Source organism: Thunnus thynnus, chromosome 19 (assembly GCF_963924715.1).
Source record: "Thunnus thynnus chromosome 19, fThuThy2.1, whole genome shotgun sequence".
NCBI lineage: Eukaryota > Metazoa > Chordata > Actinopteri > Scombriformes > Scombridae > Thunnus > Thunnus thynnus.
In genome coordinates, this window is record NC_089535.1 from 9,729,686 (window position 1) to 9,797,730 (window position 68,045).

At 39.4% G+C, this 68,045-nt stretch overlaps 1 protein-coding gene across 1 annotated transcript; it reads left to right on the forward strand.

Moving 5' to 3' along the window:
* The first annotated feature begins 2,206 nt into the window (after positions 1–2,206).
* si:dkey-34e4.1 (carboxyl-terminal PDZ ligand of neuronal nitric oxide synthase protein) lies at positions 2,207–60,465 on the forward strand. Its single transcript, XM_067574433.1, has 11 exons — positions 2,207–2,831; positions 5,652–5,723; positions 31,918–32,010; positions 32,195–32,253; positions 34,122–34,230; positions 35,265–35,406; positions 37,714–37,880; positions 43,159–43,320; positions 45,071–45,275; positions 47,135–47,465; positions 57,941–60,465. Exons 1-11 carry the CDS (start codon positions 2,727–2,729, stop codon positions 58,503–58,505), a joined length of 2,010 nt encoding a protein of 669 aa, XP_067430534.1. The 5' UTR covers positions 2,207–2,726; the 3' UTR covers positions 58,506–60,465.
* The last annotated feature ends 7,580 nt before the right edge of the window (positions 60,466–68,045 follow it).

The window sequence follows — 68,045 nt, forward strand, 5'->3', positions numbered from 1 at the left end:
TGGGTGCAGATTAGTGGGATTTAGTTGTGGCCAGTTGATTTTCAAGGACTCATATATCTGCTTCCTCTGAACTGTAAGGTAACCGACTACATGCTATATACTTTACAAAGACTTATTTTGTATGCTCTATTAATTTTAAACCACATTTGGAAACATGGTAAAATGGCAGTTTAGCTTCTCAGTTACTTATAGCGAGTAACCAACAGAGGGCGCAATTGCAGTACTTCAGCAACATGACTTTTAATTGAGTAGTCAGCCAAGTATTTAATCAATGATGTGATAGTACTAGCATTAGCATATGTGTAATGAAGGACACTCTTTTTATGCAAATTAAACATCTGATGCTGCAATTACAGGCTTAATATTCGCCTGAACATGCATGATAGGCTTAATATTGTTGGCAGCTGTAGTTTGACAACAGCATGGTTAAGAGGTGAAAGGCTGATAAAAAGCTGTGTTTGCTGAGTGGAAGCTGTGTGTTAATGAGCATCATGGCAACTAACACTCCATCATTTGCACTTTATGAGCAAACAGCCATTTGTTCTAAACTGAGATGTCATTTTAGAGTCATCAGAACAATTTGTCATGCAGGTACTAATGGCTGTAAGTCACTGAAGTCTTGTTATCTACTAATAGACTCATTGGGCTCCTGTGGGAAAACTCCAAGGACGATGAAAACAACCGAGGCAGGTTTGACTGTGTGATGAATCTTTTCCATTTGATCAGCTAACTGACTCAGTAATGATGTTACGGGGAGCAAAATAAAACCTGAAAGATGTCTTTTATGTTGAGAAAAATAACCCGCGGCTCATGGCCTACAGTGGAATCACTGCATAAAGCAATAAGGAGAAAAAAATGTAGCCTAGATTGAGAGAAAACAAAAGAAAAATAAGATGTTTCAAGTTATATGACAGGAACAAATATTAATCTTTTTAGACCTTTTTTGGAGAGAGACAGAGGTTGAACAAGTACTCAGATTATCAAGTAACAGCAGTAATACCACCATATAAAAACACTCAGTTACAAGTAAGAGTTGCATTAAGAAAACTAAAATTCAATGTAAAATTACAGAATTACTGGCAGTAAAATGTACTTAAAGTATGAAAAGTAAAAATCATTATATGCAGTATGGCCCCTGTCAATGTATCATTGTATTATTGGATAAGTCCTATTGATGGTGATTAGTATCTGCTTACATACACTCACCAAGCACTTTATTAGGAACACCTGTACAATCCAATACAACAGCTGTGCCACAAATTCTGCTCCTGCAAAGTTTGTACACCTTCAGTTATTTGTTGACATTGTCAGAAAGGAGATAATTCTTCTTTATGTTTATTATTGAGGTGGTAGTGGGTGGTGCTGGTGTACTGGAGTCCATTATATTGAAAAGTGTATTTTTCCTTGCTCATGTATATTAATAGGGTAGACAAAATAGATAAGAAATGTATAAGCTTCGTAGAAGTAGAAATTGTGTGGTGTTTGCTGTTGTAGCTCGCCAAGGTGAAGATATTAACTGTTTTACATTCTCTTAAATAGTTTAATCTCTAACATACTGTTCATACTGACCATTAGTAATGTCCACAGTCCTCCTTCTGTGCAAAAATGTGTGTAAAAGTTTATCTGAAGCTAATATGAAGCTTCAACTGTCCAAATGAGTCACATCAAGTAGTAGGCAAATATCCACTTGATATGACTAACTCAGACTGCTGAAGCCTCATATAAGCTTCAGATAAACTTTTAAATGCATTTTTGCACAAAATGACTGTGTGGACACACTATAGATTTTGGCCCCCATCACTTACTTACTTACATTGAAAGCACATCTGAAAGGGATCCTTTAACAGCCACTATGAACAGGAGGAATGATTACAGTGAGGAAAACCTCTTCCAGTGTTCATATGGACACCTGACTGTTGTTTTAAGACAGACTTGAAAAATTGTAAACGTAGTATGCTTGGAGACTATGTGTAAAGTTGCAGAAAATAGGAATACTCTCAATCACTGCAGATAGACTTCTTAGGTTATGTCATTTTCAAATTAATTTCTTCTGAATTTGGGAGTTTCTGTTGTAATTTTTCTGCAGAATTTCTCCCACACTTCGCAGGAGCAAGTGTATTTAATCTCTAGAGAGGAGGACCTGTCTCCCTCCAGCTCCCGGTTGCATCATACTTGGGAACTTTGCTCCAATGAGGGGCTTTGTGCTTTGTGGAGGGAGAGAGAGAGAGAGACAGACAGAGAGAGAGAGGGGGAGAGAGAGAGAGAGAGACGGCTGCAGCGTGGCCACCAACAGGACGGGATTAAAAATAAATATATAAATAAAAAAAATACCCACAACGAGCAACATCACCTGCGGAGAGAAACACCGCTGCTGCTTACGCTGGATATCCCCGGTGGCTTTGGACACACACACTCATACACACACACATACATACACTCCACGATCCCGCGTGATATACGAGAAGTGGAAGGAAATCCTGGAGTGTCTCTCTCCTGCTATATTGTCACAGGAGGAAGGAGGGGGGCCCCCAGATCTGTCCCTCTGTGGAGGACGGGACCTTTGAAGCTGGAAGCAACAACAATGGACTGCGCTTCCACTGGGAACTCACACTTGGAGCCTCGCCGTACACACTCAGGGGATTGTAGCGCTTCTAACCCAGCCGACATTTGTGTGTGTGCTTGTTAAACAGTGTTTACCGTGTCGGGGTGTTTGGTGGGAGCCCGCGATGCCCGCGAGGAACAGGTACAACCTGGTGGACGATGTGGCGGACTCGAGGGTGCCGCTTCACAATGAGGAGGCTTACCAGCATGGGATTTCTTTCCAAGCCAAGGTGAAATAAGACTTTTCCCTCCTAATCTTGACACAGTGTCGTTTTACAGTCCATTGACAGTTGCATTAGGCTGTATTGTGTTGTTTTGGTGAGGAGTGGCAGGTGCAGTGGACCCCTTTAGGGTCCATCATGAAGTTTGAACACATGGCGCATGTAGTTTAGTGGTGCAAGTGTATTATAGATTTCCAGTTTATTTACTTAGGGAGGAAATATATTAAGAGACACAGTTTACTATAATGGTGCATATTTTATTGCCTACTAAGTGAACAGGACTGAGTGTATTTTCAGGTTTTCCCCAACCCAATTCATTGAATAATTCAGTGGTTCTCAATGTGGGGTCTGGGCACTCCTAGGGGTCCTTGAGGGGGTTTCAGGGGGTCCCCAGCAAAAAGGGGAATCATTTATTTTCACTGTAATTCCGTCCATAAGTAACACAATGACAGAATGTATGAGTATTTTGATCATGGGTTTCATACACTTTCTGTAATAAAACATCTAAAAGACAAACTCTTATCAGATGGGGGTCTGTGGTCTAATCTGTGTCACTTTAGGGTCCTTCATGTGACAAAGTTTGAGAATCGCTGGAATAATTAACCTCTCAGCAAGACAATATTCAGCTTTTAGTGATCCTTATCATAAAATATGACTATACTATATAACTGTTATTTTCATTATTGATAAATTTGTAGATTATTTTCACAATGCACTGATTCCTTGTTTTATCTATAAAATGCCAGAAAATAGTTTAAACTGCCTGTCACAATATCCTAGATCTGAAAATGACATCAAAATGTAGAACTGCAATAATTAGTTGTTTAAATGATTAGTCAAGCAAATTATTGACCATGATTTTGATAATCAATTAATTGTTCAAGCATTCACTGGTTGCAGCTTCCCAAACGTGTTTCCTGGTCTTCATATTACTCTATAATTAAAGTAAAGTCAAATAAATTGTATTTGTATAGCCCAGTATCACAAATCAAAATTTGCCCAAGGGGGCTTTACAATCTGTACAGTAATACAACATTGTCTGTCCTTGGACCATCAATTCAAATAAGGAAAAACTCCCTAAAAAAAACCTTTAAGGGGGAAAAACATGGAAGAAACCTCGGGAAGAGCATGTTGTTGATGATGTTGTGTGTGCAAAATAGACTAAGACAGCAAAACTACAGGAATACAGCACGAACGAACAGGATGACAAAATTTATAACATATATGAAGAATCATAATAAACAGATTATCTTTGGGTTTTGAACTGTTCGTCAGACAGAACAAGACATTTTGTAGAGTAAAAATGAGCTCTGGAAACTCGGATGGATGTTTTTCACGGTTTACTGGGGCACATGAATAATCGATTAATTGAGTAAATAACTGGTAGATGAATATATCATGAAAATAATCGTTAGTTGCAACTCTATTAATATGTCTTTTGTCCAAGCAAAAGTCCAGAATCCAAAGTTATTCAGTTTATAATGATATAAAACAGAACAAAAGCAGCAAATATTTGGCATTTTTGCTTGGACAATGACTCAAACAATTAAATGATTATCAAAGTAGTTGTCAATTACTCTTCTGTCTTCTATCTTTTCAGCTCTAAATCAATCAATCAATCAATCAATCAACCAAACTTTATTTGTATAGCACCTGTCCTACAGTGCAATTCAAAGAGCTTTACAGATGGCTGACAAGCCAATAATAACACAGAACAAATGTAAATAGTAAAACTATTTGGGACTAATGAACACAAAAGAGATATTAATAAGAATTAGATAAAAACAGATAAAGGACAATTACAAATAAAACAGATGAGATGGAATAAAACATCTTAGAACATGAATGCAGTGAAATAAACAACGCCCATAAAATATTCTAATCAGACTAAAGCAGTAGGTTTTAAGTTTACATTTAAAGGTATCACACACATAAATCTCTAACTTTATCTTAGGTTGTTTTAGGTGATTTGCACTGCATCGACTAACCACTGACAGAACAACAACATAAAAGCACAGCGGCAGAAAGGATTAAAACATGGGAGTGCTACTGGTCTAAAGCTGAAGCACAAGGCTACTTGTGTTTTATTAGCCCTGCTGGATATCCTGAATCTGCTTGGCGTCTTTAAAACAGCCTCTTCATCTCAGTCTCTGTAATGTTCTTGTAGTTTGTTGGCTGAGCATCACCACATAGTACAAGTAGTGTGTTTTAAACTACTGACAAACAGTTTTTAAAAAGTTTTTAAAATTAACATATAAAAGATCCTTAATTTTTGCCGTAGCGACACTTTAGTGAATGTGAACGGAGTTGAATAAGCTGTACACTATATTGCTATGATTGGTTACAGCGCTACTATAGTTAGAGCTGCAATGATTAGACGATCAACAGAAAATTGGCAACTATTTTGATAATTAACTAATCTATTAATTGATTTTAGTCATTTTTAAGGAAAAAAAAGTCAAAATTCTCTAGTTCCAGCCTCTTAGATGATTATAATATAATATGAATGAATATTTTCTGGTTTCTTTAGTCATCATCGATAATAAACTGAATATCTTTGGATTGTTGACTGTTGGCTGGGACAAAACAAGACATTTGAAGACATCTCTTTGGGCTTTGGGAAGCAGTGATTTTCCAAATGGCTAATCGGGAAAATATTGACAGATTATATAAATGATTTAAATATCTGTTTAAAGCCATAGCGCTAGACTGATTAAAACATAATACCACTAAGTTAATTATGTGTGATTAATCATGCAGCTGTAGTGTGAGACCATATATCTGCCTCTTATGTTCTTCACACGGGTTGTGTGTGTTTATTTACTACAGTATGTGGGAAGTCTGGACGTGCCCAGGCCCAACAGCCGGATGGAGATCGTGGCAGCCATGAGGAGGATCCGGGTAAGATGAAAACATAATGTCACGTGTGTTTTGAAGACCAGAAGCGCACACACAGTCACACACACACACACACACACACACTCATCTTCAGCCCAGCGGTGATTGTTCCATGATGGAAGATAGAAACTATCTTCACAGAAATCCAGACAATAACACGGTAATCACACACACACAATACCAAGAGTGTGCTGCTGTCAGATGAAATTTATATTGAGAATGTAGTGACGCACGTACCGGCTGGACAACCGGATCACGACCTCTGACGTGGGAAAGCAATGCAGGAATGAGTTTTGTAGAAAGAGAAAAGAGGTGCGGTTTGTGTGGCTTTCTCTGCTCAATAGTACATATGTTTGTGTTGATATCGCTGCCTTTGATTAAACTCAGTCTGTGGCTGGTTATTATTGTCCGCTGTTGACCTCATAGTCTATTAGAACGGACAAGAGTTCTTCAAATCAACCTTTTTTTTTGTAGCTATAAGCTTATAAGTCTCTCTCTTTCATGCTGCCTCCACTTCCCACGTTTTTATTCACACTATCATATCATAGACAGGCTTGATGAGTTTTTTTTTCATCAAGCTATATCAGCAGTGCTACTATGGGGATCATGTAATCATTTTTCCCCTCTCATTGTCCCAGCAGGCCAGCTTTTTCCGCCAGAAGCGAACACAGAGCCATATCAGACAGCTAGGATGGTTCTCTAACCTAAGTGTGATTCACTAGACTAGCTCGGTTCAGACACGACAAGGCTCTTAACCCTGGATGAGTGAATATGTAGAGAAGAAATGTGTGTGATTTCGTTTTTTTTTTTTTTCTTGAGCTACTTAAAAGCCATAACATGCATTTATTCTCTGAGAAGATGCATGAGTTTTTAGGCGTAACATTTCAACTTCTTTCCTAACATTTGGGGAATCCTCACATGTTTGTTTTTCAAGACTTTTATGTTGTTTTAGCTCCTGTGATGTAAAAGTTTGTTAGTGGCTGATGTGTATTCATAAGTGTGACACCGTGTGTGTGTGCGCTGTCAGGAGACATATTTTAAGCAAAATAACCCAAAGTAGGTCTATAGAACAGAGACAAATCCAGACTGTTTATGAGTCTGTGCTCCTGTGTGATTGAGCTGAGTGTGCAGATAGCAGCCTGTTATTTCCCAAACTGACAAATCAATATGGTTGTAAAGTAAACACGATCATCAGGGTGATACACTGTAGGCTGACGCGGAACATAAAACAGGTCGAGGCGCTTTTGATTGGTACAAGAAAAAAAAGATGATCTCTGTGGAAAAAATACACAAGACCTAGTTGTTTTTACATCGAATCGAGATCTGTTAACCAGCATCTATTTATGTGATGTTCCTATTTAAAAATACACACACTGCGTCATTAGCGCTTGTTTACGCCGGAGCGTGTGTGCACATGTGGATGCATACATGCTGGGTTTGTGTATCTGTGTATATTACGTTCCCTTGCGGTACCAAAGAAAGCTCTGAATCAATAATGAATGAGCTGTTACTCTCGGCCTATTGTATGGGGTATCCTTGTATTTTGAATGGCTAATGAATGGAGCAGAATGCTGCCTTAGAAAGTCCCCTGTGGCAGATGTGATCTGGAGAGTCTGGCAGATAAGAGGGAGCGATCTATAAAAAAACAACCTCTGACTTATTAATTTGTCATGTGTGTTTAATATAATCTCTGCTGACAGTGACTAGAGAGCTGTTACTATGTATAGACTTGTGTTATTACACTGACCGGTGGATGACTTTGCCTTTGTTTTTACTGCGTCATGGTATCTTTACAGTTGGAGCTTTAAAGAGTAACTTCACCCAGTCTAATAATCTGGTTTGACCCGACAACTAGCAGTGACAACATGCTTTTTTCCACAGCCTGCGCAGCGGTGATGTATCCTCCTGCCTCACATCTGGGTGTGGTCTCAAATACATTTTGGCCACAATTTGACAGAGTGGCCAAACCATGTAATTACCGTACAGCTACCGGGTCCGTCTCGTGATGCGCAAAAAGCATTTTTTCCATATACAGTCATTGGAAAAGGAGCATACATACATACATACATTTGGTCCCATAACAAAGAAAGTCTAAATTGATGCATGATTGAATTATTTTATCCCATTCAAATGAGCGGGGGGGCCAACTAGATGTCGGCCAGTGGAAGTCTCAGACGTGCATGCTCTGAACTGTCTAGGCTGGAGATGTTCATAGGAATAAATGGGCGCCATCTTTGAATGCGGTATCAAGTTCTCCTTAATACAGCCATGCTTTCAACCCATAGAGGCCAAAAATCTAGCGTGGAGTTACTCTTTAAAGTAACTTTTACTGAACAGCAGCGCACGTGGTTACAAATGGCACAGAGGAGTGTGCCATATCAAATTGTCCATGATAATAACAGCATGACTTTTAAGGTAATTTGTCAAAATTTGTAACAACAAGCAAGACTGAAAGTGAAAGTAATGTTGGCTCCACTGCAGAGGAGCCAGTTTCAAAGTGGAAATGATTCTTATAAAAGGACACGTATACAACAAACTGCAGTAAAATGAAGGCCGTGTAGGAAGATGCTAACAGCAAAAAGAAGCAACTTAAACTTATTTCACCACCTCAAGCTAATGTTGCGCTATCTTGAGCTTTGTGATAAAACTATTGAAATGATTGTCTGTGAAGTACTAAAACATAGTGTAACAGTTGTACCAAAAGTAAAAAAAAGAGTTGGAAAGTCAGCAAACTGACTCAGCAATGTCCATTATACAGACACAATAAACTGTTTCCCACAGAATTAGATTCTGTTGGAAGGAAGCACACCCACACTTTATTAAATTATTTATTACGTAATACCGGACAGCACGCTAACCTCGACAACCCAGCTGTACTCTACTGTTAACTTATAGCTATCCTTACTAACTCCTTACATGCTTACCAATAACTTATTTGAAGAGTTGGGTCTTCACTTATCAGAGTTAACTTGAATGCATTAGTTTTGGACAAATTTGTACAGAGGTGTTCATGATTTGATTTTGTTCAGGAATTTGGCCAGCCATCTTCTCTGTGGGGAAAAGGCAACAACAATCCTTCCTCCCACACATGATCATGTTTTGATCCTGAGTGTGCACGGAGAGGAGGGGCTATTCACAGACAGGTCCATTGTCAATGTGTTTGTGAGAGAGAGAGAGAGAGAGGGAGAAAGAGGGGGGGCAAGGAGGGTCTGAGTGAATCAGCTCTACAGTGAAACAAGATTTTAGCCATTTTAAATATTAAAAAAATAGAAAATCAACATGTGGCTGTCGATGTTGATATTGTGGCAGGCCACCACAAATAAATCAATGTAAGGGAAACACTGCAATATCCATCTAGCAACTAAGTAGCTAATGGTCATACCAGATGTAAGTAAGGCTGTAGCAGCAAGACCTGAGTGTATTGAATTGAGAAAGGGTGCATTTTCTTTGCTTATGAATTCAACTTTCCATTTATAAAAGGAGTATTGTGGGGTGTTTTTTCTTTCGGAAGTTACATGGTCTGGTTTTAAAGTATGTTTCATTGCATTGCTAGTGCACCTGCTGTTTGTGCTGCTCCTGGTTTCACAGGAAGTAAAGACTGTATTTTTTGTGTCCACCACTTCTTTTTGGGGGGAGTGAACTCTTTCACTCCCTGCCTACACTGTGTGAATGCAAACACATGAGCATTTTAGAGGGCAGGCGCGCGCGTTAAGGATTTGGTTGCCAAGTCAAATGTAATTAGCTTTGTGAGATGAATATTGACTGGCCTTCCTGCACCCCTTCACCCTCATCTCTTTTCACTAAAGCAAAGACCTTGTCTTTAATTTAAAAGCACAACTCTTTAGCAGAGGGGCCTTGCAGTGACTCAGTGGAGTGGAGTCTGATTAAAGAGAGTGAGGAATGAACTGATGGCAGTGGGAGAAAGACTTGAGAGAAAGTCTTGGAATTGGGAAGGGTTTGCGTGGTGGCTGGCAGAACCGTAGTCATTTCATCTCCCTCGGCTAATCTCTTTAGTCTCAGTCGATGTGAGAAAACAGGAGCAAACATGAGAAGGGAGAGAGAGGAAGAGCAGACAACATGGCCTGATGATCTCAGAGCAAACAGTGAATCTGGGTTTTGACAGAGCAGAGGAGCTGTGCTAGTTGAGTCAAGTCTTCAGCAGTTTTACAAACACACACACACCTGCCATTCCCATAGCGAGGAAGTGAAAAGACACAATCTTGTATCCTGTGGATCTTTTCAGAGTATTTTTTTGCTGGAAAAAAACCCCAAAAACCTCCCATCATGGTTGATTGTTCCTACTGTGTTGGTTTTTAAGAATTTGTTTCATTCAGTTTGACCAGTGGCATAGAAACCTCCTCAGTGGTGCGCAAGTGTGTTCACACTCCCTGTAGTAAGTATGAATGTGTGTGAGCTCCAGTGCTCCTTAATAGCGAGACCCCTTGCATTCTAACAACCTCCCAAAATCAATTAACAAGGCTGAATGACAAAGGCTGGTGTTGCCGCATCCACTTGGAGAGATTCAGTGTAGTCATCCACAGCTCACTGCTTCAGAAAAGGACATCTGTACTGGAATTCCCCTGAGAAACAAACACGCACTATTTACAGGAGGCCACTGTCTCTCTACAAAAGGAAACAAGTTTAAGGCTATTCTCTCTTCACCTACCCCTGTCTATTTTTCTGTCATTCCCCCCTCTCTCTTTACTCCCTCATTTCCAACACCCCCCTTCCTCCCTCCTCCACTGCTGTTTTCTTTCCATCCCCTCACTCTTCTTCTACCGAAATAGACTGTCTCGATTTAGCCCATCTCTGGCTATCTACTCAGTGCTGACAGGAATAGATTTTAGGCTGAGGGCAGGCTATGCTTCCCTTTGAATTTTGATCGGCTCTAATGGGATTTTAAGCCTCCCTCACATGTCCGTCAGGATGCAGCCTCCTTCCTCAGACTGCCAAGAGTCTCCCTGGAAACTACACGGCTCCCTTCTCAGTGCATTTGTCCCCGTGTCTGTCCGGATCATTTCGTGAGAAGATCTCTCCGTCTGCTGTGGGAGAGAGAGAGAGGCGAACCTTATGTTTTTTGGTTTCTGCCATTTTAATATGGGTCCTTTGAGTTGTGAGAGCTCGCTGAACTGTCATGACTCAGTCAGGAGCAGATGTTTGGCTGTGGAGAGGGATCTAGTGGGAAAGACGGGCCCAGAATTATTTTTACATTACTTTAGTTTTACTTTGTGTATCTTCTTCGCCTCAGACTTAACTCAAACAGCAGATAGAAAAACTGCTTTAGAGTTTGAAAAGCAGTGGCAGTTATATAAGGGTAAATATTGGCAATGGGTTAAGAATATTGGCTTTACATCTTCCAATTGCTGGGCCCGAGAATTCAGTCTACAAAAACCCATGACTTTTACGACTGCCAAATCATAAAGGAGGGTGAAGGCAAAGCATGTATGTTTGTTGTTCGCCATCTAGTTTCTTTTCTCCATGCTCATGTGATCACCTGTCATACGACACTGTGGGAACAGTCAACTAATTTGGCAGCAGTTAAATTAAATCCACCACAAGAGAAACAGAAAAAGATTTCACTTCCACTTGTTATATCCTTCCTCTGTTTTTCTCTTTCTTTCACTTAATTTTTTATGGTCAGATTTTGGCAGCTAGCCATAACAAATGCTTAACCAAGCCTGAAGGCTGCAGAACACATATGATACACACAGATTAGTGATAACAGCACGTATGATTGCAACATACTGTAGGACTTAACATAAATCATTCCTAAATATCGGTGAATCACAATTTTTGCATAACAATAGCGCACCCTGCATGTCCCAGAAAACCAGAAATGAGAGCACAGCTTAACTCCTGGGGGGTTACAGATCTATAGCAAAGTGGGGGCGGGTGGTCGGTTATTCTGTGTGCACTCAAATGTGTGAATGCGGGATATGCAGTATTTAGGGAGGCATGACACATAATGGGGGGCATTGTTTTCACTCTGTATTCATGCTAGCTTAATGGCAGATGTACAAGAGCATAGTGGGTGACCTATATGTGTACTGGATTAGATGTGATCTCAGCTTTGAAAGGGTGCAGTTACCCTTTGTTTATCCGAAACCCTCCAGAGAACGGGGGTCCCATTCTTCTTGATTAGCCAACAGTCATTTTCACTATCTGTGATCAGTGCTTGAAAGTAAATTTCTGCTTGATCTCGTCTGTTAGTTGTAACTCTCTGAGAAACACTTTGACACAGACCTTCAGAGGAAGTGGACAGTTTCATTTGACCTTCAAAATGTGTTTCCATGACTCAGAACTTCAGCTAATGTAGGAGTGTGTCAATGTTTTTTTTGTTTTATTTAGCAGACAATATTGCTTTGTTTCCGTTTCCTAGGGATGGCAGCAGTCATAGGTCACTCAGTCCACCACTTTAGTCCAAACTGAAATTAAATTTTGTACAGACATTCATGGTTCCCAGAGGATGAAGCCTAATGACTTTGGTGATTCCCTGACTCAAGGGCCTATGTTGTTTTGTGTGCAATACAGCTGCAACTAACGATTATTTTCATTATTGATTTATCTGACGATTATTTTCTCGATTAATCGATTAGTTATTTGGTCCAGAAAATGGTGAAAAATGTTGATCACTGTTTCACAAAGCCCAAAATGCAACCTAAAATCTTTTGTTTTGTCCCGACCAACAGTCCACAAACCAAAGATATTCTGTTTACTGTCATAGAGGACTAACAAGACCAGAATATATTCATATTGAAGAAGCTGGAACCAGAGAAACAAACAAACAAACAAAAAAAGACTCAAAATGATTTATCAATTATCAAAATAGTTGGTAATTAATGTAATAGTTGGCAACTAATTGTTGCAGCTCTAATGTGAAATTTCTTGACAACTTATGGATGGATTGACCCCTAAACTAATCTACTGCACTTTGTCTTCATTGCTAATTCACAAATACTAACATGTAAAACTGAGATGGTAGTTATTACCTGCTAAACGTCAGAAACGTTAACATAGAGTTGCAAAGTGGGAAGGGCGGCTGCTTCCAGAAGTGGTTTCCCCCAAACAATCTCCTCAGTAGAAGAATACTACAACACCCATGAGCCTCGGCCACTGTTGCTATGGAGAAGAAGCCATGAGTGCAAATGGGAGCATAATGAATTCGAAACATTTCATCGTTGAAGTTGTAACTAATAGCTGTAGTTGCTGAATTCACTCAAAAGTGACCCAGAAATTAAAACTGAACTGATTTACTCTTTAGATTGTAAAATCAGTGTTTGGTGCATGTGACTGAATTTTAAGCTCAGTGATTGGCTGTAACTTCTACCCTGAAATCTGTATGTACACAGTCTTGTACCTTAGACATTTTACTAAAGAAGCAGATATTTTCTAACACAGTTGTTCATCTTTTGTACTGACAGTTTAACCGGGAGAGTTTCATACCGATCCAAGCAGTAGTAAGTTCTTGAACTGTGAGTCACGTAACATTGTCTATGGGAAAAATAAATGGGAGTTTTACTCCCAGAGACAGAGGTGCCCGAAATTGCTTTTCACACTTCACAACTCTGTTGTCATTGTGAGCATGTTAGCATGCTGATGTTAGCATTTAGCTCAAACCACTGCTGTGTCTAAGCACAGACCCACAGAGCTAGCATGTCTGCAGACTCTTGTTTTCTCTACACTAGTGTGTGGGGTGGATAAATATACTGAAGGGACAGCAGGTCTTTGCTCACATGGATAGACAGACAGGTGGTGAGTGGTCCCTGCCTCCACTACTAGCATCATGTTGCACGCATAGACAAACACAGGCTTCTACTTTTATCATCTACCCCAAGGCTATGGCATGTCTTTCAGTGCCATGATTAGTCAAGTCTTATATACACTGATCCCCCCCACGCTCACCCAGAACAAACTCCATCCCAAGGAAGGCATTTCTAAAGCCATGAACTCTATTTTGCTGCAGAGCCTCAAGGCACAATTTCTTCATAGGCATTCCCTGCCCTCTGCAGCCTCAGCACGCAAAGTTGGTGTATTTGTGGCTTTTTCGCTTTTCTGTATCCATTGGATAAATTGATACAGAGTTCTGTTTATAGTATTTCCACACTCAAAAATCATTATTTTCTAAAAGCACAGCCAAGATGTTAGTAGACTTGCTGTATAAGACTCTTTTGACAAAAAAAGTCAGATAGGACCTTAAAAATTTAAATGTCACCCAGACTGATTAGGATTGACATTTTCGACCAGCTGTCCAAAGGCAGTGATTTTTACTCTATTTGGGGGTACTGCAAAATGTCAGCAAGTCTAAGCTTATAGTTACATTACAGTGTAAAAGGTCCCTGTGGAGCTCATAGCTAGAAACTCATTTGACCAGTCATAAAACCTGTTTGTAACTGCCTGCTGTAAAGCTCTCTGCAGCTAATCTCAAGTACAAACACAACTAAAGTCAACAGACCAGAAACTGGGCACGTGTGTGGGTGTATTGGGTGGGTACTGTCTGTATGTATGTGTGTGTTTGTAGGTGTGTTCCTGCACCTGGTTATCTGCAATGATATGAGCACATTTTGCATCAGGGTGCTCATATGTCTTTCTGTTTATACAGAATACTGTATGAGAGTCGTATAAGCCAGAAAGCCCTGGACATATACAAAGAATGGACAAAATAACAGGAACATCTTACAGTATGGTGCAGTCCAATACAAGAGCACGACAAACTTGAAGGCGTTTTCACACGTATACTTTGTTTGCTCTGGTCTGAATCAGTTGATGAGTTGGTGAACTGAGGTGTTTTCCCCTTGGTTTGTTTGGTTTTTTTTTCACACAGAGAAAAATCCAAGCGAGCCAAAATACAAGACCACAAGCCATGTAAGAATGTTCACTTCACTCAATGGTCAGATGTGTCTGGGGCAGGAACAAGAACATAAACACAGGAAGAAGGTCCTGATGGAGGTCCACTGGCCAAATACAACGTACTACGTTGCGTTAGTCCAGGTCCGACCTTGATTCATTCCTTGACTAGTTGTTAGCAACTGTTAAATTCACTCATCCACATCCCACTATGCAAAGCTCACCTGGCTACGGGAGCCGTTTTGTTCAAACTTGCAGAGTACACCTAGTAGTTGTGTTGGATCGAGGTCCGATCACATTCCCACCACAAACAAACCACTCCAAAGTTCATTGGGGACCGGACAGAGACCACCTCCTCTGAAAGGTCTCAGTGTGATTGTTTTGGTCTGCACCCAAGCACAATTACTGTGGTCACACCTGTCCACACAAGTCGCACCGAGGGGGAAAACGAACTAGAGTTTGATTTAACCGGACTAAAAAGTGCAGGTGTGAAACACCCTCAAATATAACCACAGTAACAACACAGTGATGAATCATCACTTCTCTGACACAATCTCAACAGAAACTAAAATGTTAGATTCTGATTATGTTTACTGGTAATTCACACCACTCCCAGTGAGCAATAGAAATAATTGCACCTTAAAGGAACAGGTCAAGATTTCTGGAAATAATCGTATTTGCTTTTTTGTTAGAAGTTAAACAAGAAGATCAATATCACTCTCCTATATGTCTTTATAACATGAAGCTACCGCTAGCAGCCGGTTAGCTTAGCTTAGCACAAAGACTGACAATATGGGGAAAAAGCCAGCCTGGCTGAAGCTGGAGTTGATGACATGACTCCAGAAAATCACTGCGCACAGCCAAGAATAGTCTGGCACATAGACTCCCTGCAAAACCTTATATTATTTATTTAATTAATAGTTAGCTGTAGACATGTTGGTAGGTGGATTTTGTTAGAGACAGTTTTTATGCCAGTCTAAGCTATCTGGTTGCTGGCTGTAGAGCTTCATATATTTAGTGGACAAATGTAAGAGAGGTAGAAAATTCAAGAAAGCAAGTAGGCATATTTCCCAAAATATCAAACCAATGTTGCCCTACTACAAACCAGGACTGGATTGCTGGTCGTAAATCCATCACTAAGTTTGTGTGTAAAGTCCTTCCTAAGTAATTACTAGCTAGTTTCAAACCAGTGATTTACTAAACAGAAAACGTCTTAGCTAGTAAACATTTAAGTAATGTGTAAACCACTTGCTAGGAAATATCTGTAGAAGCCAATAAGAAGCATAAAGTATTTAAGCATAAAATAAACCCTAACATTATAACATAAGATTCCATACAAGTGTGCTTCAGCTAATTTGGTTCATTTAGATTAACCCATATACTGCAGCATCTTTACTCATTATTATTAGTAGTGTGTTTTTGCTTTCAAGCATCTTTTGTGGTGAAAGAGGAAGTAGAACTCTTTGTCATCAACTGTATCTGCTCCTCTCTGCATGAGGTCACTGCTCCACCTGCTATTCCTTAAAAATCATAACTTTGTGTGGTTTCCTTTCTCTGTTAGTAATTCTCTTTTCTGCAAATTTACAAATTCAGTCATCCTGATTGCTGTCCACACAGCCAATTGATATACCGATTAGGTTTGTTCAGTGGCATGGTTTGCCTCAGTTCGTCTTTTGATGAATGGTGCTGTTGTGCTCTCACTCCCTCTCTATTATTCTGCAGCTCTGAATTAACCACAAATGTCAGGCCGCTCCTCAGGTCTCCCTGGCAACCAGTCCTGCTGCCAAGACATGTCTTTCTCGACTCATCTTCAGGTTTGGGATGGGCTCAAAGTTTGACATGGATGTTGAAACTAAGCCTGTTGGTTCTGTCATGAATATACTGTATGTATGGATGAAGTTTAAATCAAGATGCACTACTTTTTCTGCCTCCCTGCAATGGAATTCAATTTTGAAGAAGACAGAAGATAAAATGTTTTTATTAATATTCACACAAATTAAATTCTGCATTTTAGCAGAAAGTAATTATCCATATTTCTTAAAATAAACATGTGTCAGGTTTGTAAGTTGTGCGCCTCTGCCTGGAAGCATTCTATCTTAGCATGAGTAGGCAGATAAACTAGGCCTGTTGTATTACGGTATCGTTTGTTGGATAATGATTGAGGAAAGCGCTGCAGGCTTTTGAGCTGGCAGACAGGCTGCCCTACTTCTAAATGTGATTTGGAGTCGTGTGTCTGTGTGTGTGTGTGTGTGTGTGTGTACATTCATCTCACTTCTCTCATCTTGTTCCAGCGTGCTACATAGGAAGCCTCAAGGTCTAATTCTCCCACTCTTATCATTCACCCCCCACCCCATTTTGTTTTATTCCTTCATCTCTGTTTCACTGTAACTACATTTACACTTCCATGCATTCTCCTTCTCATATCTCGCCTCTGTGTTGGTTTAAACATGCGGGAAACAGTACAAGTTGAACCTTTATATAACAATATTATGTTTTACATATTTGGATACACAACAAATACATGGCGTAAGCAAACTAATAGCAAACAGACGGACACAGTGACTCAGGCTGGCAGTAGTCTATCTCTCTAATCTAAATGGGTCAAAGTGACTCATCTGGCCCTTCTTCTGACCTTGGCTAGACATAGGTTGACACGTGAATGAGTTCTTCAACACAGGTTGTCATTAAAGGGGACATGTCATGCTTTTTGTGATTTTCTGGGCCAGTACAGGATAAATAGGGAGTTTTTTGAATTGTAAATCATGTAAAGATATTCCAGTAGAGCCCCAGAATATGCTGTAAATATAGATCTGGAAATGTGCATATGTCCCCTTTAAGCAACCAAATTATTCTCTGTAAGGTGTGCAAGAACATAACCGTCACTGGCTACAAATATTAGGGATGGAAATTAACTAAATTGTATTGACTTTTTAAAGTAATCTCATTGATGCCCTGAAAAGAGAGAAAGCGAAAGGGCAAGAGAGAAACAAAAAGCCTCTAAGATGTGGGTGAGTGAGAGACAGGGAATGTGCGTGTATGGACATAAAGAGACACGTGAATCTGAAACTTAACCTTTACTTGGTAATCACGTAATGTAACTCTGAGTAATTCTGTGGTTTGGTGAAATGTATTGAACTACGCTTCAGGCTTGAGTATCAGCTAACACTGACAACCAGAATGACAGCTGTATCATATGAGGGAAATGTGCAAGCAAGTATTTGAAGGTTTGTGTGCATTTTGGTAGTAAGTTAAAGAAATATTTTGACATTTTGGGAAACTATTAGCTTTCTTGTTCCAAATTAGATGAGAACATGGATACTACTGTCAGGTCTGTGCGCTAGATGTGAATATATTGCCAGTAGCCAGTTAGTTTAGCTTAGCACAACAAATAGAAACAGGTGGAAACAGCTAACCTGGCTCTGTACAAAGGTAACAAACTCTGTCTACAAGCACCTCCAAAGCTCACTAATTAAGATGTTATATCTTGTTTGTTTAGTCTGTAGCTTTTTGCTCACTGCTTTTGCATTGCTAAACACCTCGCGTTTTTCTGCTCTATGCACCTCACGTGTTTGCAGGAGCACCCTGAATGCCTTGAGTTGAAAAAAGTTCAACTTAGAGCAGAAAAGCACCCAGCGTCATAGTCCAGTCGGATGAATTGAGAGGTGGGCCTTCTGTGGTGGTGACAACAACAAGTGGAGATAACAATCCTGGAGGACAAACTAGTGTCTGGACATCGGAGCTATTACCGGTACCATAGTTACCATGATCTGAAATGAAAATAACAGGCCTGGAGTGAACTCACTTCACAGCAAAATAACCGTTAAAAGACGTAGCAAGCTGCTCTTTTCTTAAATTGTAGGCCTCAACAAAAAAGGCAGCGTGGTGTAACCTGCAAAAAGCGCTCTGTCTGATTGGGGCCTTACCGGGTCTCGTTGTTACACTGAGGTTGCCAAACAACCAGTGGAGACTCCAGGAAGTCACAGTACCTGGCAAGAAAAAGCATGGATGTATAAAGAGAACTGGATACAGCGTCGGAGAAGGGGCCCCGTTCATTCCTATAAAAGTTGCTCAGTGGCGCATGAAGCCAAAAAAGCCACTTCCTGCTGTAAAGAAATACCTGGATGAAAACATACTGCGTACACTCTATGGGTCCAATGCATCCAGTAGAGACCACAGTAGAGACCACACCAGCCGAGACTGCTAACTTCTGGTTTAGCCCTTTGACTAACTTGAATGGGGATAAAAACTATTTCATCGTGCAGCTCTTCTAGACTTTCAAAATGTGATCAGATGGAATGGATCAATTTGTGATAGTGAAACGAGTCATTTCACAGAGGTTGTGATGCTCAAAAAAATATATCTGCTGATTAACAGACATCTCTTTTCCTGGTGGCTTGAGAAAAACCCCCATAAAACCACAATGTCCCTTTTACACTTTGGTTTTTGTACTGATATAAGCATCGTTATGTGACATTTAACATTTCCCAAAATGTTAAACAATTCCATTGTAACGTATCTTCTTGCACTAAAAAGGAAACTTACAGAACCAATGTTTTAGCTAAATTTACTCAACTCTGTCAATCTAACTGCTAAACTATTCAGGCCTTTAAGTCCCAGAATGTCTTGGGGTGACCCTGTATGGAGATCTAATATATTAACATATATTTAATAATGTGCAGTATATGAAAGATATTGAATAATACACTATACTGGATTTATAATACATTTCTTAATATATTCTTGATAAATAATGGAATATTGGAGTCTATTGCAGAGTATACAGTATGATCATATTTCAATAGTTTCTGACTGGATTTTTTAACATCTGTCAAAGTATGTTGCTTCTGTAAGGGCCAGTTTATTTAGTAAATATATGGACCTTCTCATACATTGGATACATTTCACAGTTGCTATTTTGTTTTTCTGTTGTCACTAAAACCCTCATTTCATCTGCTGAGTATAACTGGTTCATCAATGCTTTTAGGAATCTGAGACTTGTCAATGGGATTGTGTTTTGTGCTGTAGTCCGATGTGGGCACAATGGTCGCCGCTCCCTGTTATGCTCTAATTGGATAAATGATGTGTGCAAACTGCTGCTTTTCATTCTTATGACTCTAAACTGCTTCAACCGACACTGCCGTCCACACAGCCACTAACAAGATAACGTATTCTCTGTTGCCCAGATGACAGGCCTAATGTGTCTGTCACTCATACTAACAGCGTCTCGGTCTGGCAGAGAGCCACATCCCTGCCTGTCAAACTTACTATTTGTTAATGTCTGTCTGTCAGAATTGGTTTCAGTTGCTGATTGAACAGAGTCTTTTTCAATGTGTGATTTAGTTAAGTATTGTATAACACACTGCTCCGCAATTAAAGTTTGAGAAACTGTTGTGCTGCATTCATTGTTATCTCCACTTGCATCAGCCCATCAGAGCAGTAACACTGAATGCATAATGAGGAAAGAAACAGCCCATAAGCCATCTAATCATTTACACTGGAGGCATTAGCATATTTTTGGAGCGGAATCTCAATTTCCCCAACTGTTACTTTTTTCATATTTTCTTGTGTTTCTTTTGAATAATTGATCCCATTTGGATTTCAGTGTAATCTTTGACTGGTCTGGCTTCTCACTTTCTGTGTGTGTTTGGGGAGTTTTGTTTAAGCCTGAGCTCCTTAGATCTCTTTCTCTTATCTTTCTGTCTCATTGTCTCTGTCTCCCCTTGCTGTCACCTACATCAGGTACATCAAACAAGTGCAGGAGTGTGTCGTGACTGCCCAGCATTATCCTGGCTCCATTATCCCGGCTAACAGTATTACTCAACTGACCTCATCTTAGTAACCTCTGGTTACGGTTAACGGTAGATATTAGACATTGAGAGTTCTGTCACCAAATTGTCATTTTTGGACGATATAACACCATAATGTTTGGCCAACATTCATGAACTGAACTACAACACCTGCTGTTACATCTTGGGTTTCTCTTTTCCACAATGTAGAATAATGTGGCCTCCATATCACCGTTATCGCAGCCACACTACTCATCTTCTTTACATCTTTGATTCTTCACAAAAGGAATTCAGTGTTTTTGAGCCATTTGATTGCCTCTAATTTGCTGCAGTGCATTACTGACAGTGCCACCAAGTGAAAACACAAAATAAGCTACCTGATTAATTAAATTAAATGAATGCAGGCCAGATCCAATGTCTTCACAGTTTTCTGTCAAATATTTTGTGAAGTGTACCGGGGGTTCAGGGGAGTGCAGACAGCAGTAAGTAGAGTGGAGGTGACTGTCATCAATCAGTGCCATGTGATGGCACATTTTGTCCAACCTTCTGTTGTCAGATAAGTTGTTGCCGGTGTAGTGGGCTAGATGATGAGCTGTCTGTCTGTAAGGATTTAAGCTACTCATGATTGAGCTTTATGAAAGCTCTCACACACTCTTAAAGCCTCTTCCAAGGGGCTTTTTGGGACACGTTTGCATCTAAGGCACAGATGGTGCCCCCGATTCACACCCTGTGTTTACCCCCCCTGAAACAGGGTTAACATGCATTTAGCCTCAAACCTGACTTATTAATGGTTGGTCCTCATACTTAGTTGTTGCTGCCTTTGTTTTTTTCTGTTCTACCAGGTCATCATGCACCTCCTGTAGACCACCTGTAGGCTCTCCATGGTGCTGTCTGTTCACATTTGTGTTTTCCATTTGCAGTGGCAGGCATGTAGAGCTACAGTTTAGAAGCAGAGATGTGTGTCCAGGCTAATCATACAGTACACACAAGCCACTCCTAACTGATTCTTTTTTGTAGTGAAAGAATTAAATGTTTAATCATCAGTGGTTCAATTTTTCTCTAATTTAAGAAAATAAATTGGAAAATATGATTTACTTTAGAGTACTGCAACTAACTAGAGCTGCAATGGTTAGTCAATAAATCAATTACTTGATCAACAGATAATTAATGGCCAGCTATTTTGATAATCGGTTAATCGCTTAAGTCAATTTTCAAGCAATAATGCCAAGAATTTAAGGCTTCTAGCTTCTCAAATGTGAGCATCTGCTCCTTTTCCTTGTACAGTAAATTGAATCTCTTCAAATGTTTTACTGTTGGTCAGATGAAAAAAACAGACATTTGATGATGTCATGTCATGTTGAAATTGTGATGGACATTTTTTACTATTTTCTGCTGTTTTATAGACTAAACAGTTAATCGAGAAAATAATTAGCAGATTGATCAAGAATGAAAAGAATCTTTAGTTGCCGCCCTACAACTGATTATGATTTTCATGAAAAATTAATCCGATTGATTAATTTTGTGGTTTATATCTGTCTAACACTCCCTAACCAAAGACATTCAGCTGACAATTATGTAAAAATCTTCACTTTAGAGCTGCAACCAGAGAATGGTTCGAGTTTTGACTGATTAATTGATTATCAAAATAGTTGCTGATTCATTTTCTGTTGACTGACTAATCACTTTTTTGACTCATTGTTTCAGCTCTGGATAAGTGTTTTCTTAATTAACTTTGTCTTGTTGCCCTACCTAGAGATCATCTCCATCACTGTACAGTAGCATAACCTTGTAACTGTGTTTATAAAGTGTACCACGGATGTAGATCAGTGACGGTTGGCCCCCCGTACTGGGTGCTAAGGGGATTTTAGGGCCTGTGATCTGACAGCGTTCGTTCTAGTAATCCTATTACTCTGACTGCTGCTTTGCCAGACTACTGCATCGTACAGATCCGCACTCAGCATCTCCACATCACCATGGTGTTAACCTCTTGTTGCAGGATGCCCCACTGGCTTACCTTATTCCTCAGCCTGCCTGCCAGCTTGTTGTTTCTACATTCAGACAGTTTGCTTTCATTTTTGACTGAAAAGAAATATAGCATAACCAGTGCAGAAACAGTAACTGAAGCCAAAAAGACTTCTTTACTGTAATATATACTCCTGGCTAAATCCAGACAGCTTTGCTTGTTGAGCCAGTGAGGCACTTTAGAAATGATATGAAACTATGTACTCGCTCTAGAAAGCAGTGGCATGCGTCCTGGTCGCTGAGCATAGCTGGCAGATTATCCATCACCAGCTTGGCTTTGTGGAAGTTGTTCGTATTGAGTGTAAAGAAATACTTATTGTCATTTAGGGCTGCAACTAACAATTATTCGATCAGTAGTTTGGTCTATACAATGTCAGAAAATGGTGAAAAATGTTGATCACTGTTTCCTAAAGCCCTGTTTTGGAATATCAAATTTGTTGTCTTCTGCCAACCAACAGTCCACAATCCAAAGATATTCAGCTTATTATCACAGAGAACTAAAGAAACCAGAAAATATTCACACTTAAGAAACTGGAACCAGAGAATTTTGTCATTTTTTTCTGGACAAAATGATTCAAAACAACAAATCAATTATCAAAATAATTGCTGATTAATTTTCTGTCGATCGATTCCTCGACTAATCTTTTTTGTCATTTGTGTAAACAGACAAACACTATCACTGAATGTAGCCACTGTTGTCTTTTTGACAAATGCTCTTGTTAGAAAGAAAAAACATAATATAATCAGACTTAGCTGTTTATGTGGTTAATCAAATTACTCCATCTTTTATTTGTCTGGTTAAACTGTGTTCATTACGTAAGGGAACTGAGAACTCACAACCATACACGCACACACACACACACACTCACACACATACACATACACATACATACAAATGAAATGCCCACAAGACAAAAGCAGAGATTACAGACAACGTGAAAGAAACAAGATCATTTGTAAAAGACAATTACTTCATAATCTCAGCACACATGAGATACTACAAACTCTAAATCATTACACACATTACTTTATATCTGAGTAACTAAACCAGATACATCTATTACCAACATAAACCTTTATTAGGGTCCAAGGGCCATCCAAACCAGGATTAGGGTGAGGGTTAATCTATATAGTTGTTTAACCAGTTGCCCAAAACATAACATTTTCCAGCCTAAAATGATCTTACTTTGCAGTAGAACCACAGAAGATGTATAACTGAGTCCCCGCTGCTCCAACTACAACAACAATGATCTGATAAACTGTGTCTCATTTTCTTCAATTTCACTGGCGTTACATGTGACTCAGATCAGGAGTCACCACTGTCTCTTAATTTGATTTAACCCGCTAAATGACGTTTTCTGTGTCAGACCGTCTGAAGACTGAAGGTGTAGTACTGCTTTTCCTCCATCTTTTCCAGGAGTTAGGACGTGTCTTCCTGATTCACCATTTTTAAAACATGTTGAAGCCCATCTGTTATTTTGTCTGAAACACAGATGAGATCAGAACTCGGTGTTACATCACTGTGGATTTGGGTTTTTAGCTGGCAGTAACCTCATGACTATATGTCCATTCAGGGACAGGAAATCCTTGCGTTGCCTTCCCGAGTGCACACGTGGTATTTCGTGTGTACCTGTGTGCACCTTTCTGCACATATGTCACCGAGAGTGAGTGTTTGGCATGCTCAGGTCGTTCCTTTGTATTTCCTTCATGTCACATGTGACTAACTCTGAGTATCCGCCGTCAGCGCTCTGGGACTGGCTGTCCTTTCACTGTGCCTGTCAGCGACTCACTCAGGCGTGGGTCCATTCTCACTGCAAGGGCACAGACACTGGAGGAGTGCCTGCCTGGGCCCGCACTGGGGCTTAGCTGCTTCCTCTGACAAGCCTGCATCAGGAGTAGTTGATTCCTCTCCAGAGGTACAGGTTAACTGATCCCACATCACATTTACTGTTTTCTTCCATTGCACCTTCCCTTCCTGACCTCGCTGCTTTTTAATTCTAAACGAAGGACATTATGATTATCAATTAAGTGCACCACATGGTTTCCTCCCAGAGTTCAAGAGCTTTGATTCTTTCCCTGCTCCTGTACAGACGTATTAACAAGGGCCAGAATTGATCAATTCTGTCTGTCAGCTATAAACACACTCGCAGTGTAAGTAATGAAAGTCATTTATCTAGAAAAGTCACAGCTGTAGCTCCCAGATGGAGCTGGCACAGTGTCACTGCCAGCTGTGGTTGCTTATCTGTCGACCAGAAGATTGTCACTAAAATCCAGAGTAAAGAGTAAATTCTTGTGAAGCAGTCGCAGTAAAAGCTCAACAGAAACAGAAACCCTTCAATCAAAACTGCCCCAAACTCTATTTGAAAAACTTGCTCACTTCACAATAAAAGCCCCAGTTATTCTACACCCTGCCAGTAAAATTTCAGTGTTGCGTGTAACCCCGCTGTCATCGAGAAGCCCCCATCAAGCAGCCCTTTAATCGGGCTGTTTCCTGTTAGCACCTTCTCTACCACAGGACCAGACTGCTGCTGCTCGCTGGGGGCTGCCAACAGACTGGAGCCCAGGAGTCCAATCCATAATATCTGCACTCATGCGGAAGCCGCTCACGTAGGCACAGACAGGCACCGGCAAGCAAACGCACACAAGTACACGCTTTTTTTAATTTTGATAGCCTATCTAGCTCCTTATCGTTCTTTTTTTCACACGCAAACCAGCCAGCATGCACAAACACAAACTCCCTGTCTGTTTTTGATCTAGGCCAAGGTCATCGTCCGTGGCGTCTGTCAAGGTAATTGCTCCTTCATACACGCTCCTGCTGACTAATGATGAGATGTGCCAGTTCACTCCGGAGGTTCGGGCCTCTACGGTGTCATGGGAGTCACTCCGTCCTCCCTGTTTGGCCGTGAGGCTGAGACGCCTGTCTGAAAATACTACTCACAGGGAGAGAGACTAGTTGAGCAGCGGTGATTAAAGCTCCGCTTCATTGTTTAAACTAATGGGACATTGAAAGAGGCAGCTGCTTGACTGTCAAAACATGTGATTTCCTCCTCCAAAAATTAGCACACACAGTTGGGAGTTTAACATAAATAAACTCGCTAATTTTGTTTTCAACTTGTTTGCTGCTACTTTGATTTCCAAGAAGTCTCTTTTCACGGTAAACGCTGTTGTGTCTCTCAGTTCAGTTCAGCTTCCAACAGTCGTCTCTTTGTGTGCCCAATTGGGGGGAAAAAAGCAAAATTCCTTGGAAGTCCCCAAATCCTGGGAATTGTAATGAAGGGGTTGCTAGGTTGCGATGTATAGGGCCTATTGTGGGCTCCTGTATGGATTCAATGGTACTACAGGGAGCATCAATGACCCACAATGCACCCCGCATTCCTCTGCTTTTCAGGATCATTGAAGGGGAGTGGGGGGTTGCCCAAAATTTCTTATTCCATGATTTGGTTTGCAAAAAACCTAAATATTCACTCTAAAAATATCAATGAACAGCAGGAGAGAAAACAACTGTCCTTTTCCAACTTTTTATGTAAAAAGTTCAGAAGCCAGAGTTTCATTCTCTTAACTGAACATGTAAGACTCACCGGCCTTTCATTAAAACGTTGCTGACAGGTGCCTTTTGGAGCCAGGAGGTTTTATTTTGAGTATCTGCAGTACAATTACTTCCATGTAATGACTGGGAGCCTTGTTCCTTGAACTGCACTCCCTCTAGGAAAGAGGACGTCAACATCATAATACTGGAGTCCTTAATGTCCTCTGGGATGTCCTCTCCTCTCCACTTAGCTCTGATTTAGATCTTGATCTGTGTTTGAGGATTGTAAGACCCACATATTTGCTTTATGTGTGTGCAGAGTGTGCTTTCTGGCTCACTGGTCCAAGCCAAATAAGGATAAATTATCCATCATAATCATAATTGTAGCAATTGAATACACTGGAAGTGAATATTAACAGCTTCTCTCTAAGTTTTAATCCAAGCTAAATTGCATTCTTTGCAAGTCTGCGTCCCAGTGCTAACAAAACATCAAGTTTCTCTTAGTCGCTTGGTCTATAAAAGGACAGAAAATGGTGAAAAATGTCCATCATCTCGACCTCAAATGTCCAGTTTTGTCCTGATCATCAGTCCATAACCCAGAGATACTCAGTTTACTGTCACAGAAGCCTAAACAGGCCAGAAAATAATCTCATATAAGAAGCCGGTGCTAGAGAATTTTAGCATATGTCTCTTGAGAAATTACTTAAATAATGAATCAGTTAGCTGATAAATTCTCTGTCAATGGCATCGACTAATTTCTGCAGCTCTAATCACGTATCTGCTGTGGCTGATTAATGTTAACAGAATATATTATACATAGAGATGCACCATCCAATACCAGTACTGTATATTGCCCAAATCTAAAATCTGAATACCTCACTTTGTGGAACTCATTGCACTAATTTTTACATAAAGTAAAATGAGGTGATGGGAAAACTGAGTCAGCAACCTGCAGTGACTGAATAAATGTCACGTCATGCTGCTGAAATTTACATATTTTCACGACTTAATAGTTTATTAACAACTAGAATGAACTATCAGAACAATTATTGTGGAATAATGATACATATAGAGTCCAGTGGATCTCTGTACAGCATATTTACTCATCGAGAGCTTTATTTTAAAGCTCTGGAGTTCCTGTTATTAAATAGTGATTATAGTGAGTAGATTATTCATGCCACATTGAAAAACTGCCCTGAAACTGTCAGAGCAAATTCTATTGTCTTAGCTTGATCAAATATTACTAATAAAAAGTGAATGGGCTCTTCTCTCCCCTCGTTTGATCTTGTATGTTGCGTCTCTCTTTTAAAGAGGCTAACCCAAAATTTAACCCAAAAAAAAAAAAGACTGGACTCACTAAGACAGATTTCCCTCACTCATTTTGTACACATAGCAACAGCCATTGCTATTCACTCTGACGCTTTCATAATAGATTGCAGAGTAGAACGCTGACTGAAAATTTGTTACGCTGTCTGGGAAGACTGATGAGTCTGACGGCTTAAACACTCACATCCAGACTGGGGGAAGATTTGAAATATATGCTCTCACTCTGCTTGCTTTAAGCCTGTGCTGTAACGCTGCAACACTCTCAGTCACTACTGGAGGCATAGTTTTAAGGCTTTAAGACCGCATCTTAGAATGTAAAGCCCATGTCCTTTGCATGCCTGCCCAATCCACATATTAGTCATACATTCATTACAACTCATGCATTATTCCTAAAGTCTGTCTTCCAAAATTTCTCCAACATTATACAGATTTTTTGAGAATCCGTAACAGCAGACTAAAGCAACCTAAGCTCCTCTCTGACATATTTTTATGCCTTGCTGGAAGTTTTGTAACCTGACATGCTGAGGCTTAGGGGAACTTGGGTTAATTGTTTGTTCCGGTGTTGAGAAACCATAGGAGAAACCATAACAATGCAAGTGCATTAAAAGCTTGAATATTTCAAAACACTTTGCACTTAAGCAAAGAAAATATAAAATTTTCATACTTTGGATGAAGTTGCAAATTCCCATTTTGCTTCACCAGAATGCTGGCATAAACTCTGAATTATGAACGAGCTGCGTGTGAGTGTTTTGACACAGTGCGAGTGAAGGTATTTGCATGACTTTGCAGGTATGTGTTAGAGTTTGTGTTGTGTGAAGCTCAAAAGAGCTGCAACGATTTGTCCACTAATCGATTAGTTGCCAACCATTAAGTTAATCGGCGACTATTTTGATAATCAGTTAATTATTTTTAGACATTTTTGGATAAAAAATGTCCAAATTCTCTGATTCCAGCTTCGCAAATGTGACAGTAAACTGAATATTTTTGAGTTGTGAACTTATGGTCAGGACAAAATAAAACATTTGAGGGTGTTATCTTGGAATTTCCCGACATTTTATGGAGCAAATTAATCGATTAATCAAAAAAATAATCGTTAGTTGCAGCCCTAAAGATCACCTTTTTTTATTTTTTCTTCTAGAGTATAAAGCTTTATATTTGTTTTTACACCCCATTTTAATTATGTAACTAACGTTATTCTTAATTGATGCATTCAGTTGATAACCTTTTACTGCCTCCTTTCAGTTGCGGGGCTCCACATCTGGCAGGTCGATGCCCGAAAATCATTATTCTGCTCAATCGCCTTTCTCCAAATTACTTCATCTCATTAATCGCCCCAGAAATCGATTTTGCACAGGAATTGTAAGGCCGCTCCGAAAGACACAAATAAAGCTCAGCACCTGGTTTATGGTTTCACACTTCTCCTTTCATCTCACCACCACCATCTCACCGTACTCCTTCTCTTTGAAGCATGAACATTTATCTATTCCTCCTCTGTAAACCGTGGTTAGCGTCGCTCTCCCTCTCTGTGGTCTGTTTCCTCCTCTCCCTCTCTAAACCTATTCTCTATTTAATCAGCTCTCTCAGGATTCAGTTCTGTATAATTAGAGACTGAAACTTTAATCACCATGGATCCAGGGCAGGGAGAGCATGGCGTCTCAAACAGACACAAGCAGAAAAATTAGCATGAAAGAAAAGTATGGAAACGTAGAAATGAATGTGACAAAAATGGACTTTATTAAGTTGTGACATTCATTCGCTGTCGGTCTGCACTCGTTCAGGGACGGTGTGGACACATATTAGGTTCACATAGGACAAATAAAACCCAAACTACCTCATAATCATGTCTGGTAGGTCTTGACTTGTTCATAATACTGAGCTAATTGTGCCAGTTCCGCATTGTGTAGCTGGATTAAAAGGTCAGAGTTTGCAGGAGGTCTTTACATAACAACAGCTGTCTCCTCACCTCCTCTCATTCTGTCTCCTTCTATCTGTCCACCTCTCCTCTCATCTTCCCTCCTCTGTTTTTCCATCTTTTGTCTTCTTACCCTTGATTTGTCTCCATACTGGCATTCATTTTGCCCCTTTTTTCAACATCTCATCCTGTCTTCTCTTCTCTTTCCTTTACTTATTCATCTAGCTGAAGACTTCACTTATGCTGTGTATTAATATTTTGGCAGAATGTGGAAAACAGAAAGCTGGATGCTGGCCTCCTGTGTCTGCAGCAGAACTGGGGGAAAAAAATGTTAAATTATCCAAACTTTACCTCTGTGGTGAAGACAAGATGTGATTAAAATTCAAGACCTTGATGTTTGGCCATTTTATGAGTTTTAGAGAGAAAAGATAGATGGAAAAAGTTCTGTTAGTCTTGTGTCTGTGACCTGTGGAGTTTCAATTTATTTATAGTGCAAATTATTACTTAGAGACATTTTAAAATGAAGTCACATTTGAAGACTACCTAGTCATTTAGTGCCACTGAATGGATTGTTTTTTTAAGTATATCAAAGGAATAGTTCATTTGGGGAAATGTGACTATTCTCTTTGCTCTCTTGTTCAGACAGAAAGCAAAGCAACATTTTCTCCTTGCCTCCTTCGCACTTAATTGACCGCTGGACCATTTGTGTTTTTTTGGCCCTAAACAGCCAAAATACCAAAAACTGTACATTAGCTGTAAGCAACCAACGCACCAACCGTGTCTCTCTCTCCTTTTCCCTCTCATCTCCTTATGTTTATGAAGAATTCATAAAGCTCGGGGATAGACGCAAATCTTTCGCTCAAGTTGAGACATTTTCAACTCACGCAGATGCTTCTTTGCATCAGTTTGTGCCGCCCGAGTCAATACACGTCTAATCACATCCTTCCGTTGACTTTGTATATAACCGTGCCACATCTAAAATTTGCTTCTCATGTGGTCTAAACACTCTCATATAGTGGCTGGTTCAAAGTAAAAAAAAAACTGCCTGTGCAGATTAAACAAATGAGATGTAACTTGTTTATTAGTGAGTTTTACAAGTGCTGGTAAACAGATTTTTTCACCTTCGGACAGAGCCATGCTAGCTGTTTGCCTCTGCTTCTGGTACATTAGGGCTGCAATTTAAGATTATTGTCATTATCAGTTACTTAGTTGATTATTTTCTCAATTAATCAATTAGTCGTTTGGTCTGTAAAATGTCAGAAAATGGTGAAAAATGTCTGATTACTGATGATTACTGTTTCCCAGATCTGAACATGCAACCTAAAATGTCTTGTTTTGTCCTGACCAACAGTCCATAACCCAAAGATATTCAGTTCACTATCAAAGAGGACAAAAGAAACCAGAAAATGTTCAAATTTTAGCAGCTGGAAACAGAAAATTGTTGCATTTTTCCTTAAAAAGTCACTCAAAAAGATTTATCAACTATCAAAATAGCTGGCGATTAAACGTCTGTCGATCGACTAATTGATAAACCGACTAATAGTTGCAGCTCTAAAGTGTATTTCCTAACATTCCTTTAATCTGTCAAGGTTAAACCTCCTTTTTTTCAAAATCCCCATGACAACCAGAGAGCCATTTTCCATCACAGCTGATTTACACCCCACATTGCTGACATACCTGACATTTTAAGCTACAGTATGAAACCAGCTTAAAAACTAACAAGTCAAACACCTGCATTCTGTGTATTTTGTCCCGTGATAAATGACTGAGGCCTGGAAGTCCCACTGTAGGCCTCGATAGCTGGTAGCTAACAATAGTTGAACCCTGCTTCATGTTTAAAAGTGACACTAATGTGAGTAGACATGCCAGACTTGCTAAGTTCCTCAGCTGAGAGCTCGGCCAGCTGACGAGGTGGAAACGTGTTAGTCACTCAGTGCAGACACAGCTGTTGTGTACCACTCAGCAAACAGAATGGAGGGAAACCCATATTCCTGGACCTTTTTACTTAAATGTTCTTGTTTAATGTAACTGGGTAGTTTTGTGTTTCATGTCCCTGAGAAGCAGAGAGAAAGTGAGTCAGGGAGATCAGCTGTACATGGCCACATGGTCATTTCCTGTCACTTTAGATTTATAATATGATACTATCAGCCATGTGACAGGTTCTCAGGATTTGTATTTTAGAGGATTAATGAGGTATAACTGACAATGTCATTAGCCACATATAATGAGAGTCAGAATACAGCTGAACTGCTGTGGGTATTTTTGACCTTTTGTGTTTTGGCTGTGGTGAAGTCACAGTGTCCTTTCTCTTTTTAATGGCATCAGAGAGCAACAGAGAAGTTCTTTGTTTGGCTTGGCTACTTATATTCATCAGACTTTATCACCGCTCTGCCAAGCTATTAAAGATTCTGATATATTAAAGTGCACTGGAGATCATGTTTTAATGCTGACAGATTGTTCCTACTTATGCCCTTAATTCTGTCAGCATGCCAAATGTGCAGCAGGACACACTTAGGTCACTCTCCCTGCAATGAAGATGTGGAGTGCATGATTTATCATGCATTGATTTTTTTTAAACTCCTCTTAAAACTGATCGTTTCAGTCATATGTGATCAGGTGCAACCAACAAACTTACATTATAAAAGTGTAATTTATATAAATACATGCAGTTTATTGGTTGCTACCTGTTCCAGTCTTATATTTTGAGGTATTTCATACAGAAAACATGAGATACCATTAATATGTAGTGCTAATATTCTAATTTTCTTTTTGTCTGCCTAGTTTGAATTCAAGGCCAAGAACATCAAGAAGAAGAAGGTCAGCATTGTTGTGTCGGTGGACGGGGTCAAGGTGATACTGAGGAAGAAACAGAAGGTGAGTCATTAGTGATAATCTCTAAAAAGGATGAGAAATAACCCTGTTTCTCCAGATTCAGAAAGCAAACATCAGACTGAGCAGTTTTAGTATTGTAGTAATAATAATTGTACAGTTTAACTTGATTGGATTTGTTTTTGGTGTGAAACTGTTGCTTTATCACAATCATCTTTCTCATACTCAGAGAAAAGAATGGACGTGGGATGAGAGCAAGATGCTGATCATGCATGATCCCATTTACAGGTCAGTCAGCCTATGTTCATATGTTAAACAAATATAAAATCTCGTGATCTTTGCCTCTTCATTTATACACCCAGTGTTTAAAGTCCCTCTGATATTCCTGTGTGTGTTCTTTTTAGCTTTAACCAAGGTAATTACAGTGAGTATACAGTAGATAATATATACTGTGTGTCTCTCAATGGAAATTATATCCTCCAATTTGGCTTCTGTGGATGAAGCTGAAGTTTTACCATTCAGGACTAATGTACATGAATGTGCTATACATGCCAAATGCAGTTGCATTCTTTATGCAGCATAATGAATAATCTATAGCTCGTGCATGTAGTTAGGAGAGCATATGTTCGTATACTTTAATGCATGTAAGTATTCCAGGGAGGCACTCTGCTCTCAGATTGTATTCATAGTATTCTGGTATTTTCAGAGCAAGTGTGCAACGTTCAGCCAAATTGCCACTTCCCATAAATTATGAAAATGATTTTAAATGATGTGTTGGATTATGTTAAAAGATGAGAGTGTGCCCAAAGAACAAAATGCATTTATTATGACTTTAACGTCTAATCCCCTTCCCTGTTTGCATGGTGATGATGGAGCCTGTCAACCAAAACAGCAGCGGACATGCGAAGCTGTCAAGCAACTCACAGTAATTAAACTGTTGAGTGTCAAAATTATATTACCTGTCAGGTGCTGAGAAGAGATTGAAAATTTTGAAAACAAAGTGCAAGCAGAAATTAAAAGGTTTTTGGTGAGGAGAGTTGTGAAATTATGTATTCTTTTGTAATGTCTTGGCTGGCAAGAACAGAAACAAGCAATTATTACTAATCAGGCAATCTCTTCAAAGAAGTGGAAATCTCAAACAGAAAGTGGTAGGCGGCCACTTAAAAGTGTCTCAACATTAAACAGGCTTGTGTATGACTCTGTGCACTTGAAAATTGTGCGTGTGTGTTTGTAAATTATGTATATATCTGTGGGAGGATCTCGTTTGGCAAAGCCACACCTCATCAAGGGACTGTGTGTGTTCAATATAATTAGCCTTGCTGGTGTTTCTGTGTGTGTGTGTGTGGGAGTGCGGTTGGGATATACTGTATAGCACTATATCTGTCATGTGACTTTTGGTAGTGGATGGGTATAATCTGTTTGTCTGGTTCCCAGTAGGGATGTTTTATAGCAGTGGAGCTTCAGATGGAGAAGCAGGTCTGACCCTTCTCTCTGCCAGTTTACTGCAGAGTGTGTCGGTTCAAGGTTGCTGGCAAGGACAGAACCCGACAGCATACTTATACGACAGGCGGTGTATACAGTATAGTAGTGTACTAGCATGTCTTTGTATAGTATAAGTATTATGAATATACCCCTTTCTTTTTATTCATATCTGAATAAGGTAAATTCTTCTTTTCTTATTCTTTTCTTTCTTATTATGTCATCAGTAGGATATTAATGAAGGTCTTTTATATTTAGGTTTATGTAACTTAAAGGGGACATATCATGTTTTTTGTGATTTTCTATTATTTTTATATTGTCATGACGTCGGATGTCTATGTTAAACGAGGTCAAAGGTCCTAAACTTGAGTGGAACGTATGTAAAAATGCTCCCTGCAAGTCAAAAGCCAGAGCTACCTCTGCTTTTTCCTCATGATGATGGGAGCTGGCCAATCAGAACAGAGTGCACCTTAAAGAGACAGGAGCTAAAACGGCCTGTTTCAGACCGAGGCTGAACTGAGCAGCTGTATAAAGGGCCCGTATAAGATAAATAAGGATTTTTTTGAACTTTAAATTATGCAAAGATATTCAAGTAGAGCCCCAGAATATAAATATAGACCTGGAAATGTGCATGATATCTGCTCTTTAATATTTAAGTTTTGCATCATGTTTTCCAGGATTTTCTACGTGTCTCATGACTCCCAGGACTTAAAGATTTTCAGCTACATCGCAAGAGATGGGACCAATAATTCCTTCAGGTGTAATGTCTTCAAATCCAAGAAGAAGGTACAGTTTGAGTCAGTTCATACACCTCCTGACTGTGGACCTTGGCCAGCAAACGTCTGACCAGAGATACAGACGTGCTTATCATTAAATTATAGTTTTTGGGGGGACTTTTGTGCTGCTTCTCTTATGTGTCATCGCCCCTGAGAACTCCAGTTTAAATAACTGAAAATGAAACTGGCATTCAGCAGTCGTATGGGGAGAAACCCGTAACTGCAGAGAGGAGAGGAGGATGATATACCAATTTAACCAAGTACAGCAGCATGAGTGGGCTTTAATCTAATGCAGCCGTGAGACATGTTGCATTTTAAGTAAGGTCCTTGCTTCTGTGCACTTTTTCCTTTTGCCACCAAATTTGCTGCTGTCATTGCTCCTTGATTTAAACCCCAAGTTAACTGTGGAGAATACAGCTTGCAGACTTGAATGTGATTTGATTTTGCTGTGTCCAGATACCTGTGACTGAGGGTTGTATATATTCTGTGTTTTTCAAATTTCATTGTTGTTGTTTCATTGTTTAACAATTAATTACCTAATTTGTTAGCCCTGTTAATGGGTTTTGCTTTTTAAATTTGATCATAAATTATATATCCTGTGGCTTAGCACTGAAAGAGGCACAAGGATTACAACTGCATATTTCACAGAAGCAGACCCATCATCAACTGTGTCTTTACCTTTCCTCAGTCTAGGCTGTTTTCTTGTGCACTGCTGCAATCGTTGTAAGTTACTGCTGTCTGCCGCCTTGGCTCAGAGGTCTTGTATTATCAGTCATCTGTAATGAGGATTGTACCACAGAAGTGATAGCATTAGTCTCTGAACCGGGGGTATTCAACCGTGGGCTATATTCTGGAGAGTCTGCAGGTTTTCCGTCCATCCAAAGACTACTGATTAACTCTTCTCAAAGCAGACAGGGGGAACTGATCAGTGAAATTACCTGCTGTGGTGTTTCTAAGTGTCTCCACTCCTTTCTCTCTGTCTCTCTCTCTCTCTCTCTCTCTCTCTCTCTCTCTCCTCTCCCCCTGTCTCTCTTTCCCTGCCAGACACAGGCCATGCGTATTGTACGGACAGTAGGTCAAGCCTTTGAGGTGTGCCATAAGCTCAGTCTGCAGCATGCAGAGCAGGATGCAGACGGACAGGCTGATGGAGAGAGTGACAACTCCACAGAGGAGCCCAGCAGTCATGGTGAGGCCTACCTAATAAGACTGTGCACCATCTACAACACATGGTTTTGCCTTTTGTAGACTACATTCAAATACACACAGATAAATAGACATTTCTGACGACTTTTAGGCTGATTTTCATAACTACAAAGTGTAAAAATGTGTAAAAATATAATGACATGTTAATGATTATTACAATAAAATAATGCTTTTACAGTTAGCAATAAAATCATGAAAACTTTGTTCACACTGAGCTGATACTCAGGTTCTGTTGAGTCTCTTTGTACAGTTTAGTTTCTGTTTGTTTTAATTTTACAATGTGCAAACACCTGCTGCTTGTTTGAGCCTTTCACCTGTGAGATGATACACAGCCAACAATACTTTGTAGGCCAAGCAGAAGAAATACTGTGAATATAAACAAACATACAGAAACTAAATTACTGTACTAACTCTTTGTTGCTGGACTGCTGAGGAAGATATTAGCTGGATTCTTCTTAATATGCTCTTAGGTGAAAAAACAAAACTTTGACCTGTGGTGGTGTTAGTGGACATATCAGGAAATCATAAAAGTCCTCAGGATTCATCCTCTAGAGGTCATAAACGTCTGTACAAAGTTTCATGGCAATCCATCCAATAGTCATTGAGATATTTCTATCTGGACCAAAGTGCTCAAATGAATCCACAGACAGACTGACTTTGCTCTCCCTAGAGCCAAGCCTAAAACTCAGTATAAAACAGTCACTCTTAAACTTTCTTAAACTCCCCCCTCTTTCTTTCTCTCTCAACCCAACTGGTCAAGGCAGATGGCCGCCCACCAAGAGCCGGGTTCTGCTTGAGGTTTCTACCCGTTAAAGGGCGGTTTTTCCTTACCGCTGTCGCCAAGTGCTTGTTCATGATGTTCATAAATTAAAGAGTATGGTCTAGGCCTGCTCTATGTGAAAAGTGCCCTGAGATGACTTTTGTAGTGATTTTGCGCTATATAATTAATATATATAATTGATTGATTGATTGATTGAAATTTTGGGGCCTTCATACCAAATGAGGTTCTTGAGATACATGAGTGAGCATGAAATGGAGAGTTTTTAATACGTGTTTTTCACACTTTCCAATGGAGAAAACTGCACATTCAATATTTAAAAACCCAATTAAACTGACAATATCAACATCTTATCTCATTGCAAGAATGACTGTGATAGCACAATGGATAGAAAATGTAATAAAAAACGTGAACCAACCAAATTTTACAATTTTAATAATCATCACAACAAAAGCATGCAAATATACAGAAAGCTTTGTGGTTACTGGGATGTGTCGCACCAATGCCCTCTTCACTTTTTAGATGTTTCATGAAGTGAGTCCCATTATTGTTTCTCACAAAAGCAATAATGCAACCATTCTCCACACAGAGAGTTAGTATATTAAAACCTCATAACTTTAACATCTGCTCTAAACAATGTTATTGTAGAAAACATGGTGTTTATGAGCCTTAATTGGTCATTTTGGTAATACAAGGACCATCTCTGTCCTTTCTGAAGCTTGACCATGGCCCTGTTTAGTGTGATTACATGTCTCTTTATGGCCTAAATGGAACCGTCAAACCTCACTACCTCACTAATTTAGCGCAGTGATCAAACAGTGTCAACACAGACGTCTGGTTACACAGGGATGTAAACAGATTTTTGGGGGCAACATTGAGCCTCATGCTGTGTTTATTTCATGTGGGAACAGAGGCCAGCGATGGGAAAGATTCCTATGATTACAACGTTCCCGTCATTGGACGACACAAGAGGGTGATGTCAGTCAGTGTTTCCAGTAATGAGTGTAATTTGCACACACTGAATGGGTAGTTGTCTAGCATTGAGCTACAGTTGTGTGGCATACAGAGTTGATCATGTGGGGGTAAAAATCTGTGTGTGTGTGTGTGTGTGTGTGTGTGTGTGTGTGTGTGTGCTCAAAATAGCATTAATTTAGGGTTTAGGTATCAAAATTCAGACATTAAGACATTCACTGTATGCATTCTTCTACTGCTAGGTTGGATATACCAGGGCTTTCAGGAGGATATTAAATTCCTGAAACTGTATAAGCTATATTTATATTCTGGATTTTTCAATGAGGGAGAAGGAGTAGATGCCATTTTAAGGATTTTAACAAGATAATTCAACCTTTTTGTGGAAAAACGATATTAGACAGAAGTCAAGTGTATGTAGCTACTGGCAGAGTACTAACATATTCTAAACACTTCTAAAAAAGTCTCTTCAAAAGTCAAGAAAAACAGACTCTGGAGGTAATGGTAATGCTTTGTTTGTTGTCTCTTTGTATTCTTCTACAGCCCGTAAACTGACAGGAGCAGAGCGAGGGGAGGAGGACAGCAAACAAGGAGGAAGACGAGGAGGAGAAGAGCCGTCAGCCGGCACCTCACTGTGTGAAAAGGCAGTCAGTGAAATTCTCCAGAGCCTGGCTGAGCTGAACGTGGTCAAACCTGGACAGACCATCATAGTAAGATACTGGGACACACACATTGAATTTTTGAGGGTGACTGATTGTGCTTACAGTCCTGCCCTACATTATAAAAGCAAACAGCATTTCAATTTCAAAGGTTTGAGATTAGATTTAATGGAAACAAATAACAGAGGTAAACTGAAATTGGACTCACTTTTTCGAGCCAATTTTGCTAGGAGATATACTGTTAACTTAGTCAATTTGTAACCTATGAACGATTTCCACTAATCTACTACAGATATTAGTTTTACTCATTTTATTTTAACACCTGCTGAGTCATTACCAGCCCAGAAACTCAGTGCTGTGTTATTCCCACATTATACAAAGGGGGAGGTCTAGCTAACGTTAGCTGTCTCTCTTTCATGGGTGCATTTGTGGTGGTAATGACCGGCTGTCAAAACTCCAGTAATGACTGGTCCTGTGACCTCAGCACTCCATACATTACAACATGACTCACATCACAACAGGGAGTAACTAACAAACATAAAAAAATGTACACTAGTGTAGGGGTGTTGTCACAGCAGAAAAATAAAGTTTTTCTTTCTTTTTGGTAATTACAATTTTGACCAAATATGTACACAAGTCAAAACAAACACCAACTTTACTGTATATACAACTGTATTTACTGAGTTCTTAGCAAAAATTAATTTTGAATTAAGTTTGATTTTAAAGGACCAGTGTGTGGGATTTAATGGCATCTAGTGGTGAGGTTGCAGATTGCAACCTCCTTTTCCCCCTGTACTTCCAAGTGTGTAGGAGAACCTACGGTTGCCGCGAAACTCGCGAAAAATGCCCTAAAAAAAGGCCCCATCCAGAGCTGGTGTTTGGTTTGTCCACTCTGGGCTACTGTAGAAACACGGCTTTGCAACATGGCGGGCTCCGTGGAAGGGGACCCGCTCCGTATGTAGATATGAAGGGCTCATTCTAAGGTAACGAAAACACAACAATTCTTATTTTCAGGTGGTTACACACTAATTAAAACATACTCATGAATATTATATTCCATTTCTGCCAAGTCCATTCCACTAGATGCCGCACTGCACCTTTAAGTGATGCATGCTCTCTGTGTGAATTAATAATATGTGTTTCACTACTCGAGCTACTGTATTGCATTTTAACTGTGAAGGGCAGTACTTTAATTTCTCTCCTTGCTGTGGTTGTATTTCTTGTCACAGTCATTGGGCAGCTAAACCTTGCGACAGCAAATTGCATTTGTTAGGACCGCCTCACATAAACACATTTGTATGAGGTATTTTTTTATTACTGTTATAGTAAATTTTCCCCTCAATTACTGACACCAGCGGCAGGGATAAAGTAGCAGCAGCATCCACATTTAATGATCACAGGTTTCTTTTCTCTAGGCAGCTTCTGTCTTTGTAGCCACAGGACATTGGCTCTGCCGTGATTTGTGATTCATTGCTTTGGCTATAGTTGTGTTTTGATGCTATCTGAGCATAGTGCTGCCAAATGCCTCATTGAACTAAGGAAATACAGTATAGTGCTTTGTCATTGACTGCAGTGCCTGACCAGATCATTGACTGCAGCTCCAAGTTGGTAGAAGATACTGTAATAGTAATAATAATACTTATTATAATAATAATAAACTGTGTTTGTATAGCGCTTTTCAAAAACAAGTTTACAAAGTGCTTCACAGACTAAAAATAATAATGATAATAATAAAACAAAAAGAAAAACTCTAGTTAAATGCCATTTTATAAAAATGTACTCATATTTTCAAACTCTAAAAACCCTAGCTGTGGTATTTTGTACAAGTTGGAGGCGGTTGATGGATTTCTGGGACAGCCCTGGAAATAATGAGCTACAGTAATCTAGATGGTTGGAGACAAAAGCATAAATGAGAGTTTGTGCATCACTGAATGAAGGAAATTATCTAATCTTGGAAAAACTCCTGACCTGGCTGATAGCTCATTTGTTGATATTGCTAAAATGTTTAGAAAAGTTCAGGTCCGAATCAAAGATTACTCCCAGATTTCTGGCCTCATGGGTGCACCGCAAACTTTGGTACACTAAAGTCTGGCTTATACAATCCCTGTGTGCTTTGGGTCCAAATACCATCACTTTAGTTTTGTCATTGTTCAGCATTAAGAAGTAACTCGACATCCAGGACCTTATGTCTGCAAGTCAGGCTGAGTGAGGTAACTGAGGTGAGGTCTGATGGATTTATGGATAAATAGATTTGTGCATCGTCTCCATAAAAATGGCAAGAAATATTCAAGTTGCGGATAACTTGACCCAGTGGTAACATGTAGATACTGAACAGTAAAGGGCCAAGAATAGACCCTTGTGGAACGCCGCAGGTGATATTTGCATAGCTAGAGAAGACATTCCCAACTGATACAGAGAAGGTTCTGTCCATCAGGTAAGACTTAAACCAGTCTAGAGCAGTCCCAGTCAGGCCCACCCTGTTTTCTAGTCGATCAATTAATATGCCATGATTGGCGCAGCAGAGAGGTCTAACAATAATTAAGCAGTACAGCAGCCAGCATCTGAATTCATCCTATTATTATTTAAAACTTGTAGAAGTGCAGTTTCTGTACTGTGCTAAATTCAAAAACCAGACTGAAACTTTTCAAAGAATGAGTAGTCATTCATTATGATATGATCTGTGAATATGCAACTTTCTCCAGTACTTTGGCAAGAAAGGGAAATTTGGATATGGGTCTTAAATTATTAAGATCGTCGGTGGTTTGATTTTTTTCAGTAGGGGTTGAACAAAAGCCAATTTAAAAATTGGAAGAATAACCCCTGAAGATAAAGACTTGTTAAATGTAGCTAAAATAACTGAAGATAACAAGGCAGAAACTTCTTTTAAAAATCTTGTGGGTAAAACATCTAAATGAGAGGAGGAAGACTTCATGGCATTAATCATCCTTAGTAAATCTGATTGAGATACCGGATAAAAAGAATTAAAAATCTGATACACCTCTCTGTGTGATAGAGTAAACAGAGATTGCATGATTTGGGCGCTAATGCTGGAAACTTTATCAACAACAAAGGACTAAAATGTCTCACATCTCTCAATAAAAGAGACTTTATTGGAATCAGGAGGCAGCGGATAAGGGAGTTAATGGTCCTAAATAGCAGCTTGGGGTTATTAGGATTTGCAGCAATTAGATGTGAGAAGAATTTTGATTTTTCTTCCGTTACAGTGTTAAACTCTTTTAAAAGTAGGTATACTGTAGGCATGAAATGACCCGGTCACTCTTGCACTCTTATTTCCCTGCATTTTAGATTTGGCAGGCTTTAAATGAAGTCAGGAATTTACGATTATCTTTCACTTATGTTTTGACAGTGTCAGGATGAAAAGATGCAAACATGCAGGATTTGGTGTGTCATGTTGGATTTGTCACTGGAGTGAGTGTGGTAGACAGAGTGGGATCGGGGAACCTGAATATTCCTACTGGCTGCGAAAGGGGGACACCTAATCCCAAAAAACCGAGTCTGTTTCCTTTGATTTCTGAGAAACGCCACCATAATCCCATTGAGGGGTTCATGAACATCTGCTCTATGGAGATAAGCAAGGAGCGGGGGAAGGAGTAAGAGAGAGAAGGAAAGAAAGAACTGGAGGAAGGAATAATGAGAGATCACGATAAAGGAATAGAAGACTGTCCGAAAGATGCACACTACATAAGGTGGTGGTTACATTGGATGTGGGGGGTGGACAAAATAACAGAAACGCCTCAGAGATAATCTGAGGTGTTGAATCGACTTGGAGATTCTCGAGGTCATAGTTTAAAGAGCTGCTAATGATGATTATTTTCATCATCATTTACTCTGCAGATTAATTTATTTAACTATTTTGTCTGTAAAATGTCAGCAGACAGTAAAAACTGACCATTACAATTTCCCAGAGCCTGAGGTGATGTCTTGGAATTGATGATTTCGTCTGAGAAACAGTCCAAAATGCAAAGATATCCAAGTAACTATTATATAAAACAAACAAAAGCAGCAAAAACCTCATATCTAACAAGCTGGAACTTGCCAATGCCAATAAATGACTTGTATGATTGACAATCAGAATGGTTGTTGATTCATTTTCTGTTGATTAGTTAATTGAGTTGTCAACATTAGAAGTTTGGATTGTTGTTAAGCAAATATCCTGCTAGGTGTCAGTGTCAGCACTGGTGAGGGTGTCTGTTGTTACTTCACGTTTGGCATATGTATTGCAGCAATGGCCGATTTCGATCGGTCATACCTGAAAGATTGGATCGTGTAAAGTGATCAGAAACATGATTTTATACTACAAAATTAAAAAAAATTACTTTTCTTTTGCATTTATTTCAAATTCTATTCTTATTTAGAGAAGCTGATACTGAGGTAGCCTATCTCAGATACACTCTCTGAGAAACTAAGTTGAATGTGCTGTGTGTTACAGATACAGCGTGCTACTCTGCCCTCTAGAGGTGTGTTGTAGGAGTTACAATATACAGTGAACTGCTGTATTAAAGAGTAGTTCTGCATGACTGAGGCAGCAATTTATGCAAATTTACAGACCTATATTTTATGTGCTTATGTTTGAGTTGAACATACGTTCTCACCGGAGCCATCCACACACACACACACACACACACACACACATTAAACGCATTTCTCTTGTTCAGTGCTGATATCACCGGAGACAGAAACACACAATTGCTCCCCACTATGTGAGAGAGGGGGGTGAAGTGAAAAGCTGCTTAGGGAATGTCCTATTTCTCCAGGAAACATTTGTGCTACCAGAGATCATCTGGAAAATCATTTAAAAATCAAGAAGGAAGAGAGAGAGAGATAAATGGAGTGTTTGATAATGAGCTCAGACATTATTCCAGTTCTGGTGAGGAGTTACTGTAGGACGCAAAGGGGACTTCAGATCAGTGGGTCGCAGTCCTGGTCTCTGGGACTCAGAGGACTGGGTGGTTTCTATCCTGCTGGTTCGTTAATTACATTCATCTGGTGTCCAACGTCTAAAAATAGCCCCTATTATATAGCTAAACTGGCAGCACTGGTCCTGAGGGCCAACACTAAAAACCGTTGAGTCTTTGATGGTTTTTGAGGGTACAGTATGTGTCAGGGAATATGACCGAGAATTATAACCCTCATTTTTAAAGTAGTTACTCATATGATGTCTCAGAGAGTAGATGTAAGCAAACTACTTTCATGGAGAAGCATGATTTCCGATTTACGTGTTTTGTTTTTGGTGCCATTTTCCTTCCATCAATAAAACTTTTATCTATTTTTTCTGTGTGTGTGTGTGTGTGTGTTTGCCTGTGGTTAGGACTTTGATCGAAGGTCCCTCTTCACTGTGATATCCCAAGGCATTACTCCCAGCAGCCCTTGCTCTCCGTCTCTCACTCCACTGGCATCACAGCACTACCTGCAGCTTCTTCAGCAGCAGCTACAGCAACAACAGCAGCACACACAGGTGGCCGTTGCACAGGTATGAAACAGACAATCATATGATTAAACACATTATGGCCAAATTGGAAAATATTTATGAAACTCTTACTGTATTATACTTAAATTACAAACTCAGATTGGTTCTTCTGTAAATTCACAAACATTTCTATTCACTTTTTCAGCACTTATATGAATGGAATTTCATATAGTCTTTTCTCTTTTCATAATCTTGCATTAATAGGCTAATTTAAAAATAATAGTGTCTGTTTAGAGCGGGGATCAACAGAACAACTATTAAAGTTCCCCTCCGATCAAAAAGACGTTTTGTTTATTGTTACTTCAGTTGGATGTTTGAGCTTCACTGTGCAGAATGATGTAAGTGCAGAGTTTGACACCAGGGGGCTGTTTTCACATTCATCTGTCGAAAGTGGAAAGTTTTGATGTGCTCATTGAAATTCTGGGTTCAGCGTTTCAGCACGTACCTGCGAGCAGGATTCGTGACATCACCACTAGTTTGGAGCCAATTGTGATTCCGGTATTCAGCTTACACAAGTGTGATGTGGAAACTTGAAGCCTCCAGTGCACAAACACTGAGAAGTAGGAGACATTGTATGTCCAGCAGTTGAACTTTTGAAATTAAAATTTTCAACAAGGGAGAAAGGAGTAGATGTATTTTAAGCACTTTAATGAGATAATTGGAGCTTTTTTTGTGGAAAAAAAATATATATATTAGACACATTATTATTCAAAGTAGAGTGTTTTACATACATCTTAAAACCTGGCTGGAGGGGATCGTTAAATAAATGAAACTTGTTACTGTGGTAAAAGTCAGTTTATTTACCATTGTACCCAGTTTCTGACAGCCAGTTGATCCTAATTTATGTTGTGAATTTACCTAATCCATTATGGCATGAATTATTGAACATTATTTGGCTTATTCAGTAATGGTAACTTGAATATTTGCTCTGTCACAGCTTGTGAAAACCTACATGGAGCATTTCATAAAATTAAACTGGAATTATTTAATCAAATGCACGTTTAATTCTTTCTCCCATGAAGGCCACACACACACAAACAGTTTTTGTTGCAGTCTTGTCACAATATTGACATTTATTTCACCACTGGGAAATGATTCAGACTAATTAAAACAATTAGAAACACATACAGGAGTTTGTTTTTGTCAAATGTCAGTCTGTTATTTTAATTTACAGTGTCTCTTACTGATGCTGTCCCACTAGGGGGCAGCACCAACACAGTTATAGAAGGACAGTCAGCGCAGCATTGAAAAACACAATCCATGCTGAAATAAAAATGCACAAACATTTGAAACAAAGCATCTCAACGTAGTAAGAGATTCATCATGTCCCCTATTTCAAATCTCACAAACGCATATTTACTTTTTATGTTCGATTCGGCTCATTGCACTGGCATAGAAAAATCGACCCCTGCGTTAATGATGTACCTAAATAGCCATCCCATCATTACTTTCAGACCAGTCTTGGGATTATAAATATGGATATGATTTGTCCCCATTATATCATGGATCAAAAGCACATGATGTGGTGGGAGGTGAGTTGAAGTGAAGTTTGAGACGGAAAAATATTTAAAATTCTCACAAAAAGACCAAAAGAGTTTCCATTTCCATTCAGTCCGGTCTTTCTTTTCTCTCTCTGTCAATTACAAACATTTTAATGGATTTAGTGTCTTGGTGTTATAAATAAATCTATATAAATCAAATCAGAAGTGCACACACACACACAAATACACCTTGCCCTTTGTTTCCACTACAGGTGCAGCTGTTGAAAGATCAGATGGCAGCAGAGACGGCTGCTCGTATGGAGGCTCAGGCCCGTGTCCACCAGCTGCTGCTGCAGAACAGGGACTTACTGCAGCACCTGGCCCTGCTCGTGCAGCAGCTGAAAGAGCTGGAGGACCGCTCCCCAAAAACATCACAAGCAGGGCAGCCACAACAGGAACCTCAAGCTAATGGACACAGTAAGTGACTGGTAGGAACAGTGTAATCCCTCAGATGAGCTAAAGTCAGGTCAGGTTCCCTCCGTGTACTGCAGTACTTCTCACTGCTCACTGCCCTGTTGGCCTGGGGAGGATGTGGACAGTTTTGACACCAACGACGAGCTTCCTGCCCGCAAACACTGTTAGTTGTGTTTGATGGGGCAGAAGCACCGCCGCCTTGGATTGAACCCCACTCTGCAGGTGTGCGTGGGTGCCTTCACTTCTGTCTGTACTGAGGATAAAAAACCATGTCCTCCAGGTGTGAGCAGGACCAGTTTAAAGCACTCTTGTTGATGCTATTGAGTTTTTTCTTTTTCCTTTTATGTTGAAGATGTCTTGATCACAGTATCAAAGGAGGCACTTAAGTTACGAATAATCAGGACTGATGCAAAGCCCCGGACAATTCTTATGCTAAAGAGTGAGACAAAAGGTGAACAAGAGCGCTCAAACATTTTGAAGAATCTGCATTGCATAAAAGCATCTATAAATTCTCAAATTTCCATCAAAAAATACAACTTTCTTTGTTCATATGGCTAAGCTAATTTCAGATCTTACTATCTAAATGTTACATGCTCATTGTTAACTGTTTTATACTATATATTCATTTGTGGAAAACAAGTTTGCTGTATATTATAATAGAGCTGGAACCAGCAACTATTTTGATAATTGAATAATCGTTTTAGTCATTCTTTAAGCATAAATGCAAAACATTCACTGGCTGCAGCCTCTCAAATGTGAAGAATTGAAGCTTTTCTGTGTCGTACATGATAGTAAACTCTATATCTTTGGATTTCGGGCTTTACAAAACAAGATAGTTGTTGAGACATTTCACTAACAATCACAAATGTCAACCTCATGGTGGTGCCAGTGGAAACTTCAGGGGATCACTAAAGTCAGTAAGACTCATCTTCTGGGGATCATGAATGCCTGTTCAAATTGTCATATTAATCAATCTTGTAGCTGTTGAGATATTTAAGTTTGGACTGACCGCTATTTCTATCCATAGAATAGTTGTTTTGATTACTGAAAATATTTCAAAATGGGAGAAATTGGAAAAAAAAAAAGACTTTGAAATGATTTTATATGAACCTGAAAAGTAAAATTGAGCCACGTTTAACCCTACAGTGTATTACACACCACACTTCTTTGTGTAACAAAATGTGTGTAATAATTTAATGTTACACACAACAGCATCTCTTTTCTTAACTAACAGCAGGTTATATAATCGTTGTGGATTTAAAACTGCATTCTGTCAGCATTATCTCACACTCACAGACTTCGTGCACAGTGAGAGTTTTGATTGTGTTAACAACTTTTATTTTCGTACACACACACACACACACTTTGTCCCAAAGGAGGATTTTTGGAGGCGGATTGTATTTACAGCAGCTAAAGGAACGGTCAGTCTTGCCAAAAACAATAATGGATAGCATACACACACACACACACACACACTGACTTACACACACAGTGGGCAGAGCTGTGTGTGAGTTTGCGTATGTATGAATCTGCGTACATATTGAATGTGTTTTTTAACGTGTGTGTTTGTGTGTACGTTTCAGAACTGACACATCATGTTTCACGCTTGTATTAATCACATTAGTCCTTCTGATAGAAAAAGCTGATCTTGCTAATCGGAGACATGGCTGGCCTAAGTGCTGCAGTTGGTGCAGTGCCAACTCCTTTCTGTAATGAGAGTCAGCACTTACAGAGATCTTTAGTAAGACACAGAGGCATAAAAACCAAAAGGGCAACAAGTTGGCTGTGGTTGACACTTCTCGTTATCTTTACTTGTCTTTATCTGTGACATTCTGTTAATTTGTGTTATCTGTCTGTTCCAGATGGCCAACAGTCTCCATGCAGCTCAGTTTCTACATCAGCAAAGGCTCTGTCTCTGAATCTGAAGAATCACTACAGCCAGACCCTGGACCAGCTCATCACCTCCACGCCCGCATGGCCGCTCCAAACCGCACCCCTCTCCCCGAGCCAGGTGGACTGTGCCGAGTCCTACCTGAACCTGCTCAACCTGGAAAACAGCAGCAAACCGGCTGCCTCAGTCAACGGAGACCTGGACCCCTTCATCAGGGCCAACGGGATAGCTGATAACAAGGAGAGCTCCTGCAATGAGGTCGTCCCGTTCACGTCGAGAAACTCCGCCAACATGGATGAAAAGTAAGACGTCTGTTCTCATGTTTGTACACAGAGAGAAAACAATGTTAGTACTCTACAGCCGCACAGAAGTAACACTCGCACCGTGTAGTGTAGGCAGATTATTTTGCAATGAAGCCATTACACATTGAAGTGCTCCTGACGTGGTACCAGTCAGTTTGTGTTTGAGGTAACCAGGGCTGCACAGTGACATACACAGCCTGTAGCTTTTAGTGTTATTAGTGGAGAACAGCACAACTCAGCAGAAACAGCCTCCAGCTAATGAAAGTGTGACTGTAATCAGGGGATTACAGAACATGGGGAGAAAAGGGTTTGGGGTTAGACAAACAAAGAAGGGATCAGGTTTGAGGTTGAAAGAGGGAATCAGAAAAGCTTATGAGAGAAAGATTTAAGAAAAACACAGAAACTCCATCCCAGTGTTTCTATTTTTTGAAATAACTCATTTTGAGAAGCCATTAAAATAAGCGTCAAGAGGAAAAAACACAGTAAATGGAATGAATTTCTTTGGAATAATTTATGTATGAGTGTGCTTTTTTTTTCTTTTCAGGGATGTTAAAAGTTCTATTTCTCGCTGTCTTACACATTTTATCTTGTAAAGTGCTTTTCCTATTGTACCTTCACCAGTTTGACTTGATGGCTAAATTCTCTGGCAGGCATACACAAGCTCAGTGATACACAAGCTGCCTTTACATTGAATGCATATATGGAGTATGTAATTACTTTTTAATGAGCTTTTAATCTCCTTAAAGCCATCACATAGACCAGCTATGGGAGAAAAAAACACACATTTACGACATAAGATCAAGCAGGACAAACTCTTCAGTCCTTTTCCTTTCATCCCCCCCCTCCCTTTCTCTCTCTTTTAATTTGCCTCTGCTCTTGCCTCTTTTTTTTTTTCCATCTCTCTCTGAAAGCAATCCCCAGCGAAATCTCCAAGGAGAGCATGTTAAAGTTGATTTCAAAACAGACAAGGAGGAAAAATAAGGAGTTGGAATTGACTCAGAGGTGCAGTGTGTATTTGGCGTGCTTGTGGATGTTGTAATTTTGTATGTCTACTTTGTTTGCGTGTGTTTGTCAGAGTCTACAGCTTTAGTCTCTACAGCCAAACTCACATCCTGTGGTTTCCTGCAGCACAGATTCCCAGCCAATCCAAGCTACCCATCCCTTCACAACCTGAAACCCAACCCCACTACATATGTCAGAATTTTTTTTTTTTTTTTTTTTTTTTACATAAGCAAAGAGGGAAAAAAATAAAAGAGAAAGACAAAAGGGAACTTCCAAAGAGAGGAATCTTGTTACTGTACATTTCCATCTGAACATTGGTTTCATCTGGGAGTTTATTGTGTGCCAGGCTCAAAAAAAAAGACCTTTCCCCTTCATTTGTAATTATGTAACAACCAGCATCTTTTTTTCTGTCTGCCACTCTTCCTTCCTCCTGAGCCTCCATGCCCCACCACATGTTCTGTGTCAAAGGCTTAAAAAAAAAAGTGCAGTAGCTTAGAAATATCCCACCAGGACATTTTATGTTCTTTTTTTAAAGCGACTTTTCCGTCTCTGTGCCATCCTCCACCTCTTTTATCGCTCTTTTGTTTGCCTTCTCTCCTGTGAGTGACATCATCTTTATCTAAATAGTAATCATAAAATTTTATGCTTGGCTTATACACAAATGGCATGTTAAAAAAAAATGAAAAAGTCAAGTTATTACATCACAGAAAACACAAGTTTGAATTAGTAGTGATAGATCTTTTCATCTCACTAAAGCTTAGGAAAAATAAGAAAAAAAAAAATGTGAGGGTGGGAGAAATGGAAATTTCAGCTGTGTTTATGTGTTTCCCTCCGCCAAACTCTTTTGCATTACCTTTGGCGCAGTCAGACTCCTGTACCCGCCCTCCCCCATCGCACTGCAAATTTTATTGCTTCCATTTGCTTTTGTTTTCTGGATTTCCCCAGCGAATCAATGTTTACAGCCTGAGTGGCCTTATTTTATGTTCTGCAAACTGCCAGACAGATATTTCTCTGCCATCCTGTCTCACCGTCTCTCTTCCTCCATTTCTTTGTCTTGCCTCAGCTCAAGGCTCCCATGACCCCCCACACACCCACACACTCCTCTTGGGTCCAGGGCTATTATTAATTATTAGTGTAGTTTAGCTTTAAAGGGGACATATCGTGCTTTTTTTTGATTTTCTGTTATTTTTACAATGTTTATAATGTTGTTGGACTGGTGAACGTATGTAGAAATGCTCCTTGAAAGTCAAAAACCTTGGCTTCAGTCTGCTCTGAACATTTCATTTTGCCTTTGTTGCTGAGGTTGTTCCATGGGTTGTACGCTTTGTCCATTTGCATATTTCAGATCGGATTCAGGCTTGAACTTGTACGGATGTACATGAAATCCTACTACTACTCCTTGTTTATGCAGACTCTGGAAGCTGGCCAATCAGAATAGAGTGGGCTCATCGGAAGGGGGGGGCCTTAAAGGATCAGTGTGTAAGATTAAGTGGCATCTAGCAGTGAGGTTGCAGATTGCAATCAAATTAATGCACTTCCCCTCACCCTCCCCTTCCAAGCGTGTAGGAGAATCTACGGTGGCCACGAAAGTAACGAAAAACACGAAAGGCGACGGGAAAAGAGACAGCAGCTAAAACAGCCTGTTTCAGACAAAGGCTGAACTGAGGGGCTAAATAAAGTGCCAGTTTTTTGAACTGTAAATCAAGCAAAGATATTCCAGAATATAAATATAGACCTGGAAACGTGCATGAAACGTCCCCTTTAAATCACACAGGAAACATTTTCCAACATGGACCACACTATAACCATATGTGCTCCCCAGCTGGCCCTAGACTCTACTCTTATATGATCATTGCATATCTGGCATTGTACTGAACAATATATCTAACCAAGTAGTGAATTACTGTACACAACAAACACAGAAATCCAAGAAGGATCCAAACAGGATGTAATAGTAGACTTAAAATATACTTTGTGGGCATAACATTGAACTGCAACATTTTGAGTCATCAACCTCTTTATTGGACACATGCCCACACAGAAAAAAACAGACACATATGGTGACCGACTTACAGTATATGAACACCTAACTATATATTATTCACAAGTGAGTCATGTTTTCCTCTGGTGTTTGGTGTTATAGACACTCTTTCCTTCTGTCAGCATTGTATGTTGCATAATCACATTTCCTGACCTATCTTGTGATTGTCCCGTTCCATCTATCCTTTTTTTTTTGTTTTGTTACGTTTTCCCCTCTTCATCATTAATATTATCATTTGTGTCAGACCTGCACCAGCAGCCTTGTCGGCCAGTAATTTAATAGCACAGATGTGTAATGGATGATGTTTCCAGGCGTTTGGGCGGAGCTGGTTCTGTCAGCTGGATTTATACACTGCTACACGCCGTTGTTCAGAGATAGAAACTGTTGATTTGAAGAGGTTTGCTGCAAGATTTATCTGTGTTCTGAGACTGATGCCGGACTTAATGCAGTACCTGGAGAGCTGGAAATTCAGCCTGTCAGTCACTGAATAATGTTTGACAGGAACTCTGTCAGGCAGGGTTGATCTTTAGAACATGATTGCTTGAATTTTGAAGTTTTGCAGACACTCTCCAGTTCCCGTAGACTCTCACGTTCATCCACCTACATGTTCAAACATCCCACACACACTCTCAGATGGGTGCTGTGTGTTAATTTACAAAAGAAAAATGCTTTTGCCAGATTTTAGTGAAAACCTCCTACTTGTTTCTTTCATATGATGTTGCTTAACAGTTACAACTGTTAGTTTGTGTGTCTTTGTCCGTTTGTCTCAAAGGCTTAAAGGTAAAAGAATTTATAGATAACACTTTCTTTCAGAGACGTGCCCTAAATAGGAAGATAAAGATGTTTTATTGACATCTTTTATTTGTCTCTGAGCTCCTGCTGGTTGTTTTTGAAATGAGAAAGCCTTGCTATTTTTTCATGCTACTCTGTTGATTGCTCTGCTTTGTTTGTGTTTATTGAATGGTGAAGTAACAAAGCATGCTGTGATTATGAGTCATATACTGCACCCACCACGGGAGGTTTGTCTTAACTTCTAAAACACCTTTGCTGCTTTGGTCTCTATATTGATTTCCATGTAACATTTAATTAGCCCAAGAATAAAACAAGTGTCGTCAGTGAAAAGCCCAACACACATCTCTAACATTAAAACAGGAGGGACCATACCAGTGGTTTTGTAATGTTTTCACCCACCAACTACAAACTACCCTACCCAAGATGTCATTGATTTGAATTCATTTTAGTGAAAAAGTACAAAGCTAGAAAATCCATCACAGTGAACATCATTGCAGTTAGTTCCATTACCATCTTGTGGTGATTTAGGTGTTTGTTGGAAGCTCTTATATCTGAGACTTGAGAGTTGGCAGCAAACAGCATTGCATTTCTGAACTACTGTTATCAGAAAATAAAACCTGGAAAACAGAAAATAAGAAAACACGAGTGTTTAAAAAGGATAGAGTAAATTTTATAGTGTTTTTCATTAAAAAGGTTGTTGGCAGTCATGTTAGATTTTCTTGTAAAACCAGCTGGGAATAATTTTTAAATGCCACTTTGAGACTCAAAAAAATCAGACTAGATTTTCTGTCTCTTTACTGCTCAATAAATTAAGTATTTTAGTGTACTAAAATTAAGTAATGTTAATTATACTGGACTTGAAGTTAAAGCCACTGTATGTAGAGTGTTTTGTGTTATATGTAGAAGAAATTCTGATGGCACAAGTTATAGTTTGTAGAAAAATGAGTCAATCCTATTGAGAATGGCTGCAGTTTACAGTATATGTTGCTTTCAGCGCCTGGGTTTAAACGGATGGAGGGAAACACACACAACGTACATAAAGACAATTTTTATTTGGATACCACCAGCTGGGAAAAGTTAGAAATTTTCAAATACAATTTCCAGTTCATGCACCTTGAATGGATTTATAGTTTACAGGAAAAGCCTCTAGAGATGCATCATTTCGTTTTCAAGAGGGTCCTGAGAAGTTATTACATTTTACCAGCTATTAGGTGGTGCATACAGAGAAAAAAACATGACATATAATAAATAAAAACAATAACAAAATCAGTGTCATGAAATTAATTGATAATTATAAAAGTTAACATTAGAAGCAAGAGCAACTTGATTTTAAATCAGAAATAAGGCTAGTTTTGAGGTTGAAAGAGGTTATGGATTTAATGTGTGATGGTCAATAATTCAAATCAAAAGGAGCCTTAAAACAGAGTGGGGTTTTTTTATCCTTGTCTACAGAGACTGAGGATCAGAGAGGCAAAGCTGCTCAGAGTGTCTTAACAAATACTTTGAGGTAAATGGCTTTAAGAACTGTTTTAAATGAACAGGGCAATTGAAATTAATGCATTTACAAATGCATATGAACCAGTGAAAGTTTCCTCTGGGGACAAAATAATCCTACATAAATTATTGTTAACAACACTTAAAGGTATAAAACGGGAGTAGTATTGTGATATACCAATATCCGCATAATCCAAAATGGGATGAGATTTTAATTTATACATATTTGTGTCATCTGCATACGGAGTGACCTTTGGGAGATGCCTTTAACCTATAATGGATTGATTTCCATTTAATAGAACATTGTTTTCTGTTAAGAATATATGAATTAAAGCTGGAGTGCGGGACTTTTACATATAAGTGAACATCCGTTATATTCAAGCCCCTGCCAAATGAGTTCACACAATACTGATTAAGCCTATCACCAACAGATAAATGTCTTTGTGTTTCACAGTATACCAAGTTTTTAAATCTGGTGTCTCTGGTGATTTTCCCGTGCTGGCCGGCTAACTTCTGGTTTGGTTCCGCTAACTTGACTATGTAACTATTTACTCTCACTGCCAGAAGCAGAAGACAAAAGTTCCGCACTGCAGGTTTAAACTTAAGCAAAGTAAATTGAGACAGGCCAATAAAATGGACTAAAACCTGCTAAATCAATGATGTAGTCCTTACATACTGTAGCTCCGTGATACTCTGTAGTCTAACTGTTGCCTCTCTTTGGTACAGGTGCGAGGATCCTCTTCTGCTCATCCTCTTCCTCATCTAATCATCCATCATTTTCCAATCAGATACCATTAATTCAGTCTTTCATTCCGTTCAAACAAAGTGGAAAATAACACCTAATCAGCAGCCGCTGCTTAAAACCCACAGCTCATGCTTTCCATCACCCCGTCCCCTTCATCGTTCGCTGCACCAGCCTGCCTCTCCCTAGAAGCCTGGGGAGCTCTCTGCCACTGCCTAGCCCCCTTCCTCTCATCCTCTTCCTCCTCCTCCTCCTTCTCTTCTCCTCTCTGCCCCCTTCTCCTCTCTCTATGTGAGTATTACTCATGATAACCAGCATGTGGAACTAGTGTCTGTGGCACAAGCATGGGACTGGGCATGTGGTGGGTGAACAGTGTGGGTGTTTGCTGGCTCGTGTGTTGCTCTCACCAGTGATTTCTCTGCTAATGACTACATAATAACCTCCATTTACATGCGGATGTGGCTCTGCAAATTCTTATCCACATTAGCATCATGATAATCAGTGAGTCGCACATGTCTCATGCACGGTAGCACTGTCTGTGTTTTCCACACTTTGCTGGACAGTGAGGTCTTGTTATATCTCCCATACTTTTGTGAGAATAGAAGAGATGCTGTTGTTAAGATTCGGTATTATATTGTCAGTGGAGGTTCAACCTGAACAGTAAACTGTCAGGGCAGTGGTAGAAGAGAAGTACCTCTTGATGCACACTCACTGTCTTACAGTGGAGTGTGTCTGAGTGCTTGAGTTTGATTGTGTGTGCACAAAAACGTTTTTTTTTTGTCAAGTGCATGTTTTGCTTTACCAAATTACCTTCTTCCAAATGGAGAATGTAATAAAGCCAGCCTCAGGCATACCTCATCAGTGGTCTCACATACTGTTTGATGCACATTTGACCAGCAGCCAGTAGAAGAGCAGTGTATGGAAATAAACTCAATCAGTTTTATGGCTGGTAATAACTGACAAACATAGTCTTTTAACAAGTTATTGGAATCCTACATTCGACCAGAACAAAACTGTATCCATAAAAATATGCCCAAAAGACAAACAATATGCAAATAAGGATGATGTAAAAAGAATAATGTGACTTTTTTTAGGCCTTGTATATTACACATCTTGCTGTTCAGCAACTTATTCTCAGAGCTTCTCATCCACAACTAAGTGCACCAATCTAAAAAACATGAAGTAATCTTTTTTTTTTAAGTTTTTAACTGCAATGCCACAAAATTAAAGACAACCCACTACATTGCTCACTATGATGGATATCACAAGCAAATTTCAAGTCCCTGCAAGTTAATTTTCATTCCAAGTGGCTGCCTAAATGGTAAATGTAGGAATTCAGAGAATCTTCTTTTGCAATAATATGAAATATACATGATGTCGTAAATGTTCTGACAGAGACAAGCTCCTGATAATCTCCTTTAGTTAGAGAGCTTCTGTTGTATACTTTCTCACGGTATAATGAGCACAGGAAGATCTGAGCACTGTGGGATATGTCATTATCTAGAGTATGACACCAGTCCTTAACCTTAAGGATTTAAAGGCTCTGTGGTCTGTTAGGAGCATAAAATCACATTTTTCTAGTCAAAGCAAGTAATCTGATATCTCTAATATTGTACATCTCTAAAGAGCATACACAAAGAAAGTAAAATTTAGATGTTAAACCTCGAAATAGCCTTCACATTGTTGTTATTTGTCACTGAAAGACTGCAATTTGTACAGTATATTTTTATAACATGTCAGAGGCTCATTTTTTATATAGCTGTGTCGGACAGAATTTCCAAAATAAATAGACTGGAAAAGAACAGCCAAAGGAAAGCAAGCACCAGCACCAGCGACTGAGATGCATGGCAGGTAGGCTGAATGAAACTAGAGGGAGATAAATAGGGAGACAAAGATGGAGTTATAAAGGGGGAGGTACGAAAATGTAAAGAAAAAAAACAGTAGAGGGAGACAGGGCAGGGAGGGGTGTCACTGTGACAGAAAAGTGGACTGCTGAGTCAAAGTTATGATAATGAGACAGAGAAGAAAAGAGGCAGCCTGCTCCTTGATCCAGCTGCAAATACATCTCTGGAACACCACAACTTGGCAACACACACACATTCAAAAATAAGCACTAGAAACCACAGCAGAATCAAGCTTTAAATTGTACTGTTTGCCTGTATAAGCCACAAAGAAACTATTACCCAGGGGGAGAAAACAATAGAAGTATTCAAATATCCAAGGGTTTCATTTTGATTTATGGGGCACAGTGTGGGCTACTCTAACATTCAATGTCACATCCTTATCCTCAAATTCAACAAAAATTCAACACACAGATTTACAGCAAAGTCATTGAAAGAAGCTTAATAGCTTAATTTTGGTTCAACTGAGCGGTAAATCCAAACAAACGAAATTGTAATTATTAGATTTAAAAATATTGAAAGGTCTCCATGCAGGCTTGACAATACAATTGTCAGTGTTGACAATATCGTATTGTATTTGTGAGCCAAAACTTTTTTTTTTTTATTGTATCAAGCCGCTACTTTGCTAGTAACCTCTAGTTAGATAGCGAACTACAGTATCTACCTAAAAACTGTTCATCTTTACTGTTAAACTGTTAATCTTTGACAAATTATTTTCACTAATTATGTAGGATAGCTGAATACATAGATAATGTTTAATATCTTTTCAGTGTATCATATCATGTCCTCAGTAGACATGTTAACTTAGTAGTAAATAATTAATAATGGCTGCATTCCATTCAGGTATGTAAGTTCATGCTACATTGCTATGGCTTACTGGGACACCTAATAAGTATGATACTAGTCTTTTCCTGCCCATGGTAAGATAAAAAAAAACCTATTACACTGAAAATTTTGTGCAGTTAAGTTTTTGACAAGCTAACAAAAGTAACAGTTTTACTTGTAGTTTATAAGAAACATTTTTAGATAACAAACTATGTTAAATCACACACAAGATAAACAACTGAGACGCACGCTAGCAGCTCTTTGTAACTGTGCTTAGGCACAGCAGTCCGTTGAGCTAAATGCTAACATTAGCACGTTAACATTATCACTGTTAGCATCTTAAGTTTAGCAGATATAATGTTAAACATGGTCAACATCTTTATTTGGCATTTTAGCATGCTATCATTTGCCAATTGGCACTAAACATAAAGTGCAGCCAATGCTGATGAGAATGTCATTAGTTTCACGGATATTTGGTTGCAAACCAGTGTTGAACAAATACATTTTTTTGACCTGACAATGACGATAGATGAAAAGTTAAGGCTTCACTGAAGTAATTACAGTTTATTCTAAGTGAAACATGAACACCTGTACCAAGTCTCATGGCACTCCATCCAATAGTTGTTGAGACATTTCACTCAAAACAAAAAAGGGAAAAGGAAAGGTTAGGGTTTTACCGTAGTTATTAAGATTCATCCTCTCAGAACCACAAATTTCTACATATATAAAATTTGATGGTAATCTATCCAGTTGTTGTTGATGGCAGATAGATAAGTAGTTGATATTTCAGTCTGGACCAAAGTGGACCAGTTAACAAGCATTCTGAAAACTAATGATACAGCTTGTGACATTGAGGTCAGTGGAGGTTAACTCAACCCCACAGTCCTGTATGTTCTACTCTGTTTGTTAGTATTGCAAAAGAGGATAATTAGCTCTGGGGATGGTTTCCCTGTACAATTACAAGAAGCCTGTAGTTGTCACACCATCCTCATACAGAGGGAGAGCCAGTAAGTACATCAGCAAGTCACATAAATTCATTACTGAGACCAGGATTCAACCACAGAGCCGATTTCACAGCGGAGCAAAGTTAGCAACCACCAGTGTAATGTAAATGGGAGGAGCCCAGGAGGAAGCGAGGCTTGTTAGCGGGTGTGTGTCAGGGCTCATTTTCCAAAAGAATGGCTGTGATTGTGCGTGTATGTGCGCACTGGTGCTTGTCATGGCATTACTGTGGTACAATCAGAGAGGCTGCGATGTAGCTATTTCTGGTGTCTGTGTGAGGAGGGGAAAGCCTGCAGCTCTTTCCTCGCTTCCTCACCCCCTCCCCGCCCCACCACTCTTTTTTCTTTGGCTCCCTTTCTTTCCCCATCCCTCTATTTTCTCATCAGGGGAGCTGTGGGATGTAGATAAGTCCCCAGACACCCGAAACAACAGGAAGCCAGAGAGAAAGAGAGAGTTACTGTCTTGTCTAGTAACAGCTTACGTCACAGTGCACTCAGTTTAATGGGTTAAAATGTGAAAACCGGCTCGAGGCTTCATGCTCCTGCTTAGCGGAGAGAAATGATTAAATTGAATCTAAATGAGCAAAATAAGGACGTACTGTTCAATTCTCTAGATGTTAACCAATAAAGGCATTTTGTCAGACTTCACTAACCAGTGCTTCTTCTCTCACTGGCAGGTGTAATCAGACAATTCCCAAACTCGACCCTCCTCCACCCTCCATGAACCGCAAGCGGGCCAGCAGGACCTTGTCTCCAGGGTCAGACGTCACATCTGCGCCCACGCCTGTAGAGGTCATCACTAATGATGGGGCTCCCAGCCGCAGCAGCAGCCTCTCATTCCCAGACATCACCCCCAGCTCTCTGTCATCCGCTGATTTCCATTCCCTCAGCAACGGCGAGAGCAGCTCCTGTTCGGCCAGCGAAGACTCGGGCGTCCGCTCGGAGACCAAGTCCCTGCTGTCGCCCCTGCGTGATGACGATGACCTGTTCGGGGACCGCGGGACGTTTTTAACAGCCTCTAGCAGCTGTGACAGTCCCCCCGAGGAGAGAAGTGAAGCAGTTCTCTCTCCCACTGAGTCATATCCCGCTGAGCCCCAAACCCTCACCACACATTCGGACACTAATGAGCACCAACTGCCCTTCTCCTCTCCTATGAATGACACCTGCCTTCACATCAGTTTTTCTGAGGATGAGCTGCTGGAGAACAACCAGGAAGACCCTAATGTCCCACAGCGAAGTTAGGAGGATGAGCTGATGGTCCCCTTGAGACCTTTCACTATGTTCTTCAATCAGCTTTTAATGCAATACTTACTTTCAGATGCTCTTATGTTTGCACTGGGCTCCATTTCAGGACCTTTAATTATTCCGTCCACTTGTGGCACAGTACAGACATAGCATATACCAGTTACTGAAAAATTATCTATTGTATAAATTATTAGCCAATGGACAGATTTAGTATTTTTGTAATGAAAATAATGATCTAATTTACTTTTTAGTGACTAGAATGTTAAGCCGAATACATGTAGCAATTCTTGCACTGTTAAGTCACATAATTTACCGTAGAATTCAAAGCCAATGAGGGAACACGTTTTATTTTTGCTAGTAGTCAACATTAAAACATTCTTTTGTATGATGCTTTGCTGTGGTGCAAACTTGTTGTGGAAATACCATTTTCTGCAGATTTCACAGAGTGATATGCGACTATCATGCTTCCACATAACGCTGGTGATGTTGGGAAGAGCCTCGCCTTCTGCAAAACACCTGACTGGACAATGGGTGGAAAGAAAGGAACAAGAAAGTCAGATAAAGGAAAAGGGGAAGGATAGAAGTGAGCAGATTTAGTTATTTGTTGGTTTATACACATCCACTTGTGGCTGTGTATGTCTTTGTATTATCAGAGTTCAGTGGGATTTAGAATGTTTTTATGCTACTTGTATTTTGGGTTTTTCAGACATGTAGGCCTCAAAGCAGCGCTGGAGAAATTTATGTAAAGGGATTTTGCATTCTGTATTGCATTTGATTAGTTGTTTGGTTTACAAAATGTCAGAAAATGGTGAAAAATGGTCCTCAAAGGTCTTCTTTTGTCCAGACCCACAGTCCATCACTTAAATATATTCTGTTTACTATAATAGAAAACATAAAATATTTACATCTGAGAAGCTGGAACCAGACAATCTGGACATTTTTCTCTTAAAGAATGACTCAAAACGATTTATCGATTATCAATAGTTGTTCATTAATGTAATAGTTCAGCTCCTATACAGTGAGCTAACAGCCATGAAAGCTTTGGATTACACCTGCCTGATTTGAGGGTCTATTAGGAAAAGAACCCTCACATTCAATAGGAGGATCATTAGTGAGTCATTGGTCGGCTGATGGATTTTCTCTTTTCTGCCTCTCTCAGTGTGAAATAAGGAATGACCATCAATAATTTAGAGTTCAGGGTAAATTAGACTGACATTGTTGCATGCATCATATGCAGTATATTGTGTTTTTGTGTGTGTAGCTTAATCTAAATGTAGGGGACATTGTACAGTATATCAATATAATATATTGCTAACACAACATATCAATAAACAACAACTGCCATTGTTCTCAAATGTAGAAAACAACAATAGAGATTCATCTGTTACCCTCGACAGAAAATTCAATTTTGATAATCGATTCATTGTTTAATTTGCTAGTTTTTCAGATTTTCTTTAAATGACAGTTTCTTTGGGTTTTGGATTCTTGGTCAGACAAAACAAGGAATTTGAAAACATCAACTTAGGCTTGTTTCAGGTGTTTCTCACTGTTTTCTGACATTTTATAGATCAAGCAATTAATCGATTGATTGAGACAATAATCTGCGGATGGAGTGATAATGAAAATAATCATTAGTAATCATGTAGCTGTTCAAATGTATTTATTCTTTTTACATGCATGTAGCAAGATTCTACTGCGTTGTAAATATTGCTGTATTCAATGAAGCGTACTGTTGTAACCTATGACAGGTAGAAGTGGTAATAAATGAACGCGAGAAGAGAAGCAGCTGAGGTGTGAGGAGAGCGATGGTGTTAAGGTGCAGGTGTAAAACGCCCACAGGCAAAGCTTTTTACACCCTGAGACAAGGCTTTTCTCAACATCACGTGACAGGGAGCTGTAACAGCAATAACACATGGATGGAAAAATAATAATAAAGAGGAATAGTTGAATAAATTCACTTATGTGTTCTTTTTTTATGACTTTTTACCCAGATTATGTTTGTATTATAAGCGGAAAACCACAGGATTAGACAATTACAATAACTGTTGGTGTTCAAAGGAACAACTTCTCACTTTACTCTTAAAATCACTGTATTTATTTTACCTGGTGGCTTCTTTGTTGATGTATTTATGCTTCTATGTAATTTCCCATAACTGCAGCACATAATTTTACCCACTGATGGAGTTGAATGCATTGTGGAAAGATCAGGTTTTAAATAGTAAAGCATTCACATATAGTATTCAAGTGAAGCTAAGGACATAATAACTCGCAGCTCATAGCTGGTTTCAAACCAGGGAGTGACAAAGCCACCACAGGCACATTGAAAAAAGAAACTGTTTCGCTTCATGTCTTTGGTTTAAATTGGAACAAGTATTATCTGTCTGCCCTCTGCCCCTTTTACTCCCTGCATTACTTATGTCTTCTTAAATTCACATTTGGTATTAAAAATTCATGTCTCTCAAACTCTTTCCTGTAACATTTTCAAGGCACGTTGAGACTTTCTGTCACGTCCTCGGAGTTGCTCTGCGCCTGAGCTGCCTTTCGAAGGTGAACTGTTTCTTCTCTGTTGTCCCTGAGCCCGCAAAGCTCGCCTCTGCAGTGTACACTGTCGCTGCAAGGCAGGAACAGGTGACTGACAGGCTTAATGTGTTCAGGGCCTCAGTGGGATGCGGTAATGAGAATAGGAAATCCTTCAGTTCTGAGGTGTTCTGAGGTGAACCGTTATTTCCGCTGCACCACTCTGATCTCAGGAGTGCAAACACCGACTCTGGTAACCAAGAGAACTGGTGAAGTGCGTTGTTTGTTTTATTTGTGGCACAAGTGCCCGTTTCTCCCATTGCGCCTTCATGCCCTCATTCAACTTGGAATTCCCCAACTGGCTAATCAATAATGCAGGATGTCTGTGAGGCTCAGGAAAGCAGAAGCGACTCCCTCCTCTCTTCTCTCCAGAGAGGTGGCTTCCATCTGAGCCTGTTTAATACCAGACTGCGTCTGATCTGTGATCAATCTGACGCACCTGCAAAGAGCCAGATCTCAGTTTGATGCTGACTATTAACCTTGACTCTGTGGCTTTACATAGCTGCTTCAAGTAGACGGCCATCGTCCTTTACATGCCCATTAATGCTGCTGAGAAGTCATTAGTCTCTATATAGACAGTAGCGAGCCTGTCAGTGATCAAAGCTTTGTGTGTGAGGCTGGTGATCAGAGAGGCAGGAATGAACTCACAGTACACACCAGCCCATTTTAACAGCTGCCAGCAGAAATAAGGATAAGACATTGTAAACTTGGCTTTCTTGTTACTTTAAGAGCTTTAAGAGATTTTCTAAATCACGCAATAAAATGTCTGTACTACATAGTAATTTGGAATTTGGCATCAGGGTAGAAATGGCCCGTGCTTCAAAGACAAACATCTTGTAATGCAATATATCACTCAATAATATTCAGCCCCCCTCCCTTTTTTATACAGTTTTGCATTTATACAGGATAATACACTAAGTACAAACATTATACAACACAATCAATACACTGATGAACCACAATAACAGAGAGAGGAGAGGGAGGGACAACTACAGTACAGTCCCAGATGATTAAACATAATGTTAAGTTGATTATCTGTAGTGATCAAAGTGTCTCACAAAAAAAAAGATAAAAGATACTATGGCAGCGAAGGTGTTGCAGAGTTCATCATCTCTAATTTTAATTTAAAAGACAATTTGTAATATCAAAATACAGCTCCTATCTTGATCCCAAATCGTTATGAGGCTTTAATCTATATCACTTAACATATCTGCTATTCTTTCCACACCAAGATTTTGAAATTCAAGCAACTGAGTCTTCCCTACAAAGACAGACAGCGAGCAGTGAAGTTGAGAAAAAAGTGTTTCAAGTTTTTACTGTAGGTTGGCGAAACAGACAGAAAGTAATTCCATCATTTTATACATTTTTAGAGTGATACTGCACTTTGCCTTCAGGGAACATGAGGGGGAAAATGGAATAGCTAAAAACAAAACATGTTCTTTTAGCTTTCCTGTTTTTCCGTCAACTATTAAAATCTATATTATCAATTTAATAAATGGATCTGCAAGATAATACATTTAAATATATGATTTGAAGGAAGCTTAATCACATCAAATCATATGAATATCACCAGAATCGAAAGCTGCTCTGCTAAGCTATAGTCACCATTTAGCATGACTAGCTTAGTGTTAGCTGTTTTTCTAACAGACCCCAGCAAGCCAGTATCAGGATAGTAAGACATTTATTTTCATTAAATTAATTAATGATATTGAATTAATCACTCCTGTAAAGAAGAATTTGAACGCTGTACCCACTCGCCCACAACTTGCTTTTTTAATTGAGTCCCTCAATGTTTTTCCTACCCTGTAGAGGTGAGTAAAACCCCTTTTAGTCATGTTCCAATGGGGACTGAAGAATGAGAAATGTGGAATATTCAGGCTTTTTTCTAAATAGATTCATTACTATCAAAGATTAGCCTAGAGCAGAGGAAGTTAAATTGTCATGAGTGGGCTAAAATGCAATCCAGACACAATAAAATCTGTACTCATTTATTGTATTTGGTGTATTCACAGTAACGGTGCAGACATAGTGCATCCCTCTCTGGCCCCGGCTAGCTAGAGTTTCCCCTCACTATGTCATTGCTTTATTAGGAAGACAGACATCTCAGATATGTAAACATTGGAGTCAGGCAGACGGATGGAGCTGGGAATGAGAAGAAATGATGGCGAGACCGTTGGGACCTGCAGCAACCAGCTAGACCATGACTGTCATGGAGCTGCCCTGTTTTTCTGTCTGCTTTCCAAAAGTCGACAATAGATGGCCTCCTTCATCTTCATTGTGACATTTAGAATTCGCTGACATTTATCATTTTTCCCATCTATGACAGGAGTGTATGTATTAGGAGCGGTTAATGCTCTACTTATTCGTCCTCTCCCCTCTGCATGTGTGATAAAGTGCACACACAAATATAGTTGAGCTCTGTTTGCCAGTCCTTTTTATTAGCTTCTTCCAAACTCAATACAAGATTAGACTAGATTAAAGTGCAATTTTGAGTCACCATATTGCTTGAAGAGTTGGTGAGGCACCTCTGAATGAGGGGTGTCTAGAGTCGGGCCCTGGAGGAGACACAATAACCCTCAGGTTCAAATCATTTCCTTTCCACGGAAATGTTTTCTTCTGAGGTCAAGTTGAGGAGAAGTAATACTCATGGCAGCCACCCACTACTTTTACAACCTGCCAAAAAAGGTCAGCTGCAGTCTGAATGCCAGGCAGCTTTTGTTTACACATTGAAATCTAGGCTAATACAACCTGGGCCCTTTTGCAAAGCTAAATATAGTTTGTGATGACCAAGACTTGAAAGTGATGTTTGCTTTTTTTAGCCATCGGGGGTTGTCCAAAGAAAGAAATACTACCTCTCTGTGTTCAGTTAGTAGACAAGAGCTCCACGGGACATATTTCTTGAGAGCTGCTGCTTGGCTAGTCAACCACTTGGCTTTCAAAGGGTTGAAGCTGAGGCCAGGAGAGAGAGCTGAGGAGGTGGGTTAAAGGATATGGCTGGCGATTTTCTATATATTTTTTTTTATTGTCAGCGAATTTCATGTGCAAAGCCAAACCAACAATGAATTTATCCTACTTACAATTATTGTTTGTGTGTCCAAAGCCTGATATATTGTATTCCTTTGTGCTGTAGACTTAAATTGTCCGTTGACAAGCCAACAGGGCCTCATCGTTGCACTGGGTGCCTTTTTCTATCAGTCACGGCAGTTTGTTATGTTTGATCACATTTTCAGTCTCCGGAGAGTAGTTTCATGTAAGGCAGAGGGCACTGTGTGTGGTACAAATCACAACCTCTTGACTTTTAAATACATAGTAAATTAATAAATTACATAGTCAATTTCTCAAAGAACTTCAGTAGAAAGTGAAGAGGTTGTGATATGTGGCACAACAACCTAGCGAAGCACTGTTACACAGAACTACTTTCCTAAGAGTGAAAATGTGATTGCATTCATTAGTCTTTGGGTCCGTTTCTAAACAAACTACCATGAACATAATCTTTGTGATGAAGGAGCATGTCACCAAGTACAACAGTGTGGCTCACTGACGTGTTTTAAATAGTTTTTGGACAACAACGGAGGTCTACAGCACAGAGGAATAAGATATATCAGGCTTTGGACACACATACAATACTTGTGGGATCAATTTGTTGTTGGTTTGGCTCTGCACATGAGATTTGCGATCAATAAGAAAAATTATAGATGATTGCCGCCCATATCTTTTAAGTTGTGTGACCCTGTTGGCTCCCAGAGGGTCCAACTATAACCTATAACAGAGCAGCAACTCAGTCGACTCATTGCACTTGTAAATACCACAAACTGACTCTTGATTTCAGGCTTTCAATGTACAGGTGAAAATGACACATGTACAAATACACACAAAATAGAGTATAGACAAAGCCAGCAATGCACACACACTTATACTTACACTTATATGATGCTTCATATACTGGAAGGAATAGCATTGAATAATAATTTCAAAAGTCTTGATGGCATATGAGGACAAATAAGATGTGCAGATGAAAACTGCAGAGAATTATTTTTCTTTTATTGTGTGAAAATACTGTAAACATTTTGTTGAAAGCAAAATATCCAAAGGGAATCTCAGGAATACGATAATTGATGGTTTTGCACAGAGAGTTTGGAATATGAAATTACAGCATAATATTATCTCTGGCAGCCCAGTCTGAAATGTGGTTTCTCAAACTGCTGTAGGCGATGGGCAGCAGCCTCACATCTCCTCACAGGAGATCAGAGGAAAGAAAGAGGAGCAAGGAGAAGATTACTGCATGTTATGGAGGAGTTAACATGGGGTCGGAGGTTTGGCACCCTTTGGTCTTTGTGAGCATGGATGTGGTGTGGTGCAGAATAGTAATGTTAGTATTTTTTTTTTTATGTGTTCGAAAGCCTTGAGCTGCCTGGGGAAATTTAACGTCTGTGTCATTAGAGAAAGTACATATCACTGTGTACCGTAGGTCCAAGGGAGTTTGTTCAAATCTGATTATTTTTCTTCTGTGTTTTTACAACCTTTTAACCTTCACCGGGGTACAAGATAATCACATGAAATGGAAACTTTCAGACTTTAATTAATCCTCTCACTTTCAAGCAAAAGACAAAAAAAAAAACACTCACACCAAGTAACTTGCTTCAATTCACAGCCACCGAACAGTCTTAATTCTCACAATATAGCCTTTATGTTTTAACTCCACCAGTGTGAAGAGTTTATCGGTTTCTGTACTGCCACAGGACGGATATCCTTGACTTTGGTCCTTGATAAGAATTATGGTTGGTCTTGGAGGTAAACAGTCTTCCCTGCCGGTCAAAGCACATTCAACATGTTCAAAGCTTCACTGAATGTAGAAAATAGAATATGAAGCTTTTAAGTTGCTGTTTGTCTTACGCAATTCCCTTTTTCCTCCATTGTGATGAGTTTATATTTTATTATTTTATGATAAATTATATAAAAGATAATAGTTTTTTAGCAACTCATTTGTAAACTTCATAAAAAATGTTAAATATATATATATATATATATATATATATATATATATTGGACATTCAATGATTCAGGCATTCTCCACTGACTAAGACATGCAAGAGGCTCTGTGAGGCCATACAATACACAACGGTACTTTGCACTGAATGCAATCGTCACCATGCTCACATGCTCACAATGACAATGCTATCATTCTGATGTTTAGCAGGTATAATGTTTGTATACCATATTCACCATCTTAGTTAATCATGTTACCATGATGATAGCGCTAGATGAAAAGTTAAGTTATTACAATTTATTCTGAGAGATACATGAATGTCTGTACCAAATTTCCTAACAATGCATCCAATAGTTGTCGTGACATTTGAGAGAAAAAGTGAGCTGATCACCAAAGTCATTAGGCTATAACCTCAATGTCATCACAATCCATCCGATAGTTGTTGGGATATTCCAGTCTGGACCAAAGTGGTGGACCAACTGACAGATTGATATTACCATCTCAAGAGCCATGCTAGCAGCAAAAACATGTGAATAACAGATATTTTGGACACAAAACAATCACTAATCAAATAATAAGATAATAATAAGATAATGATAAGTTATAATAAGATAAGTTGTACATGTACATCTAATGTAATTGGCTTGTTAGTTGTATACTGACTTGTACTGTAAGACCCTTACAACTCTCATGGCTTAAAGGACCAGTGTGTAAGATTTAGTGGCGTCTAGCAGAACAGACTTGGCAGAAATGGAATACAATATTCATAAGTATGTTTTAAATAGTGTATAATCACCTGAAAATAAGACTTGTTGTGTTTTCGTTACCTTTAATGAGCTCTTTATATCTACATAGGGAGCGGGTCCCCTTCCTTGGAGCCTGCCATGTTGCACCGCCATGTTTCTACAGTAGCCCAGAACAGACAAACCAAACACTGGCTCTAGAGAGGATCTTTCACGTTTTTTTGCAAGTTGTGCGCCCACTGTAGGTTCTCCTACACGCTTGAAAGAGGAGCATGAGGGGAAGTGTATTCATTTGGTTGCAATCTGCAACCTCACCACAAGGTGCCGATAAATCTTTCTCCTTTAAATAAATCACCACTACTGTAAATCCACTCTCCGTTTTTGTACTGTTCTTACCAACAGGACATATTATCATGCAGCCCTCTGCAAGTATTCAAAAAATCACAAAAGCCAAAACAGAGCCATCCTGCCCTCTGTAGAATCCATAGTCCATACCACAAACTTGCTCCTCCATGGGATCCCCTTTGAGTGATTTTAAAACACAAATTATCCTTATGTCAGACATAAATACATTTTCACATCGTCTCCACAATCCAGCTTTCAGTACAGCTTCCACCACCTGTGTCATTGATCCTCTCCTCTCAACAAAGAATTACAAGACCTTCACAAGATTTCAGTCGTTGCTGTTTATATATTTTATTTTCCACTTTAACTGTGAAAGTGTGCTATATTAAGACCAATTCATGGTTAAGTGATTCACTACGCACCATATAAAACAGGATGTGTCAGAAAGCAGAACATAAGGGGAACTCCAAGGTCTCTTTTGATATTTTTATGGCTTGATTATTCAGGTATCAGTCATTTGTTAAAGATGCAGGAGCTACTTCAGCATCATTAGTCATAATTTGAGCCTTAATTAAAAAGATTCAAACCCTGCTCTTAACTATTCAGATCAAGTCTCAAGGTTGCTTTTAATCCATTATTGTCTTTTTAAAAAAATAACATTTCTGAAAATGTTTGTCTGGTTTTATGAAAGATAGATCACTGTATTAACGCTACTCTTGTATCTCAGACAGAATGGTCACCATCCATGTAGGTAATTAATTGTGGGGTCCCGCTGGGTTCAGTTTTGGATCCTTTATTGTTCTCTGTATTCCACCACAAGGACAAGTTTCAACATGTACAAAATTTGTGAGTTGTCAGTTTGTGAAAAAGCTGCTTTTTTTTGTT

Excerpts from the sequence above, each read along its gene's own strand:
- si:dkey-34e4.1 (XM_067574433.1), top strand. The coding sequence starts at position 2,727 with ATGCCCGCGAGGAACAGGTACAACCTGGTGGACGATGTGGCGGACTCG. Across the intron at positions 35,407-37,713 it reads AGAGGAGCCCAGCAGTCATG|CCCGTAAACTGACAGGAGCA; the intron begins GTGAGGCCTACC and ends ATTCTTCTACAG. Across the intron at positions 47,466-57,940 it reads TCCGCCAACATGGATGAAAA|GTGTAATCAGACAATTCCCA; the intron begins GTAAGACGTCTG and ends TCTCACTGGCAG.